This window comes from Clarias gariepinus, chromosome 25 (genome assembly GCF_024256425.1).
Source record: "Clarias gariepinus isolate MV-2021 ecotype Netherlands chromosome 25, CGAR_prim_01v2, whole genome shotgun sequence".
In the NCBI taxonomy this organism is placed as follows: domain Eukaryota; kingdom Metazoa; phylum Chordata; class Actinopteri; order Siluriformes; family Clariidae; genus Clarias; species Clarias gariepinus.
The window spans coordinates 9,793,501-9,865,589 of record NC_071124.1 but is presented as its reverse complement, the minus strand read 5'-3'; the positions used below and the strand labels follow the sequence as shown (position 1 = coordinate 9,865,589).

Sequence of the window (72,089 nt, the reverse complement as noted above, 5' to 3'; positions counted from 1 at the left end):
ATAGTGTAATTCAGAATGAGGTGTAATAAATATGACTTAAGCTAATTGTCATGAAAATACCATAGAGGCACTGAACTATTAGCCTCCACTATTCTTATGTCACTGAATAAGTTTGTACCTGGTTAGTTTTTAGATCCTGATCATTTGTGTATGTATATTTCGAGTTATCTGTTTACCTTTGCCTTGCTTTTGTTGTGTTTTGTATATTAGCTCTAGCCTACAGTACATAGTTCCTGTTCCAGTGTCTTGTTTGGTTTGGAGTGTGTGTTAATATGCTCATTAACTAACTGTCTGCACCTGTTTACTCATCTCTTCTCAACCCTGACACTTATCCTGTAAGTGGTATGTTAACCCGTGCTAGTCAGCTGGCTAACATAGAGATGATTATGAACAGTAATTGATTTTTTTTATATTAATTTATGTTCAACAATAAATCATTTAAAAATTCTGTGTCTCCAGAAACCTTTTTACACAATGATTATTTTCTTTAATGCAATATCAAATTCATCATCATTATCAGAATGGGATTATTTTTTACATTTTAAATGTAAATTATTTGGATGTTCCCACAAGTATTCTTTTTATATTAAAAGGTATTATTATTATTATTATTATTATTATTATTATTATTATTATTATTTAAATAATTCTTTTAAAAAAACTAAAATGGCTTAGTTTGTAAGTATTTACCCCTGCAGTGTGAACTGTACATTTTAAGTAATTTTTATGTTCATGGTGTTCTTTGAATTTTTTTTAGTTTAACATTATCCTCATTTTTCATTATACACTCAAATTAGCTGGAGAACATTGATGGACAGTGATTTTTAGGTCAGTTCGCATATTCTTTTTTTTTTTTTTTTAACTCACTAAGTCTTGTCTTTACCTTGACAATTCTAAAAACACAAACCTTGTTTTTTCCCCAAAGACATTCCTTTGAAGGCGGCATTGTGGCTTAGTGGTTAGCACTGTGACCTCGGACCCTCAGGGTTGAAGGTTCAATTCCCGCGCTGGGTTTGCATGCGTGAAGTTTTGGTGTGTTTTCTCCGGGTACTTATAGGCTTCCTCCCACAGTTAAAAGACTAAGATTAAGCAAACTGGTGTTCCCAAATTGTCCGTAGCGTGTAAATAAGTGTGTGACTGTGTGCATGTATGCTCTGAGATGGATTGGCACCCTGTCCAGAGTGTACCACGCCTTGTGCCTGAGGTTTCCTGCATAGGCTCCAGACTTTGTGCAACCCTGTATAGGATAAGCAGTATAGAAGATGAATGAATTAGTGTTTTGGTTCACTGGCCTGTTATCCTGTCCTATCCTGTATAAATTTTCACCCTAGGTGCACATGTGGCTGACTGGAACAGCTATGTTTCATTAATTTGTTTTTTATTTGGCTCAACCTGCATGACCTGTAAGGGGCAACAAGTGTTCTAGATCATCCTTCTTAAAAGCAGGCTTAGAGTATAACAATCATGCTATCACCAGCATGCTTGCTCATTAGAATGGTATTACCTGGGAGTTGGGCTATATTAAGTGGGCAGGAAACATTAGCTTTAGCTTTAAATCAACAGGCTCCCCATTATTCTCATTAGTTCACACACACACACACACACACACACACACACACACACACACACACACATATATATATATATATATATATATATATATATATATATATATATATATATATAGAGAGAGAGAGAGAGAGAGAGAGAGAGAGAGAGAGAAAGAGTATATCAATTCTGATGTGGCTGAAGTCTGACCTTTTGCCCCCAGTAAGGACAGGGAAACCTAGCTCTTTGGGCTGCCTTTCTTGCCCAAGCAGTTTAGCTTGATCCTGGTAGTGTCGAGGTTGTACCATATTTTTTCACTTTGTTATAATGGATTTCACAGTGCTTCTTAAAACGTCATGGTCTTCACAACAGCAGGACTGATCTGATATGCCATTTTAACTGTGATATCTCCCAAGGTCAGAGTTTTTTTTTTTGTTTTTTTTTGCGCAAGCTTACAATTGGACACAGATGGATTTAAAATTAACACAGGTGTACCTTGTTTAACATATGTAGTATGATATTTAGTGTGAGTGTGAAAATTTTAACCAGTTCTAATTTAGATTGCCAAAGGGAAGGCAGGGGGTGAATGCTTATCACGTGTGCATTTTTTAAACATTTCTCAGGACATCTAAATATTTTTTCCTATACAGAGTCACTTGCCCATGAAATGGACATGAACAAAAATCACATTTCAATAAACTTCATTTTAATGCTGGAAAACAAAAAAAGAAAAATAGTGGGTGCAAATTCTAACTATAAATTAACTGTGTCATAATGTCAGGGGGAAAATAGACTTCTTTTGCAATCTTGCTAAAAAAAAAAGACTGTATTTACGTGATCTAATTATTGAATTCAGTTAAATTAAAATGTATTAGTATTACTCACTCACACAGTAGTCACTGAATTGACTTACTCACTCATCTTCTATTTAGAGCACCAGGCAGGACAATCCTTCGCAGGGCACACACACATACTGTACACTCACACACTCATTCATACACTACAGGCAATTTGGAAACACCAATTAGCCTAATGTACATGTCTTTGGACTGTGGGAGGAAACTGGGGGTACCTGGAGGAAACCCACCAAGCACGGGGAGAACATGCACACAGAGACAGGAATCAAGTCTGGCAAGAAATTAGTATTAACGCTTCATAATTAATCACATAAAAAACGTCGACAATTTCCCTGAGATAACATGAGGATGAAATTTTAAGGGGAACCAGATGCTAAAAGGAAACTCATCTTTATTTGGGTTATCCTAGATAGCAAAATGAATCCGTTTTATAACTGTATGTTGCAACTGTATAACAGGAAATGTGTTTAACATTAAGAACCAGGCAATGATTTATTCAGGTACTGCTAATTATTGAATTATGTTTGGTTGTTGGTAAAGTAATTACTTAAAAAAAAAATTAAGTACTTATTGTAAGTGATAAAAGTGAGTATAAAATAAAATTTCATTTCATTTTAGATTGTTATTAAATTAGGTATATTTGCCATTTTGCATTTTAGTCTTGGTTCGTCTAAAACCTGTGTTATTAACAGAATGGCTTTTGGTCTTTACGTAATTGTTGTTAGAACCAAGATTTTGATTTAATTTTTCTGCCGAAACATGAAAGCAATGCAGATTTAGCATGTACGATAAGTATATTCTCAAATAAACCCATCCATCTATCTATCGATCTATCGATCTATCTATCTATCTATCTATCTATCTATCTATCTATCTATCTATCTATCTATCCATCCAGAAATGTTCAATAAGGTCAATCAATGAGGCTTACTTACTTAAATTAAACTCACATTATATATATAAAAAATTTGATCTAAATAACCCCATGCATCAGAGAACACATGAGACACTTAAATATATAAAGGATATTTAATAGTGTCAAAATCGAAAGCGTATCTCATTGCAGCTGTGACATTATTCGACTATTCATCAAATGTTTAACATGTATTGGAATACAAAGGAGTGTCAAACAGTTGGACAGGTTACAAAACAAAGCAGGCTATGTTACTGATTTGCAGCTGTAATGAATTCTGAAAGGCAGAAATTCTGATCCTCCTGCACTTCCTGCCCAAGAACTGAGGCACAAGGATGTTTATGATTGCTCATGCAGGAGGAATGCGAGGACAAGTTCACTGGGTCAGAAAAAGACCTGTGCAACACACATACTCTCTCTCTCTCTCTCTCTCTCTCTCACACACACACACACACATACACACACACACACACACACACACACACACACACACACACACACGCACGCACATTTAATCTTATTATCCTTGTGAAGACCTACCATTGATCTAATGTTATGCTACACTGAAGCCTTAACTCTTACCTTAACAACCCAAATCAATGTTTTTTTAAATACTTTTTTTTTTTTTCATTTTTTCTTTCTATTTCTTTCTTTTTTCTTTGAAATCATTGTTCCTTTTTTGACTAACCAACTCTCCTAGCTATTTCAACACTATTAGAAATTGTTAAACCAGCCTGCCCCAACACAAACCCAATCTGTTTTAGAATAAACCTATTTAAATATTTAATATAACAAATAATTAATATTTATATAACACCTACATTTGAACCTCACTCCTTTTTATACAGCTTTATCCTGTATACAGGGTTGCAGGGGGCCCGAATTCCACCCCAGAAGACTAAGGACATAAGGCGGGGTACACCATGGACAGGGTGCCATTCATCACAGGGCACACATATACATACACTCACACACTATGGCCAAACTTGGAAAGCCAATTAGCCTAATCTGCATGTCTTTGGACGGTGGGAGGAAACCGGAGTACCCAGAGGAAACCCACGAAGTACAGGGAGAACATGCACACAGAGACAGGAATTGAACATGACCGGAAAATTAGTTGTATTCATTGCATTTGAGACTGGATGTTCATTTTATTACAGTGACCTAACTATCAGTTGGTAGAAAAACTCAAAATAATAAGTAACTGTTTTATTCCTCTTTAACACCCTTCGTTCACATCATGATGTGAATCTCGTGTCAGGATAATGAACAATCACTGACACCATTTAATTACTGATGATTGATCGGCAGGTGGTCATGCAGGACAAGAAAGAAACTGAGGTCACAGAAATTGCAGTGGACAAGCTCCACATCTGAGAGGTGGTTAAGGGCCTTGTCTTAGAGGATGGCCTGGGCCTTACTGGAGATGTCTGAAGGTTTTTCCAAAATTTGTGGCAAATGAGAACATTAATTCTAATGATCATAAGAACCTGTGGCCAAATCCACATGCCAGGGTTAATGGGAATGAATACGTACTGTAATCCTTTGTTTTGTTTTTTTGTAAGAGAGATAAAGAAGACTGCAGTTAGAATTTTTCTTTTGTTGAAATCTTCTGTATTTATTGCATCTAATTGTTGCTTTCATTTAAAGGGAATCTATGTTATTTACAGTGTTGTATTTCATCAATAAATTTCAGATTTGTCCAATGATTCCACTGCATCTGGAGTATTCTACAGTATCTACTGGTCCTTTTCCAGTAACATTTCGTGTATCGACATGATGAAATATGTATCATATAGTCTGCACAATAATATATAACTGGTGAATAAACAAGTAAACAGTGAAATGATTGGTTTCTTTTGTGTAGGTATTCTAAAAATGTCTGTAAATCTGTAAATGCAAAGTTTTACCAAAAATATGAATGCAAAATGTTTTGAACATTGGATAGCTCATGGTACCACTGTGACCACTGTGATGCTGAGCCTATATAGTCAGCACCTTCTTTACACCTCAGAGAACATGAAAGCATATGTTCAGTACCAAGGCCAGCTCTGCCATAATTCAGCATGGCTCGCATTAAATCATCACTCACAGGGCTGAAGTCATCATCCAGCTAAGGGCAATCAGGTCTCAGTCCAATAAGGAGTATGACCAGGGTTTCTCTCCCCCTGTGTGTTATGCCAGTCTTTGACCAGTCCAGAGGACCTCCGACATGAAGTAGCTCAGCAAGACGGGGCCACTGCCAGACCACCTTCTTAGCCTCCTTAGCTTCTATGCCTTTAGTTTTGGTCGATCTCCACTAAATCCCATCAAGCTGCCTGCATGCTTGACTCACTTTTACTGAATCCTCCCTCCTGTAACCACTGATTTATTAAATAAAAGAGCACTTTCTGCTTTATCTGCATCTCCCACATCTGTGTTTGTGCTTGTGTTTTGGCTTAGCATCCTTTGCAATGATTGAGAATGCGGGAACCAACTTAGAATCAGGGGCTCACCCCAGCCAGCCTCCCAGGGTTTACATGATACAACAGCTGAGCTGACCTGGCTGCTGACGGCAGAGCTGCCAATATTCCATTACCTGACCCCTCAGGAAAGCCTAGCACCAACTGTCATTGCTCAAACTGCACTACAATGTGGAGGTCTTCCCTCCAATTTTTTTTAAAGTCAGCAGAGCAAAAGAAATGTCCAAGGAGAAATTAGCAGCTCCTTATCTCCTTGCTCATAGGGGAAGCACTGCAGGCCTTTGAATAGTTGGAGGAGTATGAGCAGCTGAAAAGGAAGCTCCTCAGCAGTTGTGAACTCTCGAGCTTTCAGATGGCAGCTCCAACAATGGACTTATGAACTTCCCCACTGGACTGCCTGCATCTGGTTGCCAGTGACTGGCTGCATTTTGAACTTCTGACAGCTTAAAAGATCACAGAGAAAGTAGTTCTTGACTTGCGCTCTTACCTCCCTGCAAGAAAATGGTGGAGGTGCTGGAGTGCTCTCTTGAGCAAGAGAGAAAAGTATGGAGCAAAACCCCTTTACACTACTGTATATTCCTCCACAATGTTGGGAGATCACATGCCAACCAAACTAAAGCCACATGAAGCATCTCCTCAAGGGTTTTGGGCTTCTGGTCACACTGGCAAGGACAACTTAGCAACACCCTCTATGTCAGTCAACATGGGAAGAGATGCAATACACAGTGGAAGATTGATGGGGAAAACATACTGTCACTGCAGGGTTGATTCTGACTTACACACTGTGCTTCTCTTTTTAGGTCGTGGCAGGCCTAGACTGCTGCAGGAATAAGGAAAGCAAAGAACACATCCCTTCTTTTGTTGACAGCCCCACTATTTCAATAAAAGACCTGTTAAACCCTGACCAGTCTGTTTGGCCCATGGCCAGTAGGATAGCATGGTCATTGAGACTGAATGTGAAATTAATTGTCATGTCATAAACATGATTGTTTTCCCATCTCAGCAGGAGATGCATAAATACAATTTAATCATCAGTAGAAAAAGGATCCCCACCAAAAAAACTGCTGGAAAGAGGAGAAAGGTGATCACACCTGACCCACATCCTACTTCATCGTTCAGGATGGGGCGCCGGTATATTATGCACATAGAAAAAAGGAGAGCAGCATAATCTCCTGGAGTAAAGAACAAAATGGAGAAAATTAAAGGTCACTGATGTTCAGGCCTTGAGGCATAAGTAAAAATTCTGTCAGTGCTGCCCTGAGTGCTGGAGGACAGCACCCAGGAAGCTGAAGGCTACATTGCAAAATAATTGCTTCTATTCAGCTGGGTGGGTCTATCCAAGGAGCTCCTGACTGACCAAAGTACTCTGAAAATATGCCGGTTCTTGCAGGCCTCCTTGTACCACCCTCAAACAGATAGTAGAGCATTTTTAACCAGACATCACAACAGCCATGAGAATTCCAGCTTGTGCTGCTGCTTCTTTCCAATGTTAATTGCAAATTCTTTTTCCCTTACTGTCACAGAACAGTTTGGCCTGTAAACTACAGTGTTTTTTACAGACGCACATTACCTGGGGAACTGTTTATTATCAGTGTTATGTATAGTTAAAACATATTGAGGTTTTTAATCCAAAGAATTACCATTCTAACTGTGAACCACGGAGGTGGTAGCAGATTCAATTTCTTATCAATGTTTAGCTCGAAAAGAAATTGAGTGGTTCACTTAAAAAAAATATGGGAGGATTATCTAGAAATATTGAAGCAGCACCTCAAGATATCAAACAGAGCGTTAAAGCTCAGTTGCAAGTGAGTCTTCTAAGAGAAATATCATCCCAAACATACTCGATTCAATTCAGTTTAATTTATTTGTATAGCACTTTAAACAACTGACATTATTGGAAAGCAGCTTCACACAATCAAAAGAATGATTTAAGTTTGTATGAAATGTGGATGTGTATGAATCGAAATGATAAGGTTGTCCCTGATGAACAAGCCACAGGGGATGGCGACAGTGGCAAGAAAAAACTCCCTGCAATGGCAGTAGGAAGAAACCTTAAGAGGAACCAGACTCAACAGGGAACCCATCCTCATTTGGGTAATAACAGATAACAGGGATTGAACAGGAGCAACATGTATAGCTCGACAGAGAGACAGAAGAGGAGAGACCAGAAGAGAAGGAGAGATAACATACCTGCATTTATGGTGTATACCAAAGTGTTAATGTGGCATCACAAAGCCTTGACCTGGCTCAGATGTTGTATTCATCCCCCAATGTATAAAAAAACATAGCGTAGAGATTTTATCTTTAAGAAAAGTTTTTAGGTATAACCTTTTTTGAAATGTGGAACTTTTAATGGATCCCAAAAAACATTGTGAAATCTGTTTTCTAAAAATGTATACAGCTTAAGGTATAAAACTAATACCAAGATGTATTTGAAACACAAGGCCAAATTCCATTCAGATCATTTTTCAAAGCAAATAGCAGTTTCAAATAGTCATTTGCAACATTGCAGTGGATCCAAGCATCTGATTTAAGGGGAAGGAGAAAAAGAGAGAGAGATGTGTACAAAACCGAAATAGGGATTAAGATCAAGGGATATCCTGTAATCCTTATTGTGAAAAGTGGGGACTAGTTTCACACACACACACACACACACACACACACACACACACACACTTGTACTTTTATTTATTTATTTATTTATTTATTTATTTATTTATTTTTGGGGAGGGGGGTATTTTCATATGCCTATGTAATGTTAATAATTATAGCCTTTGAATTTTGTTGTGATTTTTTTATATGTATGTAAAGTTCACCCAAAGCAGCTATCATTAGCCAGTATTTTTCATGTAAAAAAAAAAAAACATCAAATAGTTATATTTCTTACTGCATTTTGCCCTATTGTACAACTTGTATATTAGTATGTACTACTTACCAGGTATATCTGAATGCATGTATAAGGCAAGGCATGTACAATATGTTAATTGTGTGTGTGTGTGTTTGTGTGTGTGTGTGTGTGTGTGTGTGTGTGTAGCAAACAGAGGAGAGTGTTCACCTAACCCCCTCATGCCCTGTTGTTGCTAAGTGACAGATGATTCTTAGCACACGATGATTTGTTCCATGTTACAAAGGCCTAAACCACATGTGGGTGGCAGTGAATTGTGGGAGATCATATCACAGCATGTTGCCATGACAAGTAGAAAGTCAATAATGGTGCGTTGTGCCACACAGCTGTTCCTCTTTCCATTTTTCCTCTTTCTCGTCCTCGTAATCTCTCTCATCATCTTCCAGTGAACCCTTACATGTTTTTCCTTTGCTTTATAATTCATGGTTCTTTTCTATGTAATTGCACTTCCAATCTAAAAACATATTACTGTTATAAGTATACATACTGTAATAAGTGTACAGCAAATGTGTAGAGTGAAACTAGTGTTTATGTCACATGCATCCATCCATACTGTATATATTTTTAAACTACTGTATTTACAGTCTAACAGCCAACACTCAGCATGACATAGTTTGCTTTGGGCAGTGATTGTGCACTCTTGTTCTCTACACATTTCATACTTCAATGTATAATTTTCTAGGTAACAGTAGATTCCTATCTGCAGAACTCCCTTTGTATTAGAATTTCTCTGTTTTTTTATTTATTGTTGAATAACATTTTCTTCATAGTTGATACTTTTCTTGATATTATTTTTTATTTAAAGCACATCTACATACAGTATATATATATATATAGTAGGGAGAAGTAATGGGGGGAGAGAAATGCTATTATGATATACAGTACATTTGGACATGTTATTGTGCACTTGCTGCTCTATACCTAGTTTAAAATTATATAAAGGGATTATATAAAGGGACAATATGGCTGTAACAATGATAATAATCAGGAATACATTCCCAAATGTGCGGAAAATGCATCTAAAAAAAAAAATCTATAAATTAGAATATAGGTGAGTTTTTTTTTTTTTTGTAATTTAATTTAAAAAGTAAAACTCTCATATATTCTAAACTAATTGCATGTAACATTTATTATTTCAAGCACAGTTTTTGTTTGACTTTAATTGATTATTGCTTACAGCTCATGAAAATCAAATTCCAGTATAAAAAAATATTTAATTTTAAGTTTGAGTTTTTATCACTCTTCAGACAGTATTAATACCATGTATCTCTCAGGCCTGTTCACGACACACAACCACAATCTTGGGGAAGACTGCTGACTTGAGAGTTATCCAAAAGATGATCATTGACACCCTTTACAAGGTGGATAAACACAGAAGGTCACTGATGAAAATACTGGCTGTTTGCAGAGTGCTGTAACGAAGCATTGAAGTCCAGTGTCAACTTTCCGCATTCAATAATACTTTTGTAGTGTCATCTGCTGGTGTTGATTCACTTTGTTCTATCAACTCCCAAGTTAATGTAGCTCAGCATTTCATGCTTCTTGCTGACAAGCTGTATGGACACACTTTTTTCCTTTTCTAGTAGGACATAACACCTGCCCAGAGCGCCAAAACATCCACTAACTGGTTTGCTGATCTTGATGTTACTGTGATTGATTGGTTGCCTGACAAGAGGAAGATGAGAAACATCCAACCCAACAATACAAATAAGCTGAAGGCTGGTTTCAAAGCAACCTGGTCTTCAATAACACAGGCTGATCACCATGCCACACTGACGCAGGAATTCATGTGAAAGGAATTTAGCATGAGAGCATGAATTAACATAGTTTTCAGAAGTTGGACATTTCTGCATTGTAAATCCTTTGTTGACTGATCTTAGGAAATATTCCTATATTTTGAGATACTGGATTTTTTTTTACTTTCATGAGCCATAATCATTGAAATTAAAACATTTATTAAATATGTTAAAATATTAATTTAATAAATATAATTAAATATTTCTGTGGACATGATACAAATCTAAAATATATGAGAGACTCCATTTTTAAATGAAATTATTTAAAAAATCACAATATTTTAATTTATTGAGATGCACTGTATATTGTATAATTAATTTGTTGGTACCCTTACAGCTCATCAAAACAACGGGCTGATGCACCACATTGAGCATGGACTAGAGAAAGCATCACATATAATAGTATATTAAATTTTTGTAAGAAGTTTAAGGTCCATGAGACCGTAGCTAAACTCCCTTAGCGGCATCTGGCACAGAGCGCCTTGAATCAATCTGCTTAGGAAGAATGGGCCAAACTACCTGTTGGCAAGAGCAAAAGCCTTACTCAAAGCTACAGATATCACTTCTTTGCAGCGATTTCCTCTGAAGGTTGTATGACAAAATATTCGATTAAGCTTCCTTCCATTTTGTCCATGTGATGTTCATTTGCTTGAATATTTTAAAATATTCTGTTGAATGGCTGTTAAAAAGCAAAGTCAGATTTTTATTAAATATGGAATAAACAATAATTGAAGCCAGTTACTTTTGACAAAGTAAAAAAAAAACACACACATTTTCAACATGTATAATTTAATAAAGAAATAAAAATTTTCAAGATCTTCAAAACAGAAGTAAAAAAATAAATAAAAAGCCAGCCTTTCAATAAGCAAATACCCTTTAATCGGATAACTACTGCAGGGATTTATACTGTATGGTTCAACTGGAAACTATTCTTTTAACCCTAACTGATGCAAGAAGTGAGAAGCTTCTTATTTTTTTAAACAACTATGGCCATGGAAAAAATATCAGGAGGGTCAAAATGTTGATCTGCATTAAACAGATAAAAGAAAGTATCTGAGGACATTATTAAAATGACTGGAATTGGGTTAAGAACTCTCCAACACATTATTAAAGCCTGAAGGATAGTGATGAACCTTTAACTTCAATGCCTTTCTGCTTCAATGCAAATGAAGACTGAGGGAGAGGCTGATCCTGTGATATCTTCTAATTATTTACCTCCTACATGCACATCCTCCGTCCAGGAAAAAACGGACAGCTGCTCAGGGCAGCATATTGCAGAGTGGCACAGAACACAGAAAAGACAAGAAAAGTTAAGTTGTTGTGTGCACGTCGCATTTCACAACCTATTCTGATTTGTGAGTAAGGCAGGGTTCTGGGTGGTAGGGACTCCAACGTACTAGATGGGAGGGAGGGGTCTTAGTGGACATCACTACAGGTCTCCCCACTGGAGATGAGCAGGGGAAAAAACTCACATCTAACTTTTTCCAGCAATGCAATTAGTAGCATCAACCACACTATGAAATGCCACCAAAACACAATTCATTCATAACACTGTGAATATATGCTGTACTGTACTGTAATTTTATAGTCGTATTTCATTTAATCTCCCGTATGAAATCATTACAAAATAATAAATAAAACCGAAACCTTTATATGGTAAGGTTTAGTCTTCATTGTAAATTGGGATGGCAAAAAATGAAAAGTCAAAGATATTAGGTGACCAGTTTAGAAGATTGTAATAACATAGTATAACATCTATGTTTGTTAACCTACCTTGCTGTGTTGCTAGCTCACATACCATAAATACGATCATAAATTATTTGTGTTGTTTGAAATGGCTGGAGACAATATAAGAGCAAAGTTAAAACAAAAGATTTTATTTTCCTGGGGGCACCACTGCTTAAGCGCCTCATGGAAGAAATCATTTATAGCATTAGAAGTAGAAGTCTGTCGTACTGGGAACAGTCTCTTTGGTCTTATTTTCCTTGACTAGAAGGACTGGACAGGACTGTGACTGGGTGTGGCTGGACAGCTGCTTTTTGTCAGCAATGGGACTGGCAACATGTAGTCCAGGCCAGGTCTAAGAAACAACATCTGGGGGGGTTTGGGGGGGGGGGGGGGTTAAAATGTTAAACATGGTCCTGTTCTTGAGAGCGAGAGTTTGTAAAAATAATGGCATAAAATTTTTTATAAAAGTAATTCATTTGTCTAGAGGGCATAGCCTAGTGATTATTGTAAATAATGACAGCTAGGTGAAGTACTGTAAAGGTTTGGTCTCATATCATTGGAATCCATACTAACATCAATTAACATTAACTGTTATAGCTGAACTGCCTGCCACCTAACACACAGTATGTATGCAGATCAATTCCTGCTTTCTCTTTTACACAAATGAGGATGGGTTCCCTGTTGAGTCTGGTTCCACTTAAGGTTTCTTCCTATTGCCATCTCAGGGAGTTTTTCCTTGCCACTGTCGCCCTCGGCTTGCTCACCAGGAACAATCTGATAATTCTGATTCATACACATTCACATATCATACATTGTGTAAAGCTGCTTTGCGACAATGACAATTGTTAAAAGCGCTATATAAATAAAATTGAATTGAATTGAATTGAATTGGTGATGTTTTCATTGTGTTATTTGGAAACATGAAAGTTCTTGATGGTCGTACACCTGTTGTGAGTTGCTTTGGGACAACTATAGTTATTAATCATGCATTTGGTAGACAGATTAGATCTTTTTTTTTTTTTTTTCATTTTTCAGTTTGAAAAGATCATTTAACTTTTTTCATTACTGTTTGGCAATAAAGCACTTTGACATTGAGGAGCCTTATTAATAGTTTAATCCTTAAAGCAACTACAAAAACTATTTCAAAACTTAATTGCATAACATTACTATCCATTAGTAAACAATCAATATTAGAGTGTATAGAGGTTTTGACAGATTAATAGTGTTTTTCCAGCAACTGCCATGACTCGCAACAGATAAGAATTCGGCAATATCCCTGTCCTGGCTGAGTACATCACAATTACCTAAGCCTATCAGATAACATCATGAGTGTCTCTAGAGGTTAACTAGTGGTGCATTGATAGCTGTGAGTCGAAAAATCCCACTTAAATTTAATATAAACAGTTTTGAAATTAAACTAGCCATATCTTATTAGATCTAAAAATGCATGTATAAGTTTGTTTTAATAGCTTGCATTGAATGTCTGGCTAAACTCCCAAACACTGCCAAGTTTTTCAATGCTTTAATCTTTACATGTGTTTAATTGCAATTCTTTTTCAGACAGGGTTAAATAAACAGAGTTTCCGCAATATTCACGAGAACAGAAAACATAAAAACGTGGAAGAACTGCAGGATCGCCTTTATGTTAACCACAAATTCCTGCGCAGGCGATGGCAAACAATTTACTGCAAAATGATCTAAATGCTTTACTTCCTCACAAACACATGAACAACCACGTCCCAGTGGATCTTAGATGTATGTGTTCACAGTACTGGCTGATTATTTTTATCTGACACAGGAAGCACCCTTCTAACAATAAACTCACAAGACCAGAGTGATGACAGATCCCAATTAGGCTGAAAAAATGGTGGAGAAGGATGGCTGGGGCCGAGCCCTGGAGATTATCTGCTTTGTGTAATGGGGATAATACAGGATTTCAAAGGGATGAACAAAATTGAAACCTCTCTTTCTTTCACAAAACATGCGCACACGCACACACAAACACACACACACGATTCACACCAAAGCTCCACCACCATCGACATAACTGACATATGTCCACCTAAAACACGAACACCTGGACCTCAAAAAGTCCCCTCCCCACCCTTACTCACATACACACATGCAGTGTGTATCTCAGGGGTCAGCACAGACATAAGAGAAACTGGAGAGCAGACTCCAGCTGGAAGAAACAATTCAACACACTAGAAAGAAAAAAAAACAGGGGGAGAGAGAGACTTTCATTGTTTAACTTTCATTGTTTTACTATTGCATGTCACTTGTTTCTATCATAACGGATGCAACTGCGCTACTAAGTCATAGTTAGGTACAATCTAGTTATGAGACAGAAAAAAATAGAGCTGTGTTGCATGTCCAGAATTATTATTTTCCATTCCTCTCCCTCTACTTTGCTTGTTCAGATGTGGACATAGCTGCAGATTTGCCTTAGGCTGTGTGTGTATATCTCTGTGTAGGGGGGTGAAGGTTGACTGGGACAAAGAAAATACAAGTTATGTGTGATGTTAAAGCTGAGATATTTGACAGCCTGAAGAACATAAAAACTGTATTTATTCTAAACAAATGCTTGAATGAGTCACAGCGAACAAATAGTGATCAAATGTTGCACACATGGAGACTGTGGACAGAAATGAGGAAGGATAAATAAAATGCATCACATTTGAATTCCTATGCTACATTAGTGTTCAGTGTACTTCTGCGAGCTACATGATAAGATGGGAGTGAAGGAGTGGCAGAGAGAGGCACTAAGTTGCCGGTTCAGTAAGAGGTTAGAAGCTGCCATGCTGGTATTTGTGAGAGAATCAGGTTCCACAAAGAGAGGTGTGTGAGATACAGAGCTACGGTTGTAAGTTGTTCTTGATCACCTGTGGAAACAGCACGTTAGGCACAGCATTTTATATTTCTATATGTAATGGCATTTATTATTATTATTATTATTATTATTAATTTCTAGGCCATCCGGTAGCTTAGTAATAGCACTGTCGCCTTGCAGCTCCAGGGTCCAGGTTCGATTCCCACCTTTGTGTGCATGGAGAATTGGCATTGCCAAATTTGCCCATAAAGTGTGAATGAGTGTGTGTATGTGTGTGTGCCCTGGGATGGATTGGCACTCTGTCCAGGGTGTACCCCTGCCTCGTGCCCTAAATATCCTGAGATAGGCTCCAGGCCGTCCCATGACCTGTATACAGGATTAAGCGCTATAGACGATAAGTGAATGAGTAAATTTCTTTCTTTCTTTCTTTCATTTTGCAAATGTGTGAATGTGTCTGTATTTAATAGCTGCAGACCGTATCAGCAGATGTGAGTAATGAAGGCGAGTTGACCGAATAAGTGAAGCAATAATACTCAGATGTTGTGGTATTGAAGCTTTGTCTTTAAAAGACAAAAAGCTTTTTTTTTTTTTTTTCATTTCTTAAAAGAATCTGGAAATGCGAGATAATGCTGGAAGAATTACACTGGTTTTATTTTGAACAATACCTTTAGGAACAGACACAAAGTTATCCTGGACCAAAACAGTGTGATAGCAAGAGATGTGAACAAAGCATTCAGAGAAGCCAAAATCACTCTCAGTTCCTTTCCTTCAATGGTACATGCCAAGAGTCATCAACTGGGAGACTGAAGTCTAGCTGATCCCAGCTTAGGATTATTGTAAATGTCCAAACTGGAGCTTTTTAAACAGGTTTAGCAAATCCCATGCTTAATAGCTAAAGACATTAGGTCAGTAAAGGGAGAATTTCCGCAGACTTTTGATAGATTTAGAAACCTATTTTATTAACTGATGGTATGAGTTGTCAATGACATTGTCTCTGTAGACTCCATGGCACTAGTGAAACATGATAAGAGTGAAGCACCAGTATGTAATCAAACAAAATTGCTATGAATTGTTTTATTTTTGGCTGTAAATCATTACATAGAAAATATGCTGACAGATAAGCTTGGATGTTACATATTACAGGAGAACATTATTAACCTTAAGCACATACATTTTTACATTTTATATTGTTAGTAATGTTGATGATTGCATATTACTGTACATTAAAGTAATATGTAGCTGCGACCTCCAAAAACACAACATCTGGTCTGCAAAATAATGTGGTGCGACAATCAACAACCCAGAAGACAGCAGCCTAGTGCAGTATGCAGAATTGGCATCTTAAAGCTCCAGGTTCCCTGGTGCAATCCTGAGCTTGGGTTACTCTCTGTATGAGGTTTTACATGTTCTCTCTGTATCAGCATGGGTTTCCTCCAGGTACACTGCATCTGTGTGTGTGTGATCAAATGGCAGGACAGTACGCTGATTCAGCTGTAGGTTATTGTCGCACAGAGATTCTTCCTTACTGAGAAAATATTGTGCTACATCTGTTCACACTTAGACACACACAGATAAGAGAATAAGAGCAGATTTGGAGCACTGACTTTGGAGCACACATTTTTGTTGGATTAAGCTAAAAATGATAATGTTCTTATATATCACACAAAAACTATTTATTTAATTTACCGTGACCTTTCCTAACCTTAATGAACGAAATCTGTCCATCCATATCCAAAACAAAAATGATCCATTATCCTTTTCGGGAATTGCAGTTTCACTTGAAGCTTTTAGTTGTATTAGAGTATGAAATCTAAATTAAATCTAAGATTAAATTCAAAAATTAATATTAATTTAATGAAAATATATTTATAATGCTTTCCCATATATGCCTCAGTGGTTATGTCATAGGTAATGCATGTAATTTTTTTTGTAATCTACTAAATGTGCAGGTAAAATGCTTTTGAATGAATTAATGAATTGTTGCACAGTGGTTTAAGATTAGCGTTGTTGTCTCTCACCCCCAGGGTTAGGGTTTGTGACCTGCATTTCATCCAGGGTGTACCCCATGTCTTGCCCAAAGCTCCCTGGGATGGGCTTCCGGCTGCCTTTGACCTTATACAGGATAAGAGAATATGCAGGATAGATAATGGATTGACAGAGAAATAAATAAATAATGTAGCACTGCCTTACAGGTCCTATTATAAGCAGATATAAATAAGTTTAAGATGGAATTGGAATTTTTCTCCTACTTCCCCGAAAAATGGTAGTAAATGGATATACAGTACAGTACTCTCAATTGCTCATATGTGTGAATGCATATGCAGATGTACAGTATGAGTGGACAGACTTTTGTTTCTGCATGTGTTCTTCCCGGGATAAGGTCTGTATCCACTGGGAGCCTAACTTTATTAATATGAAATCTTACTCTTTATTCCAGTTGTTTCACACACTGTTGGTAGGACACCACATACACAGTCCTGTTCCTACTGTGTGTTACTACTGTACTTAGCATGGACTATATTATATTACACGAATATTGTGTTAGTCACAGGATTCTATAACGAAATCCTTCCTAACCTTAATCCCACACTCACTCTTTACCAGGGTTGGAGAAATCATATTGAAGTATAATTAATGTCTCAGCATCTTACTCAGGTGAAAGAAGCTGTATCCTAAAGTGTACAAAAGTGAAAGTTAAAAACACTTCTACTTTTAAATGTGCTTAAGAATAAAAGTAAAAAAAAAAAAAACTAAAAATCCAAAGTCATCTTAGACGTTAAAAGTGTTTTTATTCGTTGTCTTTAGAATCTGATGTTTGTTTTAAAGCAGCCATGATGTTTTGTCTGAAAATACATTCAGTCTATTAACCCTAGGTAGAATTTGACTTTCTGCATATGTGATGACAGAGCTGCTGGATCAATGCTTGTCTAACCTGGCATTAGCAGACAAAACAGTTCAATACTACAGCGTGGAGAATTGTCTATCTTCAAATGCACACAGCTAATGGTAATTTTAAATAGACTGGGTAGCATGAGAAGATTGTATAGGTCTCTTACATGTATAAGGGGTATTTGATTCAAATCAGGACTTTTTGGATAAAATTTTTGGGGACGAATGAAGGCATAAACCCGATTTACATTCACAGAAGACTTCAAGCACAGATTCTTAACAGCAGGAAAACATTTCAATGATGCAAACGTTTTAAAGTAGACCATACATCTGTGAATGAAGATCTCAACTGAGGTAACTTGGAGCCAACTGCAGTTGTTCATGTGAATATTAAGTGATTGGAACACCTGATCCTTAAAAATCGACAGATAACTTGTCATCAGCTTGTGAAAGAGCTGCATCTGTCTGTGGGAACTGTACATGCAATCACTCACAAACACCACTTGCACATTACAGGAACCCGACTGGGTGTTATTGCCACATTGTCCGTACATTCCTGACCTCACTCCGTTTTCACATGTCCTTGGCCATTGAAGAAGTTCCTAGGAGGACAGCATTTCAGAAGTGAAGCAGACAGTCCGGCTGATGATGGCACCAGGAAATTCTGAAAACTTTATACCAATATAGTATCCAAGCACTAGTAAGACACAGAGATACAAGCATTAGTGGGAATATAGAGGGAAATTGACTGCTGAACACTGCTCTGTCTTTGAAGGACTAAATAAAAAAGGTAAGAGTGAAAAGAATGTAATTAAGTAAGAGTTTTCAATTTTAGTAATGCTCAAATAACGTATAAATAATATTTCTTACCACACCTTTTATTTTAAATTTCAAAAACAAAATATCTACAAAAAAAAGATTATATTGAAATGATATTTTTCTTCTCTCTCTCTCTCTCTCTCTCTCTCTCTTTCTGAGCCCTAAGTGAGACATTATCACAGCAGAATGACCTTCCTTATTGCAGATGTGGTAACTGTATCTGCTGTGACCCTGTCAACCTTCTCAGACTTCACCCCCCTGCTATCTTTCTTTTTTCTCTCTCTAGCTCGACCTCACACACACACACACACACGCACGTGCGCGCACACGCGCACACACACATAGGGCACAGCCAGGCTCTGTATAAGACCAGACTTATCCCATTATTTGTTCAGTATGTTGAACTAATTTTCTGCATGTCATGAATGGGCCTTCTGGACTGAGTTACTGTTCCTCGGAGTTCAACGCTGACACTCCCAATCACTGAGAGAGAGAACGAGAGAGAGAAAGAGATCACTGGCTGAGTGTCTGAGTGTGTTTCTATCCAGCGTCTCACCCTGTGTTTAAAGCACTGATCCTTATCGTGAATTAATCTAATAAAGCCAAAATGTGCCGCCAGCTCTGATCCTCTCAGCAAGCTCTGGATTCATAGGTTTTCACCATGCTGGTGAACGAGGTTATGTGTGAGTGATTATTTGTGTTACCTACGTGTATTGTGTGCTTTTGCGTCTTATTTTGTTGATGTGTAAAGACATGTACGGGTAAGTACATATCTGTGTATGTATGTCTGTATGGAGCATGTAATAGTGTGTGTGTGTGTGTGTGTGTGTATGGGGTGCGAAAGTGTGTGTAATTGCTAGCTAATCTGAAACAGACTCTATTGTGGCTGAGCATGAAGTTTTAATCACATTTATTTTAGACTTTAAAATGATACTTTTTTTTAACCCAATAACAATCCGAGGTGAGCTAAACCAAGGTCACCAGGGCATTAGCAGCCATGTGTGCATATCAGAACTTTATCAAAATGTTCAGTAGTGTTTTCGACTGGTTCCATAGCAAAGTTCAAATATTGTTGTGGCGTCACTGGGTTAAAAAGAAGATCACACGTGAGCGGTTCACTCTTGTGGTATTCCCAGCTTTAGGAGGTGAAATTCCCTGACAGGTTTAAGTTCATGGCTTGTCATGAAATGTTAATATGAAACTCAGGGATGTTCAGATAGTAATTGACTAAGTAAAGCTATAGTCCAATGTGTGTAAAAAAAAAAAAGTCTTTTACTGGAATTTTATCAATATGTTGATATTTTATTGTTATCTTGTCTTAACACTGTCCTTATAAAAGACTTAAAGACTTATGCCTGTAGTCTTACCACGGCTATAACAGTAAGTGTATCATCTTTTAACCTTGTCATATTAAAATTAACAAAGAAGTCACAAATTATATTTGAATGTAATGCAAAAAGGTTAGTTTTGGTTCACTAAAAACAATTTCTTTCTAGTGCTAAAATTTAAAACTTTTGCAGAAATGTTATGGGATTAAATTAATGTTTACATATTGATATAAAAGTTTGCACAAAAATGCAAAGTATGTAATAGTGTAACATTAACATTAACATTATCATCATTAGCCGACAATATTAACCTGAAATCTCTGAAAAATGTGTTTATTCATTTATCTTTTGCTTATCTTGTTACTTGGTTACAGACGGTGTGAAACAGGCTTTTTTTTTTGAGAACTCCAATTAGCCTAATCTGTATTGTGGAAGAAAACTGATCCTGGAGGAGCAAGGCCACACTGCTAGCCAATATGCCACAACGCTGCCTTGAAAAATGGGTATAAATTTTTATGAGTAGTGATAAATAGGATTTTTTAAAATAATTATAATAATTTAATTAATATTAAACACTTACTCCTGAGCATAATCTTAACCTTAACCTTTGGAACTTAGGAACTTATAATGGAGTGAATAATAATAATCTTTTGGAATATTTTTTCCATAACTATAAAATAGAACATCTTCAACTTTAACAAAATAGGCAACATATTGAGTACTGTTAACTTAAATAATTACAATTAGTTTAAAGTAATTGACCTTGATGAGTATTTAGATCTTTTTGGTATTTATGAGTTTGTAGAAATGACACTTTTCAAGTTAGCTGAACAAATTTGATATTTTAAGTATTTGCAAGTAATTAAGTAACAGTAACTGTCACCTTAAAGTTCCACCAACTTAAAATCTTTCAGACTAGCGATTTTGTGTCTGGCATCAACAATTTATTTGATTTGCAAAAAAAAAAAAAAGATAATTGCTATTAAATAGTATGAGTTAGGCTACTCAATAATGCAAGTAAAGATCGATTAATATGAATGAGTAACAAACTCAAAAATTCATAGTTCCATTTCGAACCATTCACTATTTCCAAGAAAAAATATAATAAATAAATACTATAAAAGAATATTTGGACTTCTTGTTCTGAAGATAGTTCTTAATGACATTGGCTGTGTGTTTGGAATTTGTCCTGCTTTGGAAAAAATTTGGGGCCAACCAGGTGCCTCACTGATGTCGCATCTGTCAGTATTTCTTAGCACTGAGGACATCATTAATCCTGATCAAATCCCCAACTCCATTTGCAGCCCTAAACTCCATCTGCAGCCCCAAACTTTCCAGTGATCTCCACCATACTTATTGTACCACTCTCCAGCCTGCGACTGCCATATATTAAATATTTGCTATTATTTTGCAGCCATTTTTTTCTGCACTACATTCTATGTTTTCATGCATAGTTGAGTCATTTAGCCTTGATTTCTATGTTGCAGGTATGGCTTTTGTGCCTCAGTTCTTCCACTTCTGGCTTCATTCTTCACTGCACAGTAGATGGGTGCCTGGGTCCGAGTTCCGATATTTAAGGGAAGTAATGATGTGTCTGCTGTATTAAGTTTTCTTGGCCGACAACGGCGTCTATGGTTCTCAACATTGCTTTGGTTCTTTATGCTTCTTTAAAATAGTTTGAACAGCACATCTTGAAACCCCAGTCTGCTGATGCAGTATAGCTACCGTGATCTTGTTGCTGTGTTCAGGCTTGACATGGTGCGTGACCTGTGACATGAAACTGTCTTCCACAACCTCACATTAGTAGGACAGTTTAGCTGTTTCTCACCCAGTTTAAAGCCTCCTACTGTACACAGCTGTTTCTGTATTAGTAAATGACTGCATTTCAACCTCCATATGAAATTTATCATTAGCACCTGCCTGCTATAATTGCTCAATCATAAACCTGTTTCTGACACTAGAAAATCCCTCACTTTGTACAAGTGCAAATATTAATTTGATTTTTAGACTAGATTTTTTCTTCTGTTAACTCACTTTCACTCACAATTAGGATAAATATCTTTCAAAGCATTCTTACTTCACAGCATTTTACCACACTTACGGTTCTGCTGGAAATTAGCATCTCCATAAAGACATGTCTGACATGTGGTTCAGAATAGTAGGAATGTAAGAGTTGTTGCCCATTTCCTGAAGATGTCTGTGTTGGTGGCTCTTGATGCACTGACCGCAGCCTCACTCTACTGCTCATAAATTTCTTGAATCAGCTTTGTTTGACAAATCTTCTGCGGTCATTCCTGTTGCTTGTGTATATTTTTTTTTTTACCACACTTTTCCATTCCAGTCAAGATTCCATAAATATGCTTCGATAAATCACCTTCTGTGGCTTTGGATGGTGTCAATGTTAATTTCCCAATATCTGTCAAGCAAACAGTCTCCTCATGTGTGAGCTGAACTAGACCAAGAGATACACACTATTTACACTGTATAATTAGTCATTTACTTAAACTTGAAATGAATTAACATAATTGTTCAGAATGTCTGCTTTATAAATCCTTTTTGATTGCTCTTAGGAAACATACGAATATTTTGAGATAATGTTTTTTTGATTGATTTAATTGTCTTGAGATAAGAAAAAAACAACAATCTCATAGGCTTATCTCTGCCTACTAGGATCAACAGCTAGCTTGTCTGGTTCGATCCCACAGAAAGACAGAAAAGCCAATGTTTGAATTTCTTAAAATTTTCAGTGCTGGCTATGATGAGTATGAGCTACAACCCACAGCACCCAAAGGATCCACCACTGACATCCTGGTACCAGACACCCCCAGAGGTATTGTGGAGTTACGCCCGAAGGGGCCAAAACTGTCCCTGGGAATAGTAAAGCAATGATCAAGGGAACATCTGAAAATAAATCCTTATTTTTTTCATATATCTTATGAACAGCAATGACATATGAACAGCAAGATTTTGTCTTAAATCTCCTGTCTGTCAGGTTAAACCTTAAATATATAGAGATCTCAACAAAGTCACACATTGTGCTCAGATCTACCTAATATTAATGAGGTGTCCATTAAAGTACAATACAGATTTAACCAAGCTACTGTAACTATAGTTTACGTTTGGGATACTGTTATCCCTAAGCATACTGGTATGCTTTTGAAATTACAGAAATTGTAGGTAGGCATGAATAAAAGTACACTGGGTGTTGTATTTGCTGTATTTAACAGCAAACAGGTATGAATATTATATATGTTAAATACTAGGGTAATAATATAGAAAAATGCTTGTCTTAACATCCGTTATCATGTTCCTGAGCAGTAAACTGGTAAGGGACAATGATCAGACAACTCAATCCTAAGAATGACAAACATGACCTTTCTCTCTTAGACCCGTTTAGTCAGAAAAATCTCAAGTCTTGTTACGCTATTCAATACTAAATTGACATGAACTTGACCCCAGTCAAAAAATGTAAAAGTATGGTGACAAACTTCATGTAAGTAGCATTCAAGCAGCGTAAAATTGTTCCTGCTACACATCAACGACAACTCAATCCTGACCCATCAGATTTTTCTTAGTGACCTTGTAATCGACACTCTTCACCTCAGCAGGGGATAAGAGGACGGCGATGTTGGGGAGGGGTCGTTGAGCAGGGTCTTCATTTGAGGGGGCTGCCTCTCTTTATTCAGAGGGCTGTTCACTCAGGATATTTGACCAGTATTTGCCCTTTATCCTCCAATCCTCCTCTTCTAAACCCCCCACCAGATCAGTCAAATTGGATCAAGATGATAGCAATAATTGGCTCAAGCTGTAGCCAGAACTTGGACGGATTCAGTGATCCATATCACTGTTTGTCACTGGTCTCTGTATGCCTCCATGCTTTCAGCCAGATCCACTTATGATTGTCGGCACATGACATCACAAGAGTATCAGAGAGGTTATATCTTCAAAGGTGTCTTGGAATATATTCTATTTCAGTACTTTTATCCCATCGCGGTTGTTTCCAAAGACTATGATCAACAGTCTCTGAATGTTTTGTGACACATTCGTGTTAATATGAAACAGGATTAAAGATCTTTGAAAATGAAACACCTAAAATGGTGCATGAAGGAAATCCGGTACGGCTGTGCATCAAGAGCTTTTTAAGTTCATATTTGACTCCCATTATGTAATCAGTATCCACAGAATGTCTTGGAAGTCTGATATTGCAACTAAATCTCCTGAGAGTGTGGAAGGGATAAATGCCGAGTTCACATGGTCTTCCTAAATGGAACTGGCAGGATGTGTTCATGAGTTTAAGGAGGCCAAGATAAATGTTTAAAAATATAACACATTTTCAAGTTGAAATCCAATCAAAATTAAAAGTTGGAGATAACGTTGATACACATAACACCTTTAAAATAGACATACACAATAATATGAGTCTTTGAAAACAGTCTCACTCTCTATAGAGGATCGTTGATCCAATTTCTTCATGATGTTTCTTTTTTATTGTGTTTTATAGCAATATATTTTATTTGCACATTGTGCAAAAAAGTATTGAATATTTACATTTTACAAAAATGCATGTATGCAAATTGCATTGATTTAATGCGAGCTATAATTAAATTCCCATTCATTTCAGGTGCAGGATCGGCTCATTGAATCTTTACCTCCATCCAATTCTTTTTATACAGGCTATGGAATAAAGATTACAAACCCAGAAATCTATTGTAAGTATTAATAAAATTGTATTTTATATTAATGACAAGACAACATAATTTCTTGTTAAAATAGAATTGAATTACATTAGCAGCTTCCTTCCACATGTAGATTTACACAAAACATACATTACATTTGTGAGAGTTCAGTAATCCCATAGGAATCCATAAGCTCTGCATGGAACCAGCACTATATATCCAGCCCAAAGCCTCACAACACTTTTGGGACTTTGCACCAACAAAACACACATGCTATGACGAATAAATTACTACATACGACCACATGAGTGACCCACAATCGATGCACCATTTAACACTTTAACCAACCACCAACTGTGGAGGGTGAAGGCTAACATGTGCTTCCACTGAGAGACATGTATTCAGCCAGCCATATCTTTTTATATCTTTTTATACTGCTGCTCATGAGGATATTGCTATCTGCCCTATTCCACATACACGAGCTCACAGACAGCCATAATCGTCTAATGTTTCTGTGATTGACAGGGAAGAGAGATTGCCAGATCTATCACCTAGACAACGTGATTAATTTTGCTTCCTTTACTTATGGCCAAAGACAGCTAATGCAGCAACAGGAGCCAGCTCTTTTCAGACATGGGACAGACACTTTTGGACCACTTTGGAGCATTTAAGCATTAAAAAGGATGTAAGCCATCTCAGGCAAAAATGTCTTATTGCATTTTATGCATGCTGCTCTGAAATGAGTAACAGGGTTGAGGGTTTTTTTTTAATGTGTGTGTGTGTTTTTTTTTTTAGGCAAATAGAAAATGTGGTTAAATGAGTACTTTTTTTTTGTTCTGAGAAGGTTGATGATATATTTAAGTAGACTATTTTTCATTAATATTTTACGTTCATTTATCTTTTATCTACAATTTGGGAAACAGGGTTGAGAGAGCGAGTGAGTGAGAGAGAGAAAAAGAGAGAGAGAGATTCATTTCTTAATTTTTTTTCTTTCCAAGAACATGTTTCTGTATTCTGTGAGATGTATGTATATTACATACCAAAAAAATAATTTTTTTTATATTTTAAGGTAAATTCTAATCCGTTAAAATCCGGCGCAATCTGTTCCTCCCAACAGTCTCGAAACATTATTCTTTTTCCTCACACACACGCACACACACATACACACATTAAATGAGATGACAGGAAGGATGGTGCTATCAGGAAAGCAGATCGGGGAGGGTCTATTTTATTCTGCACAGCTGATGCATTTAATTATAGTACTTATTTTCTAATACAACACACCTGTGTGTGTGTGTGTGTGTGTGCGTGTCCTGCTGCTCAAACCCACATCTCATCTGACAATTGCAGCTCACAGTTACCATGGTTAATGAGTCAGTTTTCCATACTGTATAATGAATTTGAGGTCAGTTAGCTAATGCTTTTTGTAACTGTGTGTATATACTTCACTAGTCATATGCCATTTTGCCTTTCGTCTTTTTTTCCCTCTCTTTTTTTAGTGGTAGTATGTGAAAATGTGAAAAGAACACAATGATCTTTATAACAGGTGAAAAATACAGTTTAACAAGCTTCATACAAAACTGGATGGTTTTCGTTCGTCTCGCACCAAGTACCATGCAACAGGTATATTTTTCCTTGTTTTAATGTTGGATATCAATGTTTACTGTCACACATCTGACACTGTGATCACTCATTTAGTCTTTAGTACAGTATATGCATGGCTATAATGAAATGTTACTACTAGTGACCTTAAAATAAATTTTGAGTCAGAGATGTTGGATCACACTCATATGACATATGTCACATATTGACCACAGGCAAAACAAAAGCACACCAGCACAACAGAAGAACTGATAGACATCCGAAAAATCATCTGGTCAGAGTGAGAATGCCAGTGTAATTGGTAATGGGTCCTCGTATTAAATTTTAAAAACATAAAATCTTTAAAATGGCATGGTAGGCCAAAAGATTAATTCATTCTGCCTCTGCTCTACATATAATATATATCATGCATGGATTGGAAACAACTTTAGAATAGCTAACACCCACATGTCAGCAGGTCTGTTGCTGCTGTCACTCGTCAGTCTGTGTGCCAGTGAAGCAGGTCCCTAATGCAGCAGACCATTCAAAGGCTTCAAATAACATGAGCACACACACACACACGCGCACACACGCACACACACACACACACACACATACACACACACCCCTACATTGTGTGGCCCACACATACACATACACCCCCTCATTACACCCCTCTACAAGGAGGCACATGAGCATACATCCCTAAACACACACAAGTGTGTATATATATAAACACACACACACACACACACACACACACACACACACACACACACACACAGATTATCTGTAAAATATAAGGTACGGTCTTAATAATTTATATTAGAAATTGAATGAAAAAAATTATATTGTAATAAGATTCAATGTCAGCTCAGTGCACTTCTCTTTAGTATGTTAACACTTAATACATTATCCTCTTCTCACATATTTTTAATACACTGCACTTCCCTTTATCTGATCGTCTATGGAAATTACATTTACATTTGTGTGAATGGTTGTCTATGTACAGTATGTAATGCATAACAGAAACTAAGGTGAATGGCATAATGTACTTAATGTCTCTACCTTAGTTTCTGTTATGCATTATTTAAGTGGACAACCATTCGCACAAAATAACTAAATTCAATAATAACTTGAGATAAATTCATGATGTCAGTTTCAATACCTCATAATCATAATATCCAAACTTTGGAATTTTGTTGTCACGCATATGTCTCTGTTTTCAATTATAATAATGGAAAGGATTACCGTCTTTATATCAGTCTTTATTCATAGACTGACAGGTTGCTCAGGGATCCAAACCATCCAGTAGTCATTGCATGTTAAATCTCCAGGGTCTGCACCTCCCTCAACTTACTCAGTCACAAACTGGAGACGGCTTTCCAGTTTTTATTTCAGAGTATTCTGTTTAGACCCACTTGTATACCTCTGAGAGAGACTGAGTGGCTTACATGTCCTTTTTGCTATAAGGACACTGTAATAGTGCACTGGTCACTGCTTAGTTGCTTAACCACCATATACGTACTGTGCTATTTGGCAACGAAGAAAACCTGAAACAAGCAGGCACTAATCAAAGACTTCTACTTGGGACTGGCCAAAATACTAGAAGGACAAGCTTGCAAGCCAGGATTGCGCAACTAGAGTTGAAGTCAGAACTTCAGTACATACACTTAGGTTGCAGACATTATAACTGTTTTATTTTGAACTACTCCAAATATTTAATGTTAACAAACTATAGTTTGTTATGTTGGTAAGGACACCAACTTTATGCATGAGCAATATTTCTAACAATTGTTCACAAGTATAAATGTCACGAGCCCACACAGCCATCATACTGCTTAAGAAGAAGACATATTCCGTCTCCTGGGGATGAAGGTTCTTTGGTACAAAAAGTACAAATCAATCCCAGAACAACAGCAAAGGGCTTTGTGAATGTATTGGAGGTACAAAAGCATCTACATGCACAGTAAAACGTGTTCTTGACATAACCTGAAAGGCTGCTCAGCAAGGAAGAAGCCACTTCACCAAAGCTGCCATAAGAAAGCCAGACTATGGTTTGCCCCTGCACAGGACAACAAAGATTATTTTTGACCTGAAGAAACAAAAATTTGGCTTTTTGGTCATTGTTATATCTAAAGGTAAAAGGAGGAGACTTGCAAACCAAAGAAGCCATCCCAACCATGAGACACTGGGGTGGCAGCACCATGTTGTGAAGAGCTTAGCTGCATGAGGGACTGGTGGACTTAACAAAATACTGTATATGTCAAGATGAGAAAGTAAGATTATGTGGATATACTAAAGCAACTCAATCAACTCCATATAAGTTAATATGGAGTCCAGTTTGTTATCGGAGGCTCAAGTAGACTTTAGGAAATTCCTGAACTCTTCTTCAAAGAGGACGAGGCCAGGTCTGTCTTTATGGTAAAGTGGAACTGTCCCCAGTCATCAAACAAATACACACAGGGTTACATTTATTCATAGATTATTCAGTCCTTTCCTAAAGCTCTGTTTTTTTATTAAAAAATAGTGTTCACCCACACCTCCACCACATACCTCCATTACCGACAACCCCATTTTTTCCCCCACTGCGGGTAGCATTGCATTGTCTGGAGGCTGGCAAACGCTTCCCTCGAGAAATCCAGTATCTAACAGGCCTAAAAACCTATGCTACAACTTTAAACTTAACAAGAGATTGCGCTGCCCCATTCTGTAGACTTTGTTATTCAAGGTACAAAGAAAGAGCCTGCATCTTCTGTGTGATACCATTTTCTAGGAGCCACTGCCGCATGAATAAGACATGGGTAATGTGGTTACATCTCCTTGTTCTGTCAAGGCCTGTAACAGCATGGCTTTAGCACAATCTAGACATAATTTGTCAAATTGTCAATATTACTTAGATGACAGATTAATATTTTAAGTAATATTATTAAAATTAATATTTCAGGTAAAATTTCTACATAAGCTTCAAATAAGCCAATAATCAGAACATAATCTTTTATTGCTGCATATGGTGTAACTGAAGGGCCATCCAGAGTTTCTATGTAAGTTTACCATTTTGTCCAGCACTGTCACAGCTTTGGGATAATGTTTAAATGCTGGTATGAGTATAACTACAGTATGCTGTTACAATCTAGGATCTTGGAGGTAACCAGGAAAATTATTATTATTATTATTTATTTATTTTTTTTTACAAAATCCTTTTGTACACGCATATATGTGTATAATATGATTTTAACCATTAATTGATCCTGAATATTTCACAAGGCTGGATTTATTGGTGAGATATTTTTACAAGCCTAGGTAATAAAGTACTAAGGCTCTGTACTAACTGGACTAATATCACAGTAAATTATGGATGAGAAACAAAATTAGGAAAATAGCACACATATGTTCATTTGCTTAATATTGGTATAATATACTAATTTCAGGAAAAATTCCTAAAATAGAACAGTGTGAAAAATTCAGGAGGGTTCTACCAGCATGTAATGCATTGCACTGTACAAGTCTAATCCGTATCAAATAACTAAAATATGGAGCAGTATAGATTTCAGTAGCATTTCAGTAATATAAGAACCTGTACTTGTAGAAACAACACTGAATTTAAACCATATAAAATACCTTATGATATTATAATTTACTTTAGACATTTTAGACACAGGAACCTTTTTTTGTGTGTATAATAGAACCAAGTGTCAGAGCCTTACTTTTCTACCCATCACAGCTCCCATGTTGACAAGACCATGTGTTTATGTTTATTTAAATTTGCACTTCCTGTTCTAGTCTCTGCCCTTGTCCTGTTATTGGTTCATTTCCTGTGTCCCTCTTTGTCAAGATTCTCTTAATTACAATGTCGTTTTAAACTCATTTATGTATTTCATTCATTGCTTATTCATTGTCATTATGCTTGTATTTATTCTTTGTTCTTTTGATTTTCCTTTAGATCTCTAGGGGATATTTTTACATTATGACTGTTTTTCAAAGTGCAGGTGCAGGATTGTGACTATAAAACCAATATCCAATAACCAATATCTCTATATTTGTGACAAAATATTTTAATCAACTACATACGTAGAAAGTTATTGTTAATAAAGGCATTGAATAAACTTCCAGATTTTAGTTTGATAGGTGAAGGTGTCATGATCACTTTAAAAATTTTAAATTTGGCCATCACTACTGATGGTCACTACCACTTTCACTAAGTTAGAAGATGCAACAGCATAGGAGCTTTCATTTAGACAGCCAGGTAAGAAAATGCTTGAGTTGAATCATGTTCATTGAAATACAAGCAATTTTAGCTATTACATGAAACTCCCATGCAGCCACATCTTCTAACTCAGTGAAAGTGGTAGTGACCATTAGTGATGGGCAAATTCCACATTTTAAAGTGATCATGACACCTTCACCTATCAAACTAAAATCTGCTCACTATTTCTTTTGAGGATATGTTTTTTAACATATGGAATAAAGGAATGGAGGTAGCTTTAAGAGTTAGAAAAATGTGTGGCATTGGTGTTGAACCTTATCTATTTACTAGCTGGAGCAACTGACTCTTTTAACTGACAAAATTAATTGACTAATTTTATTCAATTTATCTTTAATCATAAGTTTGATTGTTCCTGATTTTAATGTTTTACTAAATTCTTATGTGTGAGCCTTAAGTATTTTCCTCTCTGAATTATGTGCTTGGTGATATGCTTATAAGTGATAAATATGTCTTGGTGTCGGTGTCTTTCCTGATTTTAAAAACTAAAAAATTAAATAAATAATGAAACAGAGTTTGATGCTCTAACTGGACTATTCCCTAAAGTGATGGTTCTTAAAGTGGGGTTTAGGGACCCGATAAATGAAATAAAAAAATGTGAAATTGATTGATTGATTGATTGATTGATTGATTGATTGATTGATTGATTGATTGATTCATTCATTGATTCATTCATTCATTCATTCATTCATTCATTCGTTCATTTACAGTGGTGGAATTTGTAACTATACTAACGATTTCATTTTTAAAGTTCTTAACCTACATAATTGATAATTTTGGCTCTAATATGTGGCCAGTATATTTTATATTATAGCTCAATAATGTAAGCTTAATATTTGAACAATTGTATTATGTTGATAAAAAGCCTTCTTGGGGACCCATAGAATTTATTTGACAATTAAAGCCTTGGCTGTAAATCATTTAAGAATCTGTGGTCTAATGTAAACTTAATTGGAGAAACACTGATAACTTATCATCATAATTTTCTATTCCTTACTTTATGTATAAATTTTGTAATTAGCAACTCTGAACTATTTTCATAATTTAGATCAGGTCTATTCTAAGGAGCTGGTCTAGATATGTACTCAACATTTTAAGTAAAGTGCTGAGATGTTCTGCATAAGTGGATATGTTCTAACTCTTCAAAAACCAATAAAGACATAGCATCAAAACAACTCAAAGTTGTAATCAGAGACAAAAACAATCACCCCGCTGTCGTCATCATGTGTTATTCATGTCCTTTACCATCCTCCTCATCCGCAAACCAGGCTGTTGCGTGTCAGGCTACTTCCAGATTGTTTTAGAGATGACAGAGACAAACGACCATCTTTTCCTCAGTCTTTGATTGGTGTGTGGGAGTGGAACAGCATTAATGAGTTCGGAGCCATAATTAGCATCCCACTCACTCATCGCCAGAATTTATTCTCTTACTGCGTGTGTGTTCTTTCCTGTGTGGTGTGCCTCCTAATTACTGGCCCCATTCAGTGTGCCAGTGTGCCTGGATAAAGTGAGTAAGGAAAGCAGTCAGTCTGTGTGCACTCAGAGTTAGAAGATGAAAAGCATTAAATTAGGATTTGTCCTCTATTGATCTATATTTAGAACCGCATTATTGAACGAAGAGGAAAAGTCTGTTTCCCCTAAAGCATTAAGTACAAGTGAGAAAGTTCAGTAGAAATTAAAGGTTGACCATCAAAAAGAAAATACTAATGGTGCAGCGATTTCTCTATTTCTCTATATATTTGTGTAGAATTCATTGCCTATTGATTATTTTTTGAAAAAAAAGTTTAACTATCATTAAAGAATGACTTGGTCACTAGCATATTGCAAGATTGAAGAAGACCAAAAATTTCTAATAGTTTATTAAATTCAACTTTATTTAATTGGTTTAGGCCTAATTTTATTTGTATAGTGCTTTTAACATTGGAAAGCAAAGCAGCTGTACAAAAACACAAATTCTGTATAAACATCTTAAAAACCAAAGAAAACAAGAAAGAAAGAAATATAGCTTTACCAGTTTGTTTCTAATGAGCAAGCCAGAGGTACTGGTGGCAAAGCAAGACTCCCGGAGATGACATAAGTTAAAAACTTTGAGAGGAACCAGACTCTAAAGGGAGCCCATCCTCATTTGGATGATACCAGCGTGACCATAAATAAAAGCAACCATACACTTATGAAAACTTAAATGCAAAATTGTTCATGACATTTTCAGCCCTAAAAATATTTGAGTGATTGCAGTCACAGAAACTGTTTGTATCAATGCAGGCCAAAGCCATCTTCATGGCTATTAAGTGGAACAGTCATCTGTTACTACAAGTTTCTATAAGGAGACCATATGGAGACCATCCTTCCTTTTAGTGTAACTGCTGATCTTAGCTATTCGTCTTTACCCTAGACTATTTTTTGACAGAGTTGTATAATAAAAATTGTTTATCTGTAGCATTTTGTTAGCTCTTTGGTTTCACACTGCCAGGGTTGAATGTTCGATGCCTATTATTGGGTCTCTGTGCATTGAGTTGCATATTTTCCCCATGCTTGTTGGGTTTTCTTTTGGGTAATCTGGTTTCCTCCCACAGTCCAAAGAAAAATACTGTAGAATTAGCTAATTGGCATTAACAAGTTGCCTACAGTGTGTGAGCCAGTGTGTGAGTGTTGCTTGTGCCCTCTGATGTATTGGCACCCCTTTTAGACCCACCTAGGGCCCTGGTATAGGCTGGGATAGGCTTCAGTCCTCCCCGACCCTGTATAGAATAATCAGCACAGAAAATGACTGACTAAAGGTGTTCGTCTATACTATATGGCCACAGGTTTCTAGGCACCACATACTGTATGTGCATCCAGAGTCACAAACCCTCATTTGCTGTTATAATAAGCTCCATTTATCTGGCGATGCTTTCCAATAAATTTTGAAGCTTTGCCCTATAGTTTTGTCACATTCAGTCACAAGAGCATTAACAGGTAAGAAGGTCTAGCATGCAGTCCATATGTTTGTTTGATATCAGTTAATGTCCATCACATCATGTGTAAAAGGTTATAGAATGTTCTAATTAGGATTTTCTAACCAGTTGTATAATTTTTCTTGGTAACTGCCAAAATAAGTGTAGACCTTCTACATCCTGATCTGCACTTATCATCCACTTTAATAGGAAAACCTGTACACTTTCTCATTCATGCAGTTATCTGACCAGCCAACCATGTGGAAGCAGTTCAATGCAAACATAGGTCATACTACAGGTCAAGAGCTTCAGGTAATGCATAAAGATCTCCAAAAATTACATGGAATTTTGCACAAAAAAAAAGAAAAAAAGAAAAAAGTGATAGTTCTATTGGTCGGAAATTTTTTTAAGGTAATTATATAGAAAAATAAAGGGGGCTTTTACTCTCATAAGTGTCTACTGTTATTCTGCACAGTCAAAAGTCCCAATTTGACTTGAACTTCCCTTATATATTTCATATAATACAGTACAGTATAATAAAAGTATAGCATATATTATATACTTTATTTATCTTGAGGTTATATAAAGTTTACTTTTTTTTTTTTATTATTATTTAACTGTAAATGTAGATTTTTTTTACATAAATACATAAATTGTGGCTAGCACAGCTAAACTCCAAATCAGGCCAAAGAAGAGAGAACAGCATCCATTTCTAAAGCTCTAAAAGGACTATAAGTAGACCTTTTCAGTGCATTTGGTAGAAATAATTACAGCACGCCAACCATGCCACATTATCCCTACAATCAACATGCACCCATCACCCAGAACCTGAGGAGGTAAAAGTCTGTCTTTCAATGCACTAACTCATCATCATCTTAGAGAGCGAGAAGTGAGTGAGTAGAGTGAACATGAGAAAGAAAGAGTAAGATAGATGATGAGAAGAAGGCGGTTACTCTGAACGTGAGAACTGACGAAGTTCTGGTGTCATGGTGACCTGCAGCTCCTTGCTCCCATCTGCTGCTCCTTTACTCCCGAAGAACACAGGGGTGACGAAAACATTTTTTTTGAGGTGGTAGACCTTGAAGTATTTTCTTTTTCATTGCCTAAAGAGCCTTGAATTATTTTTTGTCGAAACGGATTGCGTAAACACACGTTTTCCGTTTCACCTTTTTCTGAACCCTTCATTCTCTGACAAAATGAACACAAACACACATACAACAGGTGCACACACACACACACACACACACAGAGTACTTTTCTGATTATCCATTTGCACTAGGACGTGTGTGTGTGTGTGTGTGTGTGTGTGTGTGTGTGTGTGTGTGTGTGTGTGTGTGTGTGTGTCTGCATACATTTTCAAGGTAAGTGAGCCAGGCATAAAGAGCATGTGGGTCCTTATGGAGGCAGCTGTTGCTTGCTGAATAGCAGCTTGATAGTTTCTGCTGTCTTACTCCATCATAATCCCCCCTCATCCACCCCCCCCCACCAAAGGAAAAAAATGCATGAAGAAGTCAAAATGTGCACGTGTTTGTGATAAACACTTGCCAACGTGCCAAGGTTATAATGTTTTAATCGGTTTGAGGCATAACACTGCCTCCAGACGCCTGGTAGTCTCATGCCTTACAACAACAATGGTAAGGAAAAAGACCTTTTGAGTCCAAAAAGCTTACATAAGTATCTGGTTCGTGTAGTGCCAGAAAAGATGTCAGCTTTGTGCAATGCCTTGTCACTGTAAACTTTATACTTTTTCAGATGTAGCTAATAAGACATTACCCTGAACAAAAAATTCTATTCTCCAGCTACTGTTTTTCATGTTCATTAGTTTAGAAAGTAAAGATATCATCTATTAGTTAACTACACAATTTAAAAGTTTACACATCTACATAATAGTGAGGATGAATCTATACACAAACCAAAGCCAAGTTAAGATGTACGTAGACTCATGGGAGCCCAAATAGTTTGGTGTTAAAGTGTTAAACCTCAGCAGGGGTATAAAAGAGGATAAATTGTAAGGATGCTGCAGCACTGCACGGCCAGGAGTCAAAGAGAGCAGAACTGATAACGCTTTGCGTATAGGTGGGGACACATTACTTTTTGAACTGTCATTAAGTGCAACACAAGCAAATAGTACACTTCTGTAAGCTGATGTAAGCTTCCCCTAGAGCATTCAGCTGTCATCATGTTTGAAAAGTCACGTAATTAACACATTTGGTTTAAAAAAGAAAAAAAGAAAAAGGGACATAGCTGGAAGTTAAGGAACCTTATAAATAAAGTACTAACATAGCTTTAACCCATTATCATATATATAATTTTGATAGTTAAAACAAATGTGTCTTTACCTTTATCTGTATTTTTAAATACTTTTTTATATATAAATGTTTTGGAAAAACTATTACCCTAGGCAAGGTAATAATTATTCCTCCATAGAGCATTTGAAAAAAAGATTTGGAAAATAAAAATTTTAAGATTTTTGTCCACATTTTATATATAACACATATATATATGTATATATAAGTTAAATGCACATTTATTTAAACATACAAAAGTATGCACAAATTACAAATAAAGAAAACTTTTTTTTTATTTAACAAAATATAAAAACTTTTTTTTTTTTTTATAAAAAGTTACAAACTCTGGCTCTTTGCCCAAGTCAGGCAAGTATTGTAACGTCATTATTTGCACCATAAAAAGGACAAATAACATTTTGTGTGTGTGTGTTGGGGGGTTGTGGGGGAGATTAAGAAAATAACAAAAAGTCATGAAACAACTCTTGAAATTCTATACTTTACATATGATCATATATTATTTATATTATTTCACATGTAAGGTGTAAAAGTTTTATTATAGTTACCAGTGGCACATGTTTTCTGTTTTCTGCAGAACTGCAGCTGTGGATCAGATATCATTACCATATCCATGTGGAAATAGTCTAAAAAGTGGTGCAAACTAAGTGAGGGGTGGAACATCCGTAACGCTGATGTCTGGTGTGAGTTGGAAAGCTGGCGCCATCTTTGGATGGACTTTAATAACTGTGGAAGATCATTTTTTATTTGTTTTGCAATAATACATTTTTCATCACCATTAGTGATAAAATATCATCAGGGGGTGAAGTGCATACAGAAATCTGGCTGTGGTAGACTACACAGCACAATTAATAAGAAGATGATGTTGTGCCTTGTGCCAACAGTGCAGGCAGCTGCACACTTTCCTGGTTTCTAAATCTCATCCACTTTCCTAAATCCCATGTAATTCCTCTATACTAGACTCAGATTTAGATATATTTTCACTTTGTTGTTACTTACGCTGTATTGTATTTCTATTGTACTGGTTCTATTTTAATCATATTTATATAAATGTGCTTGAATTAGTTGGTAATGTACTGTAATGTACTGTACTGTCCAAATGTATGCATTTTTTGTATATTAAATACTTTAATATCTTATATAATCCTTTTTGTAAATATTTCCAAGATGACGAATCCCGAGATGGTCAAGTCATTTAAGCGTGAGTTACCTGCAGGGAGGACAAATTCCGCCTATGACAGGCGATCTTTATACTCCATTACTGTACAGAATTTTATCCACTTTTTTTTCCCATGGAAAGCACATTTCTTGGATGCCAGCCAGGGACTACATGCAGACATACTGTAGTTATAGTCACAGAGTCAGACTTTCCTTGCAGAAAGCTTCAGGTACAAGCATTTAAACACTAACTTTAACTTTTGTTTCAAAACAATGCTGAAGACATCCAAAATATGCAATAATCCCATAACAGCTCTAATCTGAGATGCTGTTAAATGGCGATTTCTTGCTTTCCTGGGATGTTCTTCAGGAGAGCCAGGTTTATCTTGTTGCTTGATAGGTTTTGCAAATGCATTTGGAAATACTTGCAATAAGTATTCCAGAACAGCTGACCTTTGTGTCTTAGAAAAACAACTAACTGTTGTTGTTGTTGTTGTTGTTGTTGTTTTCATTACTTAATTCATTCATTCATTGTAATGTCATATGTGTTATTTCATAGTTTGGAAATCTACAGTATTAATCTGTAATGTAGAAAAAAAAATCCAAGCTTGAGTCCAAATTTTTGACTGGTGCTGTATATGTTTATATATATACTGTATACTGTATTTGCAATAATATCTGTCAAGTTTACATACATGGCCTCAGTATTTGCTAATCCTGAAGTCTGGAGCTAAAAGCTTGTTTTCCTTTTTGACTGAAAACCACCAGGCAGTTTGCCATCAAAGCTGGCCAAAAGAAACGTCCTTTATGCAAATCAAAAGGAAAAATTTATGCTGGCAGCTAATATAAAAAATATGTAAATATCTATGACTGCAGGATATTTAAATATCTTCCACTGCAAACATCTCACCAAAAGATTTTATAATCATTTCTGACACGTGTCCTGTTTAGTATGTGGTGCCAGGACTCAGATAAAACTAAATGCATTGATAAAAATGTAGAAAATATGATAGAAACCCATCGCAAGATTTCTCTGTTTTATTTATCCTGAAACTCTCTCTCTCTGTCTTTCTCTTTCTGTTTTTTTTTAAATGCAAATTACATTTTTTGTGTTATCAGTGAAATGTTACCGTGCTCAAGTCTCTTTCACTGAGCTCATCTAACCATACCACTATTCACATGATACAGCAAGGTCAATTAAAAAATGATCAGAGTGGGACTTAATGTTTGTGTGTGTATATATATATATATATATATATATATATATATATATATATATATATATTATTATTATTATTATTATTATTATTATTATTCAAAATGTTCTAGTCACTGTTTTATAGAGCTCAGTTTTGGAGAGTCTCTGGATTGTCCTGTTAATAGCTGCCCATATGGAAACATGCCATACAATATATGGGTATTTATACAGGGAGCCCAAAAAATGTATACACACTTCAACATAAAAAATATATCCCTCTCTTCTGACTTCTGATAGTCACATGATAGCATCAACAAGTGCAAGTACTGACATCTTTAAAGGAAACATGCCTCAATCTTTTGTCGCTCCACGCTCACTCTGTAGGCTGACTATGTAGGTGGCCTACCCATCTCCATGTGTGCGAAGGGGCGGGCCTACATAAAACGGGCATGGTTGGATAATATTCATTGTTTATGGATCTCAGGTTTCTCCCGTTACCATACAAACAAGGCAGGGTGTGTAGCTCGAGGTCCTGGAGGTCTACAGTGCGGAGTCACGCAGCAGACTCTTAAAACGCAGAAGAGTGGCATGTGAGCGAGTGATGTAACGCACCCCAGGGACTTCAAAGGCCATAGAACTGAGTGCAGTCTTGATTTCCGTGTTGAAGACAGCTGCGAAAAGACTACGTGAGCTCATTCATCTCTTGTATACACGGCTGCACCTAAGCAGTGCTGGGTGGAGCCGGTTGGCCAATAAGTTGGAGGAAAACATTTAAAGGAGCTGCTGCCCACATGGGCCCACTATGCCTATCGCCATTGCTCACCAGCTTTGTGCCCGCATGCCAACTAAGCACTGTCTCCAGACCTGCACGTGAACCCCTACAATACTTTCCTCTGTTCTTTGCCGTCCTTTCTCCTTAAACCCCTTTTCTTTCCCATTTTTTTATTTAAATTTACCCATTTTCTGTAAGACCTCACCTCACCTCTCCGTCAAACCCGTTACACTTTTTATTCTGTACGTTGGTCAGAACTTGCTCATTCAAGGATATCTTTACATTTCATACATTTGTGGACCCCAAACCAGTCTCCGAAAATTTTCTAAACAATATATATGAACAGTATTGTTTAGGATTCTCTTGTGCCACCTGGACAGCTCTGGACCATGGAGGTTTGACTTCACAGGGCCTATGGGGGTGTGCTGTAGTGTCTGACACCATTCTGTCGGTATTGTGATATTGGGTGTATTTTTACATTTATTTATTTTTTTTAATTCAGAACAGGTTGTAACTCTAAAATGTTTAAAAGCACAGGGGTGGGGTTAAACTACAGCAATTCCAGTAAGCTAATTAGAAAATTAGTGATCTGTATTAGAAAAATTAGTGATCTAAAGTGATCTGCAGCAGACAGCTATGACATTTTAACAACTGCAGGACTGGTTGCATGGCCAATATGAGCTGTCACTCAAATTGGCAATGCAACCAGTTATGTAACTTTATTGTTTAATACAATTATGACTAATGAATTACATAAAAATTTCATGTCATTGATACAGTAGGAAACCTAGACTAGCTATTGGGACCAATCCTGTTATTTGTACCAGGCTGTAAACATTGATTTCTGTTGTACAGTTAGGCCTTTTAACATGGGGTTCTATGGGGACGATCTACAGACGGTGCCATCGCTCACCCCCTACAGACATCTCACTTACCTGGACGTTAGAAAGGGGAATTATGTTAAAATGCTTTTTGTCGAATACAGTCGGCATTTAATACTATAATTCTTTCCACACTTGCCACCTGGGACTCAGTCCATCTCTGTGTCAGTGGATCTCCAAGTCCCTGACTGGCAGACCACAGACAGTAAGAATGGGCTTTCATGTCTCAGCCTCCCTCACTCTCAGCACTGGAGGCCTCACGGCTGTGTTCTGAGCTCCCTGCTGCACTCATTGTACACTTACGATTGCGTGGCCACTACCAAGTCAATTGTCCTGATGACACTGTCGTAGTGGGCCTGATCTCTGACAAGGACTACCTGGAGAACTGGTGCCAGAGGAACAATCTCCTTCTAAACATCAGCAAGACAAAGGAGTTGAAAGTGGACTTCAGTACAAAGCAGGAAATGAACTACCAGACCCCCGTCATTAACAGCTTCAGATACCTCGTGTTCACATTACGCAGGGTCATGGTTCGTCATATCAACACTGTAGTGAAAAAAGCCCAGCAGCGTCTCTACTACCTCAGATGCTTAAAAGACTTCAGACTGCCCTCCAGAGTGCTTAGGAACTTTTACTCCTGCAGAATAGAGAGCATCCTGATGGGAAACATCATGACCTGGTTTGGAACAGCACCATGCAGGACAGATGAGCTCTTCAGAGGGTTGTGAGATCAGCCGAGCGCACCATCCGCACCGAGCTCCCTGGACTAAGGCAGGAAGATTGTGAGGGACCTCAGTCACCCCAACAATGGACTGTTTTCTATGTTGCAGTCAGGAAAGCGATTCCGCTCCCTGAAGGCCAACACAGAGAGACTGGGGAGGCGATACGGTCTCTCAACCAAAACACCACACAGGACTAAAAACATTCATTTTGCACACTGCACTTTATGGACATTGGACGTTGCACACCCAAGACATTTATGGTCCATTTGTGGACATTATACTTTTGAACATTTATGCACATTTGCACTCACTCTATTTTTATTTCCTACACACTGCACATTTTTCCATATTTTTCATATTTGTTCTATTATTGTCTATATTTGGCACAGCTAAATTTTTAAAATTTATTTTTGCATACTATATTTTATCTATTTTTTTCTTCTTTTTTTCTTATTTTAGTTTATTTTTTTAAATTCTTACTCGATTCCATAATTTATTTCTTATTAATAATCTTGATTTTAAGATCATGCGTATAAGCATTTCCCTGCATATCATACTGTGTATGACTAAGTATGTGACAAATAAAATTAGAATTTGATTCAATATAAATTTGAGTGGACATGGAGTGGATTCGAGAGTCCCCCAGTGGACATTGGAGGAACTGCACGTTTTGGCACTTCCGTGGTGTCTTCATTTTTCAGAACCACAGGTTGCCCTTGGTTTTGACCGCTGAATGCAAGCTATGAACGCTAGATGGCGGTAAGCGCTGTAGTTCATTATCACATCCGTCGAAGAAGCAGCAGGCAGAAACATGGCTGCGCTCAGTGCTGCATTGCGCCTGTTTCGTTCTTGTCACCGAATGAGAAATGTGGATTTTGATGCTAGAACCGTTTTACGTGGTGTTAAGCGGCTGTCTTGTAGTTTATCATCAGTGGATAGTAAGTAAACTATTTTCGACCTGTTTATAAATGAAAGCAGCAAACAGTTGTGTGTTTTTATGTTGACCTGTATTTAGCTAACCTCTGCTCATGTGATAAATCAACCTGAACACATCAGTGTGCATCATATAAGTGTTAAATAGCATGTTTTATTTAGTGCGGGGAAAATGCACATTGTATACAGACACAGATTTTACATTTCTAATCAGACTAATCATTTCTGTCAGACTTCTGCTGGGTTGTTTAATTAGTCCTGTCGTGGAGTCTGTCTCTAAATATTCATGCCTTGAGAATTTTAAAACTCCCAAAACAGTGGATACCTGGGAACTGAGTTTCAGAACCTGAGTCAGTCCCGGGCACCATAACCCGAGTCAGTCCTAGGTACCAGGGGTATCAGAACCCGAGTCAGTCCCAGGCACCATAACCCGAGTCAGTCCCAGGCACCATAACCCGAGTCAGTCCCAGGCACCAAAACCCGAGTCAGTCCCAGGCACCAGAACCCGAGTCAGTCCCAGGCACCAGAACCCGAGTCAGTCCCAGGCACCAGAACCCGAGTCAGTCCCAGGCACCAGAACCCGAGTCAGTCCCAGGCACCAGGTCTCAGAACCTGAGTCAGTCCCAGGCACCAGGCTTATCAGAACCTGAGTCAGTCCCAGGCACCAGGCTTATCAGAACCCGAGTCAGTCCCAGGCGCCATAACCCGAGTCAGTCCCAGGCGCCAGGGTTATCAGAACCCAAGTCAGTCCCAGGCGCCATAACCCGAGTCAGTCCCAGGCGCCAGGGTTATCAGAACTCGAGTCGGTCCCAGGCACCAGTGTTATCAGAACCCGAGTCAGGTCCAGGCACCAGGGTTATCAGAACCCGAGTCAGTCCCAGGCGCCATAACCTGAGTCAGTCCCAGGCACCAAGGTTATCAGAATCCGAGTCAGTCCCAGGCACCAGGGTTATCAGAACCCGAATCAGTCCCAGGCGCCAGGGTTATCAGAACCCGAGTCAGTCCCAGGCGCCAGGCTTATTAGAACCCGAGTCAGTCCCAGGCGCCAGGCTTATTAAAACCCGAGTCAGTCCCAGGCGCCAGGCTTATTAGAACCCGAGTCGGTCCCAGGCGCCAGGGTTATCAGAACTCGAGTCGGTCCCAGGCGCCAGGGTTATCAGAACCCGAGTCGGTCCCAGGCACCAGGCTTATCAGAACCCGAGTCAGTCCCTCGCAGTCACACGAACCAGAGATATGAGAATCCGAGTCACAACAAACAGCATAACTGTATTACTCTCTATTATCTTTCCCAAAATTTTCTGTCGCCTTTTTCAAACTCGGTCCCCATTCACGACCACTTCCAAATGAGCAGAAATAATTCTCAGCTATAAATACTTTTTTCTCTGTTGAGAGACCCATTTGAAACAACTGCACAACACAACATCCTTTTTACTACTGGGAACACGTGCGGCTGAAGCTATGCTCCGTCCACAACACACGTGCATGTTTGAGATGCGCAAGTTTTTCTACTGTATATTTTGGTGTATACCGAATTAGACCCCAAGTCAGTCACAGAAACCAGACATATTATTCTGTATGTGTGCAGAGTTATTACTAGGTTATGTTACTGTTTTATACATCATGTACGGTTTAAGGAATTTAGTAAATAAGCATAGATGCACATTTCTAATTCATTGTTTCCTTTATTGTTTTGTTTTGTTTCTTCTAAGACACTGATGGGGTGAAGAAAGCTCAGTTCACGGATTCCGAAGTTCAGGACATTTTAACGAGAATCACAGGTTTAGATTTGAATAAAGTATTTCGTCCGGTTAAACAGGAGCTGAAACCACCAAAGTATAAACTTCTGACTGATGCTCAGTTAGAGGAGGTAAGATGGAGGATATTTTTTTCAGCTTCTTTTTTTACGATCACCATGTTCGTTTTAGGGTTTAATTTTTAAATGTCATTTATATTTTCAGCACTGTATTGTGTAGGCCTACTTGTGCCAAATATTCAAACTTTACATATTGAGAGAAATTGGTGTTAATGATCAAAAAAGAAATTTCAATGTCCAGGTTTTTTTTTTTGTGTGTGTGTGTGTAGGCAGTGCAGAAGGCAGAGGAGCAAGCCAAAAGGTTGCTAAAGATGCCCCCAGTTTTACCAGAAAGGCAGCCCATCGAGGATGTCCTGTGTGAGGATAAGATCCTGGAGGGCATGGACACAGCCAAATACGTCTTTACTGACATCACCTACAACATCCCACACAGAGTAAATCTGTCCATTATGTTTATGAATCATATAAGGCCACAAATCACATAAGTAATAAAAAAATGTGTGGGATCAGAAGGGAAGGAGGTGGGAGGGAAGTGCATAACACATAGAACACCATAACGTAGAATTAGTGTGAACCAGGAGCTCGTTTCCATGTAAAATAAAACACTTTGCGAAATCTGATCGTGAATAAAATAAAATATGCATTTTTTATTCTTTCTGTGCGGCTATGGTCTAGGGTGCGGTGGTTAGGGACCACTGGTTTATATAACAAGCTCGCAGCAACCTCATTTCCGCTCTTGTCTGTCTAACCACTTATCATTACCAGTATACTGTATAACACCAGCCTGATCATCTGTCATCATCTGCACCTGTTTTTTCTGCTTGAATGATTCATAGATAACTGCTTAACAAACAAAAACATTTCTCTGAAACTGATCAGGGACTGGACTGAAAATAATGAAAGTAAAAAAAACCTCCTGGAGGACTCTTTTTAAATACTGCATTAAAAATACCTCTAAGTCTGGTTCTTTGAAGCAAAATATAAAGTAATGAGGGATGACTCCAGACTTCTGCACGCCATTCATTCATGAGTCAGTCACACAAATCAGAGCTATTAGAACCTGAGTCAGTCACCGGAACTCGCATTTGAATTTGGTGTGCATTTGATCTGCATTTACTTTATAAGCAAACAGCACCAAGGTGTACATGATTTGAATCTGCACCAAGGTGTACATGATTTGAAACTTGAAGATTAAATTTTTATTTTTTTTCTTTTTTGCAGCCTTAAACATTCTTTCAGCTTACCAGCTTTACTATCATTGCTTTGTGTTGTTCATTGTTTTCACCTTTGTTTTTTGTTTTTTTCCTTCCTTGTATTTTTGAACAGGAGCGGTTCATTGTGGTGAGAGAGCCGAACGGAGTGCTGCGCAAAGCATCGTGGGAAGAAAGAGACAGACTCATACAGGTTTACTTTCCCAAGGACGGCCGCAAGCTAACATTGCCACCTATTTTTAAAGAAGAAAACCTCAAGGTACTGAAATAGAACACTAGTAATGTTTAAAAAAAAAATATCCAAGATTCTTTTTAAGAGTAACCTTTCTCCCGTATTCTGTCCATGTGTAGATCATGTTTGGGCAAAACAGACACGAGGAGGTGCTAAATTACTGCCTGGTCCAGTGTGAACCGGACTCTGCAGATTGCAAGCGGGTATGCACGTGTGAAACTTTAAGTATTTCACTTTATTGTTAAAGCATCTGACCTCACTGGTGCAGTTCCTCCTGTTTGATCTGGAGGTTATTCTGAGAGGCAGCAGACATAGCTGTTGTACTGTACAGGTTACTAAAGGATTCCTGACTGTGTTTGTTTTAATTGTTCTCAGGTACACACTCTGACCTACGAGGACATCGAGAAACATGGGAAATACGAGCTACTCAGATCCACATGTTTATTTGGAGGTCTCGTCTGGCACCTTGTCAGCAGCCGCAGGATAGACGGATTGTTATTGGACATGCTGCAGAGAACCCGGTGAGTGTCAGATGCACAGAAAGTATAAAAGTATGAGGCTCAAACCAAAGATTAGGGTTAATCCTTCTATTATATGAGGTGTTCATGTCAAACCGGGATTTCAAGATTTTTCTTGAATGAAGGAATAAAACTGATTGACATTTCCAGAAGACCTCAAACACATTACGGTAATGAGATTCTTAGCCGCTGTAAAACATTTAAATAGTGCAAATGTTGTAAAGATCATCAGATGTCAGTAACGTAGAGGAAGTGTATGCTTCAGTTTCAAAGCCTTTTTAAAGATTTGCTTGATTACACTTTTTTTTATTATTTGTTATATTTTGGTTGAATTTGATTTACAATTCAGTAATATGACTATTCTGGGGGATGCTCTTCCTGTTTCAGGCTACAAGATGCAGTAGATTTGGTGCATCTCTTCAATCTGGTGCATCCCCAGAGCGATGTGGCATTACAGAGCCAACAAGCTACAGGCATCGACCTGCTCCAGGTAATCTCACATACATACATTACACATACGTACATTCTAAGCACCAAAAAAAAAACAGTTGTGTCCAGTAGGAGAAGCAGAGTGAAATTTGCAATAAAGGTACAAGTTTCCAGTGTCAATAAATTAACAAAATTTCAGTGTGTGCATTGCAAATTATTTACTATCTGGACTATTCACCAATAATTAGTGCATCTCAATATTTAGTGTTACCTTCCATGTTGGTCACACAGCTCACCAGGCTCCTCCGCATGAACTCGGACAGATTTCTGATAGTTAAAATCTCGTTTGTTTGTTTGATTGATTGTTTTTGGTCCAGTTTTTGACTTTGTTTGGTTTTTGGCATTGTATTCGCACCCTCATAAATTGTTAAAGATTATGTCAAAATAACTTTTCCTGACATGAGATAATTGCATTTTTTTTAAACTCCTTCTATTCAAAAACAAACTCTTGTTTTGAGGCTTTAAAAGAGGGATTAGTGCTATTTTCTTTTCCAAAAAACAGTTTACAGCACAACACTTTTGCTAATTAGGGCAAATTCTTGTTTTATAGTTTATTTTACAAAATTTCCTGTGCATTGTGCCCTGAATGTATAACCTCACACATCTTGCACCTTTCTCTTCTCAGGTCTATGCTGATTGTGAGTCTCAGAAGCCTGCAATAATGTTGGCTTTGCAGTCATACAAACAGGCCTTGGAAGTGACCTCTGCTTAAATGGAAATCGTACCAAAGTGCGTCATCATGTGGGACATCACTATGTATTGTACAATAAGTCATTTTGTAATACTTCAACAGCACAGAATATTGCAGATTGGTTACTGTTCTTGTGTAAAACTGTTAATAAACTTTCAGCTATGTGAAGTGTCATTCCTACAGTCTCTGCACACCTCCCAGCCTAATGAACAACTATACAGTTATGTATCTCAAATTGAGTTACTACTCAATATATAAATAGTACTATTCGATAATAATGAACCAAATTTTAAATAATATCATAGAACGTGAAAGTTTTAACACAATAAATGTATTAAAAAAATTCATGTTGTGAAATTAATATAAATCAAGTATATGATTATTCAGCCTGTTTATATGTTGTTGTTTTTTTACAGATTTCAGTGATTACAAGGTTCTTGTTTTCTTGATTTTAATTAAATAATCAAAGTCATACGATTATTTCAAGCTTGAAATTAATAACAGGTAGTGATGGCCAAAAGAGACTTATGCTGATTTATTCAAGGAAAGTTTCATTATTAGCAGCTTCATGTAGCATGTGGTTCACTAGCGACTTCTACTGCTGAAACATGCGTCACATATTACTAAATGTAATTTAAAAAAAATTGTATTCATCCATTCAATCATACAGTACATTCATCACCTATAATGCATACCTATACCATACATATAGGTCACAGGGGGCTTGGACCCTATTCCAGGACACTTTGGGCACAAGGCTATTTATTATTATTTTTTTGGATTGTGGGTATTTTCACATCCTTTGTCCCATTCTGAAGCCATTTTCGCGTTTTCCAGAAGAGTTCTTGGGAGGCCAGCATGTCAGGCAGTTTGATCATGGCTCCAGAGTACTGTACTGTAAACACTATCTATCTAGATGATGTACAAGCATTAGTGAAATACTAAAATGATACATTAGTGTATCAGGGGATTATATAGAGGTAGTTTTTACTCTGATGATCGTGTTCTTTTATTGACAATTAAAAGCCCTGGTTTGGTTTGAACGTCTATTATGGTAAAAGTGTATAGAAGTGGACTTAGTAATGTTACATTTGATATAATGACATATTACATAAACAAATAGAAATATTGGGTAAATTTGGCTATATGTGAAAATATCTTTTACCTGATAGGAAATATACACTGATTAAGCCCCCTGGGGGTGCTGTGGTGGCTGGCATCAGGATGTTGGCAGCAGATCCTTTGGGTGCTGTGGGTTGCGAGATAAGTCCTCCATGGATCAAACTTGTTTGTATGGCGCATTTCATGAGTGCTTGATCAAATTGGGATCTCGGAAGTTTGGAGGCCGTATTGTCCTTGGGCTCTTTGCCTGCTGGATCTTATGCACAGTTGTGTTCAAAGTAATAGCAGTCCATCCTCAGTAACCAGATCAATAATTGTTTTTGGGAGAAATTATATTTATTCATGGTAAATATTTTACTTGTAGGTGTAGTGGAGTAATAGAAAACCAACAGACCCAACAGTCATGATTGAATGCACCTGATTCTGTGTAATTTAATCATTAATCGAAAAGGGGCGTGTTCAAAATAATAGCAGTGTGGAGTTCAATTGGAGAGGTAGAACACCTAAAGTTACCTGTGAGTACTGTTACTATTAGAACTCGGCTATGTGAAGCCAAGCTATCAGCAAGAAGTCCCATTGTTGGAAAAAAGACATGTGCTGAAAAGGTTACAGTTCGCCAAAGAACACATTGACTGGCCTAAAGAGAAAGGTGCAATATTTTGTGGACTGATGAAAGCAAGATTGTTCTTTTTGGGCCTAGAGGCCGTAGACAGTTTGTCAGGCCCTCAAACACTGATTTCAAGCCACAGTACACTGTGAAGACAGTGAAGCACGGAGGCACAAGCATCATGATATGGGGATGCTTCTCGTACTATGGTGTTGGGGATATATTTATCACATTTAGGGGTCATGGATCAATTTGAGTAAGACTTGAGCCTTATGCCGAAGAGGAAATGCACTTAAAATGGGTGTTTTAACAAAACAATGACCCCAAACACACCAGTAAGTGAACAGCATCTTGGTTCCAGACCAACAAGATTGACGTTATGGAGTGGCCGGCCCAATCCCCAGACCCTAATCCAATAGAAAACTTGTGGGCTGACATTAAAAATGCTGTTTCTGAGGAAAAACCAAGAAATGCAGAGCAATTGTGGAGTGTAGTACAATTGTCACACATGTGAAGAAGTTCTCAGAAAGCATGGTTATACAACTAAATATTAGTTCAGAGATGCACAAAGATTAAACTTCAAGCATTTTTTGTTTAAACAGTGAATTCATATTAGACACTGCTAATATTTGTTTTTCGTCACTTTCTGTAAAATAATAATCAATTTTTCTTCATGTTGTGATTCAGAATAGAATGTGCAGGGTGTCCAATGCATTTGTGTGATTTAAATTAAAAGTTATTATATGGATATGGAGCTTTAGTTTTTTTTTTCAACACACTGCTATTATTTGGAACACAACTGTACAGCGGGCTGTGGTGCACTGGGTGTCCTGGTGTCTTTCTATTGTGGCCAGCTTTTTATTGGTATCCGACCAGACAGACTGGCCTTTGATCCCTGTGGTCATGGCTGAGCCGTGGGTGCCCATGAACCTGTCACTGGTTTTCTGGTATACAATTAATAATCAGTGTTATTCAGTTTAACTTGCTGTGGTGTTAATTTTATTACGGCTAATCAGTGTACAGTATGTCTATACCAAGTAAAATGTATCATGATTAGTTTCTAATACAATAGGAAAAAAATAGATAGTCCTAACGTTTTGCTAATTAGTCTTAAACCACAACATGAACAACTTTCATTTCTCACTTTAAGCCATATTAAGTACATTAGGTCACATTAAGTGGTTGCAATAATTGGGTGCTTTCTTTCTTAACTCATGGCATGTCTTGTGTCCATTACAAGTAAAAAAACATTCAATGTACAACTGATTAAAACATTGTGTAAAACGCTTTATTAGAATTGCATTGCATAGGAACATATGTACAACAACAACAGTAAATGCACACATGAGCGTTAAAAGGTGACGCACAGGAGAGCTGCTACATCTTCAGACTGCTATTCCTTCTTCTTAAAGACCTGATGGCAGACTTTGTCCTGGCAGGTGATCTCCTGATGAAGTGGAAGAAAAAAACACACCATTACTCACAGACTCGTCTTTTCCATCTGTTAGAAATCTAATTGGGAATGACCTCTGTTTCAGATTATTTCAGTGTAGGTGTGTGTGGATGGTGTTTATTCTGATAGAGTTCTAGTTATCAGGTTATTAAGCAATAAGTGTGTTGATAGATGATTTACCAGATGCAGCAGGTCTCCCTCTATCCAGTGCGTCCAGCCTCGATTCTCCTTCTCGCCTTTTTGCACACACACAAGCTTATCTCCATCCCAGGTGACGAGTGTCTGCAAGACAAAGGTGACACACACACACACACACACACACACACACATGCAAACGAGCTTGTTGAATGTGGACAAATGTAGAAATATTAAGACACTGAACAACCTCTTCCCCATTTTAACAACAAACTAGCAAAATTCAGGAGCTAGGATGTTAAGTTATACTTTATCATAAGTCATTATTATTTAAGTCACTGTATGTGTGTACGCACTCTTTGTCTTGGGTACAGACTAAGGCTGCTTGTTTCTGGTACAGTAAGGACATGCTAGTCCTCCAGCTAGTGGGCTTGAAAATGACAAACGCTTTAGAAAAATGTACCCTATTGGCTTCTATGTATAAAGTTTTATTAATCTAGTTATAAGATTTATCCTGAATTTGGACCACCATCTAAGATCAGCTCTCAGAACATAGCCCCACTCTGGTGCAGTTTCCAGATGCTTATAAAAGCTAACTATTAGAAAACGTAAGCACAGCACTCGAGCGATCATTACAGTTTTCTAAAACGATGACTGCTTAAAGGTGTCTAGTCAAATGCAATTATGTACTTATGTACTGAATGTACTTATGTACTGTAATGACTCAGAAGAACGAGTAGTATCAAAGAGTTAATCGTTTATTTTCTACTGGCCGTCAATGTGCAAAGCATCACAAACCCTCTGTATGTTATGTACAGGAATCCGAATCGTTCGTTCTTTTGTCATGTGACTCCCATAAACGCTATGCAGTGCAATAGATTCAAAAGAACAAATGATTCGGACCAGAAGATATGAGAGGTGAGCTGCTCTTTCTGTTTATCGTAGTATGTTGTTAGGTGCATTGTAATATTTTCATTACTGGAACTATAGCCAAAATTTGTTTATATAGTCTTGTTGGGGGTCTGTTTATTGAAAATGTAACATTTTATTTTATTTCCGAGCAAAAGATTGAAATGAACTAAATAATTTAAAAAAAGATTTGTTCATTTTGATAAACAAGATTCAAAGAACCGAGTGACTCAAATGATCCAAACTTCCCATGACTAATGGGTATCTACTACATTGTTCACCACAGTGTTCAGCAGGTATCTAATACATGTTTGTACATTCCTTTGGTATGGTATGGAACAGGGTATGGTATGATATAGTACAAAAATAAATACTGGACCTGCTGACCTTTGATAAAAAGTGGTATAAAAAGACGTAGAACATCTTTCGGATGGTATCCTGGTTCATGTATCGTAGTACCATCTTACAGTACATGATAGAACCATGTACAGCACTACATTTACTATAATATATATAATATAGTAGTAAAATAAAAATGTCTTATGGTATATGATGAATGGATTTAATAATCCACTTGCACAAATCACATTCAGGTCAATTTATATTTTACATTGTCCCTATTTGGTTTTGCCATATTTAATAGTTAAGGTATATGCTGTTTCATGTATTGCATCATTAACTGTATTGTCTATTGTATGTATTTATTATATTTCATCATACATTCCATCATCATCATCATCATACTGTACATTCCATTAAGACTTCATTGTGTTTTCTCTCTTTGATATGAAATACACCAGTCAAAAGTTTGGACACGCCTTCTAATTGCATGGTCTTTTCTGATTTTTATTTCTTACTAAACTGTTAAACAATGCTAAAGACATCCAAAATATGCAATAGTCTCCTCTGAATGGTTGATATTGAGCTGTTTCAGCTACTTATGCTCTGTAAAGTCTTTATAACCGCTCTAATCTGAGGTGCTCTTAATTGGTGAGCTCTGAGGCAGGTAATTCTAAATGAACTTCTCCTCTGCAGTAGAGGTTGGTTTTGATTTTGCTTTCCTGGGAAGGTCTTCATGAGAGCCAGCTTCATCATGGTGCTTAATGGGGTTTGCAAATGTACTTGACAATATTGTTCTTGCAAGAACTGTTTCAGACCTTTGTGTTTTATCACCTGCTCTGCCTTCAGAACATCACGTGTTTAATCATCAACATCATATTAGACTGAAAACGTCCTTCTAGAGGTCATACACACCTTGACCACTCTGTTGTCCAGGCCCTTAGTGTGCTCCTCAAATTCCTCTCCAACAGTGAAGTTGACGTCATAATTTCTGAACGTGCTGAGAGTTTTGGTCTCGAATTTATCCCCGGTTTGCTTGATGACTTTTGTCTGCGTGAGATGTGAGGCGATCTTGCGTGTGGCAAAGTCTATGTCTGATAAACAAAATAAAATAAAAAATTAACTACATGAAAATTAGTGACTTATAATAATTTCTTTCTGCTCACTGTACTTAATATGCATCTCTCTTTTTTTTTCATTGTGGTTTCAAAGGGTAAGCAAGATATCTAATTATCTTATCAGTCTTATCACGAACACACTATGACCTGAGTACAGTTTTTGACATAGACAAAGCATTGAAAAAGAACTTGGGAGTTGTAGTAAAGAAGACGTTGTTTTAAGTTCACTTCAAAATTAAATCTTATCTAAATCTAACTATTAATGTTTTTTTTTATTATTATTATCATTATTTAGTTTATTTCTCTACTGAAGCTCTTACAGATTCTAATTCCACCACAGAGGGGTCCCATACAAAATTTGCCGTTTAAAAATATAAGTGTACTAAATATTATATGAACATGAAACAAATATTATATCAATTTAAATCATCCCAAGAGTCATTAAGAAAACATTAAGGATTATATTTCATATCAAGTAAGGTAACTTTTTTCCTGCATAAAAAGAATAAAGAAAAAATAAAAAAAGTATTTACCCATTGCCTTCATGACATCATCAAACTTCTCGTTGCTCACCATCTCCCATTTTCCATTGTAGTCGGCAGGCATCGTGGCAGTGTAGTGAGGCTGTGTGATGGGTGAACAGGGTCAGAAAGGATTCAAGGCTGAATAGCTACAAGGCTGGCTCTTTTTTATATCTGGAGCAGTGTGTGTGTGTGTGTGTGTGTGTGTGTGTGTGTGTGTCACAACGTGGACTTCTGTGTCAAAGTTCAACTGATAAGCTGTGTATGAAGACGTGTGGCATTGTCTATGATGTTAATTTACTTTTTAATTATTGATGAATTTATTTTTAATGTTACAATGAAAGAAAAAGGTAAGAGGCTTTGAAAGGTGAAAAAGCCTTAGAAATACCCCATAGCACTGCACTGGCTTTCACCCAAATGAAGACTCTTAAGTCTTGAAGATGGGATGATGTAATGCACATCTATTTTAATGATCTGCCTTTTTTTTTTTTTTAGCTCTCATCGTTCCTGAGGTGTCACTTTATCCACCTTTTGATCATGACTATTATCTGCTGAGTGAACAGTTATAAATCAAGATTACGTACAATTAAATCTCAACACAGATAGAATAAAATGACACAGAAAGCCGTTAATACCTTGTTATGGAATGAATATGCTATTACAAAGGTATGATAATGTCCTAGCTAATAAACTTTTTTGTGTTTTGAATTGTAAATGTTAACATGCACTTATGATCCATTTAAAGACTCTTGCTTAGAAAGAATTTTATGCAGGAAAGTATAGCAACACATTTCCCCGAATGGTCAAGATGACAAAATTGAGGGAGAGGTCAAGCTGGAGAGATTTTGCTGTATGTGCAAAATTACTTTCGTGATCCTAAAAGTTGCAAAATGCCGTTTTTTTCATTCTGTTGCAAGTTCTTTCTAAAGCCAAGTCATATCCTCCAGTGTCGAGGGAGTTGGGAGGGAAAGGAACGAATAAGAAAATGAAGACAATGAGGGAATGTAAGGAAAGAAAAAATGGGAGGGAAAAATAGGAAAGAAAAATGGATGGATAGATTGATGAATGAATTAATGGAAGAAAGGAAAGAAGGACATGCTTGAATTATGTGAGAAGTTTAAAGTTAGAAAAGTAAAAAAAGCTACTACAAACTGTAACCGTCTCAAACTCTTTAGAGCTATTTTTTAAACATGAATTTAAGTGTTACATTGGGCATTGAACATGTCTGCATGTCCTCCCTGTTACAGCGTGCGTTTCCTCTGGCATCTCCGGTTTCTTCACACAAATATGCTGGTAGATGAGTTGGCAAAGATGTTTTGAATGTGTATGTGCATGCAAAGTGCCCTGTGATGGATCTATACATCTTGTGATGCCACCATGACCCAGACCAGATCAAAGACGTTATGAAAGTGAGTGGAGGAGCTTCTCCTTTAACGCTAGTACCTAATGCAGTTGGACTTATAAAAGTAAGGAAATTAAAACAAATAAATACAAATTTAAAGAAATAAACACTTGAAATATATCAGTCTGTGTGTAATTACACACGGATAACGCTATCTCTCATCTCCTTCATACATCTCTCACTCACCTGGACACTCGGAGGGGGAATTATGTGAAAATGCTCTTCATCGACTACAGCTCTGCATTTAAAACCATAATTCCCTCCACACTCACCACCAAGCTGGAGCACCTGGGACTCAGCTCATCAATGTGTCAGTGGATCTCCAATTTTCTGACTGGCAGACCACGTGTCTCAGCCTCCCTCACTCTCAGCACTGGAGCCCCCCAGGGTTGTGTTCTGAGCCCCCTGCTGTACTCTCTGTACACCTATGACTGCGTGGCCACTACCAACTCCACCACCATCATCAAGTTTGCTGACGATACTGTCATGGTGGGCCTGCTCACGAACAATGATGAGACGGCCTACCTGGAGGAGGTTGGAAATCTGGAGAACTGGTGCCAGAGAAACAATCTCCTCCTGAACGTCAGCAAGACAAAGGAGCTGATAGTGGACTTCAGTACAAAGCAGGTGAGGAACTACCAGACCCCCGTCATTAACAGGAGACCAGTGGAGAGAGTGGACAGCTTCAGATACCTCGGTGTTCACATCACGCAGGACCTGGCATGGTCCTGTCACATCAACACCGTGATAAAAAAGGCCAGGCAACTTCTGTACCACCTCAGACGCTTGAGAGACTTTAGACTGCCCTTCAAGGTGCTTAGGAATTTCTACTCCTGCACCATAGAGAGCATCCTGACGGGAAACATCACGACCTGGTTCGGGAACAGCACCATGCAGGACAGACGAGCTCTACAGAGGGTGGTGCGATCAGCTGAGCGCATCATCCGCATCGAGCTCCCTGACCTGCACTCAATCTACACCAAGCGGTGCTGGACCAAGGCCAGAAAGATCGTGAAGGACCTCAGCCACCCCAACAATGGACTGTTCACTCTGTTGCGGTCTGGGAAGCGATTCGGCTCCCTGAAGGCCAACACAGAGAGACTGAGGAGGAGCTTCTTCCCGCAGGCGATAAGGTCTCTCAACCACACCACTATGCAAAACTAACACAATCTTTTCACAATCAATCAATCAATCTTTTTACATACATGGACACTATGGACAATTCCACGCACATCTACCTTCACATCTACACTACATGTTAAAAGACACTTTAATAACCATTGCACAAAGACACTTTTTTTCTATGCATATTTGCATTATATTAAGGTCAATGGCGGTCGTATAAGCATTTCACTACATTTCGTACTGTGTATAACTGTGTATGTGACAAATAAAATTTGAATTTAAATTGGAATTAATCTAATTAATATATGAATTTTATACTGTATATTTAAATTAAAAAATAAAACAACTTTTTGATGATATTCTAGATGCACCTGTATTATCTTTATTTTGCAGGGGCTAGCCTCAAAAAAAGCATGCTAGTTAAAAGCTGTAATTCAAATTCAAAGTAAATAAATTTTTATCATAGCATAGTGATTATAAAAAAATTGACAAAAACTATGCACATGTCTTCCCCGTCATAGAAGGTGATTCACTGTTGAAGGTGACATACATATTTTGAAATTCTATATTATAGTCTTTAAATTAATATTTCACGATGATGGACAACATAGCAGGCTTGACAACGTCAAACTACAAACACAATATGATAAAAAAAATTAGGAAATATAAGTGCAAATACTTAATGTAATTACAGCAGATATTTTGACCTTATTGAAGAAAGACAAAATCATGTCACTGGTTACTTTAGTCAGTTTTTTAAAGGGGCAGTTACCACAAACTGATGGACACCGAATCTCACACTCTGATACATATTGTTCATTTATGCAATGTCACAACATTTATTTCCATCACAGTAATTTCTTACCAAAATATTGTATTAATGATGGGAGAGTTTGACTGCCTTGTAAAATCTGCTCTAACACATCCAACTGGGGATGAGATGATACTCATTGATGTTAAGGTCTGGACTCTGTGGTGGCCAGTCCATGTAGGACAATGGTGTCTCATGCCCCATGAACCACTCTTTGACAATGTGAGCTTAAAGAATCCTATCATCATCATTTTGAAAAATGATTCAGATCATAATACTGCCCCCACAGGCTTGTATGGTAGGCATGATGGGTACATCACTTCATCCACCCTTCCTTTTGCCCTGATGCACCCATCACTCTGAAACAGGGTAAACCTGGACTCATCAGACCACTTGACCTTTTTCCAATGTTTCACAGTTAATTCTTTATGCTTCTTAGCAAATTGTAGTTTTTTTCTGACCAGGCTCTCTAAGAAATGTTCTTAAGGCTACACCGCTGTTTAGTCCCAATCCCTTGAGTTCTCTTCACATTGTGCATATGGAAATGCTCTTACTTTTACTATTTTAGTAGTTTCAGAAATCTTTGCTTAATGCAGGACAATAATTTGAGCCTTCTGAAACAAAGTAACATCCATGACATGACACAGGATTTGTCTTCTGATACAGTTTTTTAAGAAATAAGAAGCTACTCACTGCATCAGTTAGGGTTTAATAACTTGTGACCTGCTGGGCCAGCCATATTAATAATGGCAGTAATTATCAGATAGAAGGCTCTTAACTATTTGCTTAATTAAATCCAGGCAGTGTATTTAAATTTTGCATCATTTAACCACGTACTGCACTCACATGGCAACATGGGATATGGAAAAAACGGCACACACCCAGTTTAACAAAATAGTGTAAAACTTAAGACTTATCATTGTACTAGTGTGTCTAAATATTGGTCATTTATAATAAGACCTCAGAATTTTATTATTATTTTGCAATATGTTAATGATAACTGGGTGATTCTGATAAAGACACAAAAGGCACTTTGTAGTGATATTAACCCAGCTCCACGGGTTCCCTGTTTCACAATTAAGTACAAAGTCCTACTTCTCACCTCCAGATCACCGCATGGTCTTGCCCCACCACCTTGTGTCACAGAGTTAACAAATCCTCTTAATTAATTCTCACAAATACTGGTGTAACAGAATATTTCAGCGCTATTATTAGTTTTCATCAGCCATGCAAACACTCCATATTTTTAAGTGGAAAGAAAATCCAACAAATAATTACATCTACTTTAGCAATATGTAGTTAAAATACAGATATATCGATAAATGCACATGATCAGCTTCTAGTATTATTTATCTCTGAATTTCTAATGTTGGTGTTGACCTATTTCTTTAAAAATATTTAAATATTCTTCATTTAATATCTATCACACCATGCTGGTGCTCTCAGAGTGATGAGCTGAGTGATGCTGAGGTTTTGTGAAATGAGGCACTTTGTGCTCCCTTAGATCGACATATTTTCTGTCTCTCCAATATCAATTAAGATTTCATATGGATTGCCACTCTTCCATAAGATCAAGTACACTGGAATGTCTGGGCTTTGGTTGTCCCATGAGTGGATTTTCCATTTAATCTGTGAATCCTTTAGAGGTGCCCCTCGCCTCCTGGTTAAATTGATGTTGTCCTTACCCAACCAGTGACATTTGTTGGACCATCTCTTGTAGGGAAAAAAAAGTGTATACCAAAATGGAACAGATAAATGGATGACATGAAAACAGGCTCCACAAAAGAAATATGAAATCAGTGTTGCCATTAAGCAGTAGGCTATTTTATTTATCGAATGCTTTTATCTCTTGCTCCATTTATGTTCCATTAGACTTAACATCTGCAAAAGTTGAATTCAAGAGTTGGCTTTTTGCCAAAGAAATAATGTCAGGTCGGGTGTACTTTATCTCCAACATGAATAGATTCAAATGCAGTGAGTACAAAAGTTATTTACTCTTAATGATGTAAATAAATAATATGAATAGTACATATTATGGGACTGAAACACCTTCCCAATATGAAAAATAATGGGATTTCGCAGCACATACTGATTTCCTGTACTTTGCAAACATGTGCCAAATTTATATTAAATGGCAAGACAATGCACAACTTCAATACGAAATAATGCTGGACAATTTAAAATATGCAATATTTGCTATATACCAATTCTCAGACAACTTTGGAAAAACAATAATAATCTGCTCAATTAATCAGGACTTATATTAAGATAGCACCCGGACATACAATGCACCTCTAATTATTCTTGGTGGCCAAATCACAAACAGAATGTGACAGCCAAACCAGTAGCTCCAATCTCATATCTATTTACAGTGTAGTGTTCAGAGTGTCTGTAGTGTTCCCCCTTCACCAACAAGAAAAGTTGATTGGGACAATGAAATGACTTCCAGTTCTTTAGTTAGTGTCGCTTACACAACCAACTCCTTTACTTACTGTCTCTGTAGTTTACAGCCAAAATTCCTGGTCAGTTTTTCACATGAATTGTCACTTTCCGGCTATGAAGTAGATGGCTTGTAATGCGCCGTTCCTCTTTTCGAGCCCTCAGTCTTTCCTGGGCATGTCCTTTTAAACTGCTTTGTGATCCTGGGCTGGACTTTTTGCTGGACGACTTCTGGCTCATGAACCACTTCCCTTTCCTCCCTGAAGGTTTACCACGCTTGCTTTCATCACTGTTTTTTCCGTTTTTTAAGTGCTGATGTTTCCTTTTATTCTAATGAATTGGTGCAATAGTTCACTGGTCCTGGAGAACCTCTGTTTTGTTTCACTGTGTACTGAATTATATGGTTAAAATGACCTTAAAAGTCTACTTGACTTGACTTGAAACAGAGCTTCTTTTTCCATTCCATGACTGATGGTCTTACTCTAAGTCTGTGATGTTTTTCTTCTTGCAGAGGGCTCTTAGATTATATCTTCTGAAAATGTTTGGTTACCCTTTTCTGGTGATCACTTTGTCGCCACTCTTCAGAGGAATCATCGTCTTTTTCTTATCTCTCTAGTTTTCGGTTGGTTGGACTATCCAAACTTTTTGTTTGGGATTTTTTCTTCTTCAATACTACTCTCATTCTCCTCGTTTTTTACAATCTTTTTCATCTTTAGACCTGATTTTTCTCCTTGACAAAAACCTTGTAGAACATATTGTCTAAAAAATTCTACAAACAATACCACCTCCTTGCAAATTTAAGAAGTTAAAAGAAGTTAGGAACCACCAGGACTCTTCCTAGAGCAAAGTGAGCGATCGGGGGAGAAGGGCCTTAATCAGGGACGTGACCAAGAACCCGATGGTTACTCTAAAAGAGCTATTAAAAATAAGAAAAATTTAAGCAAAAAAGTATCAATTATAATTATTAATTTTGTCCCTAATGAGCAAGCTAGGGTCATGTGACAAGAAAGAACTCCCTGAGATGACAAAAGGAAGAAACCTAGAAAAGAACTTAACACAAAAGCCAACCTCATTTCGGAGATACCAGTGGGTGCTGACCCAAAAGTCAAGACCCCGTCATGGAGGGCTGTTCCTAGATGCTCTTCGGGGATGCTAATTGATTCAGGGACCACAGGAAATTTTATTTACAGGATGCTAGCTGCGGCACTGGGCATTCCAGTTAGTCCGCTTCCGTCCACCACTACGGCTCAGACGTCACACAAAGCGTGACCAAGAACCCGATAACCTGGTAACCCGGTTACCGAATCTCATTTCTGATAACCTGGGTGCCAGAACAGAGAGTAGTGTTGGGGTTCCTGTAGTTACATCATCATAACCCCCGCATCGACTGGCGACCCGTTCTGTCTTGAATTGGGGCTGTCAGTGCGCCCTAAGCTGCCTTAAGAGTGCCCAACCCCCAGTCCCAGCACCTTCTGACCCAGTACCCCTTACTACTGCCCCTCAGGTCTACTGGGATGTAAAACCCCGTCCCCCATACCAAACCGGGTTACGCCTCGCACCTTATTCCCCCCCATACCGACCGAGTGGCGGACTACCAGACTCGGTGTCAAGAGCCTGAGCGATTGCCAGCACTTTTTGCTGGACGAATTCTGGCTCATGAACCACTTCCCTTTCCTCCCTGAAGGTTTACCACGCTTGCTTTCATCACTGTTTTTTCCGTTTTTTAAGTGCTGATGTTTCCTTTTATTCTAATGATTTGGTGCAATAGTTCACTGGTCCTGGAGGAACTCTGTTTTGATTCACTGTGTACTGAATTATATATGGTTGAAATGACCTTAAAAGTCTACTTGACTTGACTTAACTTGAAACAGAGCTTCTTTTTCCATTCCATGACTGATGGTCTTACTCTAAGTCTGTGATGTTTTTCTTCTTGCAGAGGGCTCTTAGATTATATCTTCTGGAAAACGTTTGGTTATCCTTTTCTGGTGATCACTTTGTCGCCACTCTTCAGAGGAATCATTGTCTTTTTCTTATCTCTCTAGTTTCAGGTTGGTTGGACTATCCAAACTTTTTGTTTGAGATTTTTTCTTCTTCAATACTACTCTCATTCTCCTCGTTTTTAACAATCTTCTTCATCTTCAGACCTGATTTTTCTCCTTGACAAAAACCTTGCTATGGCTCTAAGAGTTATACAAGTTTTTGTGGCGGATACTAGTTCTTGGCTTTTTTAAGTCGTATGAATTATTTTCTCAGAGGTATTAAAGTCCTGTGTGTCCTACTTTTTTTTGTTTCGATAAGGGTGTTTCTCAGCTTTTGGATTTTCAGTTTCCTCATCAGACATTTTTGAGGTATTCGGATTGCCTGGATGATTCCTGCGTCGTCTGCTTCTGCAGTGATTCTCTTTCTCAAGTCTCTTATTATTTTTTCCTCTTAAACACTGCAGCTCTTGCAGTTTTCCTGATGAGCTTTCGCCTGCTGATGGACTCCTCCTCCTCATTGCAACTTTCATTCTCCCCTCATTGCTGTTCTAACTCTTTTCATGGTTGTGCTTTCTGTGCCCATTGACATGGAGAATCATCTGAAACGGAAATATAAAAGAGATAAATAATTCAGAGTGTCTGTAAAGGAAACACAGAACCTACATGAACATAGAGAACATAAGTGTCTCATATTTCCTAAGATAGTTAGTGAAGTTTCTTTGCATTACCACCTCCACAGAAATTTTAAGATACACTCTGATTAAACAGTAAAACATTAAACCAAAATAAACAAATATGAGATGCATTATAATGTATAAAAAATGGGACAAACTCTTTAGTTGTAACCCTTATATTTTATTCAGCATTATTATTCTATAAATATTTATTAATAATCAGATTAACCACATCGCACAATGCTGCTTCTGCTGATTCTAAAAATTCAGTTTAAGTCTGTTCATTAAAAACAAATAAAAAATTAGGTGCATGTACATTATTTACACAAAAGGACCCAAAAAAGTTATCCACAATTTAACAGTTATCCATGCCCTTTTTAAAACTCCATGATTTTTTCCAAGAAAGTAATGTAACTAATGACAATCTTATAGAACATATTGTCATAAAAAAGGCAAAGCTGTCTTAATGTATATAATTGCTCGTACCCTGATGGTCATGCTCCTCGGACTCTGAGCTGCTCTCGTTAACTGCAGGCTTATGCTCTGAAGAATCCTCTTCCTCTGCAGCATACATCAGATTTATCCTACTGACTGCAGCTACTACAGCTTTCCTGGGCTGAAGTTTTTGGTCAGTATCATCTGCATTTGACGGGCTCTCCTCATCTTCAGAGCATTCCAGGTCAGAAGAACTGCTGTCACAGACTCTTCTGCGCTTTGCATGGGAGGATCTGCTGCTTAACCCGTTCACTTGACCACACAACAAGATTCTCATTAGGGAATTTTACCAATATTTTATCCTTCTACCATTTAATAGCCTTAATAGATCAGCAAACATTTTGCTATGTTACAGCCTTATTTTAAAATTGATCAAATTCATTATTTTCCTTAAAATTCTACAAACAATACCACCTCCTTGCAAATTTAAGAAGTTAAAAGAAGTTGGGAACCACTAGGACTCTTCCTAGAGCAAAGTGAGCGATCGGGGGAGAAGGGCCTTAATCAGGGACGTGACCAAGAACCCGATGGTTACTCTGAAAGAGCTATTAGAAATTAGAAAAATTTAAGCAAAAAAGTATCATATATATAATTATTGTCCCTAATGAGCAAGCTAGGGTCATGTGACAGGGAAGAACTCCTGAGATGACAAAAGGAAGAAACCTAGAAAAGAACTTAACACAAAAGCCAACCTCATTTCGGAGATACCAGTGTAACGACGCGGGTGCATGCTGACCCAAAAGTCAAGACCCAGTCATGGAGGGCTATTCCTAGATGCTCTTTGGGGATGCTAATTGATTTAGGGACCACAGGAAATTTTTTATTGACAGAAGGATAGCTGCGGCACTGGGCATTCCAGTTAGTCCGCTTCAGTCCACCACTACGGCTCACAAAGCGTGACCAAGAACCCGATAACCTGGTATCCCGGTTACCGAATCTTATTTCTGATAACCTGGGTGCCAGAACAGAGAGTAGTGTTGGGGTTCCCGTAGTTACATCATCATAACCCCCGCATCGACTGGCGACCCGTTCTGTCTTAAATTGGGGCTGTCAGTGCGCCTTAAGCTGCCTTAAGAGTGCCCAACCCCCACACTGTAAACCCTAATGCTCAAAGTAATTAAACATATTGAGTACTGTTAACTTAAATAATTACAACTAGTTCAAATTAACTAACCTTTATGAGTATTTAGAACTTTTTGGTATTTATGAGTTTGTGGAAATTACACATTTTAAGTTAGCTGAACAAATTTTATTTTATGTATCTTTTAAGTACTTAAGTAACAGTAACTGTCACCTTAAAGTTCCACCAACTTAAAATCTTTCAGACTAGTGATTTTGTGTCTGACGTCATCAGGGCAATGCGGCACTGGTGGCTCAGTGGTAGGTGTTTCACCCGCCATGTGAAAGGCCCGGGTTCGATTCCCAACAACTGGATAAAGTGCCTGTCCCAAGACCAAATAAAATGGAAGGTAACGTCAGGAAGGGCATCTGGCATAAAATCTGTGCCAAGCTTGTGTGCGGGACGGATTGTCTGCTGTAGCGACCCATTGCCAGGAGCAGCCGAAAGACCAACAACAATTTATTTGATTTGCAACAACTAAAAAAAATTAGTACAACAAACTCAAAAACTCATAGTTCCATTTACTTAAAACTGGAAACATCATTATGGGTTATTATTCGGGTTTACAGTGCAGTCCCAGCACCTTCTGACCCAGTACCCCTTACTACTGCCCCTCAGGGCTACTGGGATGTAAATCCCCGTCCCCTATACCAAACCGGGTTACGCCTCGCAACTTATTCCCCCCATACACCCACCATACCGCACCGCGTAACAACCAGATCGTACGATCATAAATCATCCAGTGCTCTATCTGTGTGCTATAAGGTTGAAAGTGCCATAAAATATCTGGAAAGGGGGCATATCCACAAAGGGACAGAATGGGACAGATCTTCTGATCTACTTAATTAGTTAATTTTGCCTTTCAAAAAACTGTCAGGTGTGGCCTTTAATTGGATGAAATTAAATTCTACACACACACTGGCCACTTGTTTGAGGTATGTGGAGTCAGTTTTCAAAATGGAGAGAGAAAATATCAGCATAAACCTCTCAAAGTCAATGCTAATGACATTCACCACAGCCACCATGACCCTAGATAAATCTGTCCATTTCTTGTCATCTTTATTTTGCTTCAAATCAAACTGTATTCACCTTCTTTCAGCATTTGTTTCCTAAAATCTTATTCAGCCATGTTCTTAAATAGAAATGCTTTAATTACACAAAAGACAAAAAACAAAAAACAAAAAACTTTTGTAAATTTACAAAAGTTTTTTGCCCCTCTGTTAGGTCACCCAACTGTAGAAATAAACAAAATCATATTCTCATATTTAAACAGCAATGTAATGATTTCAGACATACCTGACAGTGGTGATGCACTCTCACTGGAGTCCTGGTGATCTGCTGGAGAGGCCTTAGCCGAGGTAGATTTGGTTGCAGATGACTTCACTTGTTCCTGAGTTTTAACAGCAATTTTTAAATACTGTAAAAAGTCCTAAAATACTGCAATCAGCCCCTCTAGTGCCAATAACAATGAGACAGTTACAGTCACAGACAACACATTTCTTCCCGACTTTGAAGTTTCATGTTTTATGTTTAAATTTACAGGCAATACTGTTTACCTAAAGGTCTGGATCTATACACAAGTACACATATGAAAATAACAACAAAAAGGGAACAAAAAGGGACTGGATCAAGAAAACACACACACACACACACACACACACACACACACACACACATACACACTATCACTTAAATTAACTCAACTACCTCAAAACATTAAGACTGGACTGATATTGTACACACCAACCTGTAAATGCTCATTTGCACAATATTCATTACTTAATAACTTTGCAGTATTTTAATTCTTTCTGCTACTTACAGAACGTTTACTGTTTACTGTTTCATCTCCCACTACCTCAACTCATCACCTCATTACCACAAACTATTGTAATGTCATGTTTGTCGCACAATCACTTTGTCGCTATTGTTTGCACATTTGCACGTGCACTTTATGTTCTCTCTTCTGTATAAAAACGTACACAATTCCCAGCTAGCCAGCTAATTAGGTCTCTAAGTTAGCTAGTTAGGTTTTTTTTGTTGTAATGTTATGTTGTCATGTCAATCTGTCTTGTCTCAGTCAGCCAGCTAATTAGGATTCTTAGTTAGCTAGTTAGTTTTCTGTTAATTTATGTCTAAATATATAAGTAATCTCGTGGAACCAGAATTATAACACATTCTAATCCTGGACATGTTTTGCTTACTGTTTTTGGGACGTAGTTCTCATTCATTGTGGAATACCCTTATTGGAATACCCTTAGGTAACATGCCTTTTTGCCACTGACGGTTCTGCTAAAGAACACTGCTGTCACTTTGATTCTATTTACCTTTGGGGTTTCACTTTTTTCTTTTCTTTTCGGTTTCTGAGGTGAGGACTGTGTGTCCTCATCTTGTGTTTGTTCAGTTTGATCTTCGATGTTGTCATCCTTCTTGTCGTCTTCATCAGAACTGCTTATCTGCCGGCGAACATGGAAGGACATGGTCGTGTGTTCAGTGATGCCAGCATCAGCTGTCCAATCAGAACACTCGCTTGACGAGTGACTTTAAATGTAGACATACAGAATCAATTAAAAAACCTGAAAATATCTGCATTAGCATGATTATAATAAATTACTTAGTAATTACAATATACATATATATATATAAGACATTAAGTAGCCCTGACATAATAGAAAATGTTAAATAAGCAAGATGACAGCCACTTGTTGAGAGTTATGGGTTTGTACCTTGAGCTGTCACTTCTCCACTCCTCTTCTTCTTCAATTGACAAGACTTCCCCACTTGCTTCAATTTCACTATCCTAAATGTCCACATACAGCAGGATGACACAAGTCAACACAAATATCACAAACAGAAGAAAAAATCAAGAAATAAACAAGCAACTTACCTCAGATGACGCAGTGTCCTCTCCCTCCTCACAAAAAAACTCAATCAGACTGTTTGCGTTCTCCAAATTGCGATGCCGTTTACGTGGCTTTGCCCGCTTAGTGCACGGTGTCTCATCATCAGAGTCGTCCTGCGTTTACACCAATTCCATAAATAGTGAGGAGGTACAATGTCAAGTCATACAGTAGATGACAATTTCGAACATTCTTTTATTAAATTAATCATGGGTACTGTAAGTTACTGAAATCTTAGTCTACTACCAAATGAAAAGGTGTAAAAATTACTTTTCATAAAATAAAACATTATTGAAAATAGCTGTTACCAAAGTATTACTGCAAGTATATTTATAGCATAGCAATAATGATATATATGAATATATATTAAGTATAGCTGCAATTTATTACCTCAGACATAAAAAAAATTATATTTTTACCCTAAAGGTGGTGTGTTCAATTGGTTGTTTATTGGCATTGTAGAGGGTGATCTCTTCCTCTCCTTTAACACTTCTGTATGACTCCTGATCCCTGCAACAGAAAGTTTTATATTAGCCATTATTATTGTTCCTGGATAAAATTGTTGATTTTTTTTTTGTATTTTTTTATTTCCATGACAGGGGTTAGATCAGAGGTATTTTTTTTTCTCTAAAGGATCAGTTACAAGGATTTCTTTATACACTAACATGACCAAACATTTACAGAATAATGCTTATAATGCATTCAAGTAATTATATTGTATAGTTATACTGTAGTTATAAAGAAGACAATGTGAAGTGTTTTTTCCCTCATTCATGGTGACACATCACACTGCCCATCATACTGCCATTGCCACTTGTGACAAGTCTCAGAGACTCTCAGAGATAAAATGCATGTTAGGATTCTGATGTTTGGAGAATGAATGAATAAGTTTTGTATGACTACGCACTTGTCTTTCTCTCTATCTCTCTCTTTCTCTCACACACACACATACACAAATTCAATCAAATTACTATTATGGCATTTTAAAAAGTTTTTCAGACCAATTTGTACTCGAGCATGTACTGTAGGTGAAGCCACAAAGTCTAATGAAAAAACAAAGTCTCTTATTTTAAATTGAGAATAAAATTACACAAGAAAAAAACATATCTTTTACAGTATAACAATTAAAGCTGTCAATCATTTTGAAAACTATTTATACTATATTTATTAAACTGAATTCTTCTTTTTCATCGAGAGGATTTGTGCGTATGTATCATACCTTTAGTTCTCTTCTTTTTGAAATATTTTTGACAGTTTGTCAATCGACCCCTGCTTACACATAGTATGCGCAATATTTGCTCAAATGTCTTCTCAAGACATACTACCTCACTGAAAAGGTGTATATATATAATTAATAATTTTGTGTGCTTGGTTTATTTTATTGTATTCCTATTTTTTTGTTTCCCTCATTTGTGTATGTTTTATAAAGTGTTTCGTCTATGGGGCTGGAGAACTGCAATTTCCCTCGGGATGAATAAAGATTGATATCTCACGTTCTATAAGTTCTAACCTGTATGCATTGGTGGTGAGTTCAGACACTCCCACCCTGCAACGTGCCTGCAGGTCCATTTCTGTTGCCATATCGCTGCGTGGGGTGTTTTGATGCATCTGACGCACTCCTTCCACTTGTCTGCTGCCCTGAAGGTCCACGGTAGGTGGAGACCGCACCTCTATTTGCTCACTTAGAGAAACTATAAAGCAAAATCAGAGCAAACTTGGATCAGATTGATTGACATTTCATACTCATAGTCCACACACACACAAACAACTATCTATTTAGTGTTATGATTTAAACACCATGTAGATGTTTTTAGTTGATACTATTTATCATAACGAGTAAGAAAACATCTACATTTTTTAATTAAAGAATGATCAGAAAATAAGCGATATGCACCTCTTCTGGGTGTACCCTGCTGCCTGGCAGCCTGCTGGTCCTGTTGTTCCTGAAGCTGACGGATGGCAACATCTAAGACACTGTGTCGTGCCTCAGGATCCTCACTTTCAGCTGGCTCCTGGCTGATCACCTGTTCCATGACCTTGCCATCACTTCAGAAACATAAAGAATGTGCTGAGTAATGTTTTTAAAAGCAGCTTAACTAGACATTTCCACTGATGCTTTGTTAACTATTTGTGAATTCAATACTAATATGCAATACTGCTTACTGGGTTTTAAAAAAAAAACATCGCCTAGAAATACATTTATAAATATAATCAGAACACAGAAGTAACAAGGCTGCTACTATGTCTGTCGTACTTGTACCAACGTTTCCAAACTGAACCAAGTGTTCATCTGTGAAGTTCTCCATCCCTGGTATAAGTCTTTGATATCTGGGAGGATGAGGATTCCCGTCAAGGCGCCTGTTGAGTCTGGTCATCTAACACGAACCCGTTGGAGACACGGATTAATGGATGATAGTCAGTGTGAAAAAAGATCGGGAAGCTGCAAGTAATTTCGAAAGGAAAAGATTTTCGAAATTTTCGAAAAATCTTTCCAGATTGGATGCAGCAGTAGCTTGATTACATACTGTAACTGAATAAGAGCACAAAAGTGGTCTACTACATATAACAAACAACAAATACATATACTGTAGCCTTTAACACAATATTTTTTTATGTATTTGATATTTCTAATAATTTCACATTTCAGATATTCAACCTACCTCTCCTTCACCTATCCATATGTAAGGAGTAAGACAAAGTAAAAAATTAAGAACCAAACACTCTTTGGTGCATAAACATGGTCGTTTTTCAGAGCACGAAGCCTTAAAAACCAGGTCATTCTTTAGTCATTTTTTGCATTATTATGTTTTAGTAAATATATACAACAGTATGGGGTCAGGATGAGTGACATTCTTTTTCTCAGCACAACCTAAGCAATATGATCAACTAAATTGTATTCTATTTAAACCAACTATACAAATATGAATAACCAAAAAAAAAAAAAAGGTCACACAGGAAAAGAAATATGGCCAGATTTATAAGATCACAATGTTTTATGGATATTTTCGGTTGTTTCTGTGACCAGTAGTAATAATAATAATAATAATAATAATAATAATAATAATAATTTATAATAATAACTTTGGCTGTACATGACAGAAAGAAAACTCAAATGCAAAGTCTAATGTGTGAAACTTTCCCAATCATTAATTATTTCTTTTTAAAAAGATGAAGAAACTTTTTCTCTGCACAACATGTGCGACCATCAGTGACCATCAGTGTTCTTATGCATTTAACGGTTCTCAGTACACTGGTGGTAGCAGAATAAACAGGTAAATGAGTGGTAGCAAAAGAGGGAATCGTTCTCCCTGACAAATATTTTAAGGTGATAAGATTGGGAAAATTTGCCTATATAGATAGATAGATAGATAGATAGATATGGTATTAATATATATATAGATATAAACACAAATTTAGTTTTGCCTGCCACCAGTGTTTGTTTGGCTGTTGTTTGTGACCAGTGTGTGTGTGTGCGCGTGTGTGTGTTCGAATGTAACGAATGTAACAGTAGGCAGCATCATCAACTTTTATGTGAAATATGTGAGCTACTACTATATCTTCATTTGATTATTAGATGATTATTAGAGGTGGATGTACAGTGTACAGTATACGGCAGGTGACCTGTAGTACTGTATGAATGGGAAACACTGCCGTGACTTTGATACTGATTCCTGAAAGATAACTTTAGTAACTTTAGGTTCATTTTCCAGCTTCTTGTTTATATATACTTGTGTTGACCATCTGCACTATAACGGAGCTCAATATTCACTTTTGTTGTAAACTCAATCGTTTACCGAACGATTAGTAAAGGTGACGGGCTGCACAACCCCGTCTGTTAATAAATAACACAGTATAAAGCTAAACTCAAACACACTTACAGTAATACAGTAATCACCTGCTAACATCCCAGTCATAGCGCTTATTAATATGGATTGAGGAAGAACCTTATTTTGTTCTGTAACGTTATGCGAACCTGAACGATGTGATAAAGATGGCTGTTGTTTGTTTCTCCTTCAGTCGCACCGGGAGCAACTTTCTCCTTTTAAACCTATTCCACACACTTTTATAAACTTCCTCGTATTGTCCTTTTTGTATAAACTGTATCGCAGACGATACAGTTTTTTTACAGGGACAAAAAAATCGAGAAAGCTAATAAAATGCCGCCACACTGTTGAGAATGTTTTAATAACTCATTCAAATCCAAGGCGCCTTTCGTTGTGAAAGCGAAACCAAAGTAAAGTTCCAAATAGTGCAGTTCCTCAAATGTCCACTGGGGGCTCATTTTCCTCTCAAACCTAGTCGTTTCTGTAGACAAAGTGTTAATTGCTGGAGATTTTAATATTCATTTTGAGAATCCAGAAGACCTTTAGAGAACAGCATTTATGTCCATACTGGACTCAGTAATAGTAAATCAGTGTGTAGTAGGACCCACTCATAAAGCAGGTCACACTTTAGATTACCACTACTAAAATTCCACTGTCTGAAGTTATCTCAGATCACTATCTTGTCTCAATTCAAGTGTGTCATGGTAATTATGTACGCACAGCGCCCGCTACCGTATTAAACGTACATTCACACCAAATACCACCCAGAATTTTATCAGTAATCTCCCAGAGTTATCAACCTTGATTAGATAACCTTCTGACCCCACAGAACTCGATCAGGCGACTGAATATTTAGAGTAGACATTTCGTTATACCTTAGATAATGTAGCTCCAGTTAAAAGAAAAATTATTAGAGATAAGAAACTATAACGATCACACGCGCACTTTAAAACAGATCGGAAATTAGAACGTAAATGGCAAACTAAATTCTTAGTATTTCAAATAGCATGGAAGGAGAGCATCCTGAACTATAGAAAAGCTCTTAGTGTAGCTAGATCAACATATCTCTCCGTTCTTATAGAAAATAAACAAAATAATCCTATGGATTTTTACTTAATACCATAGCCAAATTAACCAGAAGTAAGACCACTGCAGAAATCTCTACAACAACATCATGCAATAGTGAGGACTTCATGAACTTTTTAAATAAAATTGTAAATATTAGGCATGAAATTGAGGCTTTGAAACCAAACAATGTAATTGATGCAGATGTTAAACTAGCCATGTCAGATCGGAACCTAGAATACTTTACTCCCCTTGAAGAGAATGAACTAATTTCACTCATCTCTTCTGCAAATTCATCAACCTGTATATTAGATCCTATAACGAAACATTTTCTTAAAAAGGTAGTACCAGCAATAACAGAACCCCTGTTGAGAATAATTCATTCCTCACTCAGCATTGGTTATTTTCCAAAATCTTGTAAATTAGCAGTTATCAAACCAATAATTAAGAAACCTGACCTTGACCTCTGTCAGCTGTCCAATTACAGGCCAATATCAAACCTCCCCTTTATCTCTAAGATTCTGGAAAAGATAGTAGCGGAGCAGCTATGTTCATATTTACATAGAAATAGCATAAACAAACTGTATTAGTCTGGAATTAGGCTTCATCACAGCACAGAGACAGCACTTGTTAAAGTAGTAAATGACCTCCTAGTGGCCTCTGATCAGGGTTGTGTAACTATGCTTGTATTACTTAACCTCAGTGCAGCTTTCGACACCATTGATCATAGTATTCTTCTTCACAGATTAGAAAATGGAGTAGGAATTAAGGGTACAGACCTCTCCTGGCTCAGATCATACTTGACTGATTGTTATTAGTATGTAGACTTAAATGGTGATTATTCTGCATGTTCTCTAGTGGAGTTTTGTGTTCCACAAGGTTCAGTTTTAGGCCCACTGCTTTTTTTCCGTTTACATGCTCCCTCTGGGCAACATAATCCGTAAGCATGGTATTAGTTTTCATTGTTATGCTGACAATGCACAGTTATATGTCTCAGCAAAACATGATGAGAAAAACCAGCTTACTAAAGTTGAGCACTGTGTGCAGGACATAAGAAATTGGATGCTAATTAACTTCCTTCTGCTTAATCCAGATAAGACAGAAGTTCTAGTCATAGGACCACAAGCAGCTAGAAGTAAAATTTTAGATCACACTGTAACTTTAGATGGCCTATCTGTTCCATCAAGTGCAACAGTAAAAGACCTCAGTGTAATTATAGATTCCAGCTTTTTATTTAAAGTTCATGTAGATAATATTACCAGGATAGCATTCTTTTATCTCAGAAATATTGCCAAGATGAGAAATATAGTGTTGCTAAACGATGCAGAAAAAATTGTTCATGCTTTTATCACCTTTAGGTTGGACTATTGTAATGCCTTACTGTCTGGTTGTTTAACTAGTTGCATAAACAAGCTTCAGCTAGTTCAGAATGCAGCAGCGAGAGTCCTAACTAGAACCAGAAGATACGAGCACATCACCCCTATCTTATCTTCACTGCATTGGCTCCCTCTGAATTTTCGCATTGGTTTTAAAATACTACTCGACATATAAAGCATTAAATGGTCTCGCGCCGCAGTACCTGAGTAAACTGCTAGTGTCTTACG

General features: G+C 37.4%; 3 protein-coding genes across 4 annotated transcripts; 1 reads left to right on the top strand and 2 right to left on the bottom strand.

The window, feature by feature from the left end:
• The first annotated feature begins 41,358 nt into the window (after positions 1 to 41,358).
• Positions 41,359 to 46,618, top strand: mrps22 (mitochondrial ribosomal protein S22). Its single transcript, XM_053486419.1, has 8 exons — positions 41,359 to 41,501; positions 43,206 to 43,363; positions 43,579 to 43,743; positions 44,636 to 44,779; positions 44,872 to 44,955; positions 45,128 to 45,273; positions 45,658 to 45,760; positions 46,385 to 46,618. Exons 1-8 carry the CDS (start codon positions 41,375 to 41,377, stop codon positions 46,469 to 46,471), a joined length of 1,014 nt encoding a protein of 337 aa, XP_053342394.1. The 5' UTR covers positions 41,359 to 41,374; the 3' UTR covers positions 46,472 to 46,618.
• Positions 46,619 to 49,445: 2,827 nt separating this feature from the next.
• Positions 49,446 to 58,658, bottom strand: rbp2a (retinol binding protein 2a, cellular). 2 transcript variants are annotated; one of them, XM_053486421.1, is made up of 5 exons: positions 58,485 to 58,658; positions 52,667 to 52,757; positions 51,931 to 52,109; positions 49,813 to 49,914; positions 49,446 to 49,626 (listed from the first exon to the last, which is right to left on the bottom strand). In XM_053486421.1, the coding sequence occupies exons 2-5, from the start codon at positions 52,737 to 52,739 to the stop codon at positions 49,573 to 49,575; spliced, it is 408 nt and encodes a 135-aa protein (XP_053342396.1). In that variant the 5' UTR covers positions 52,740 to 52,757; positions 58,485 to 58,658; the 3' UTR covers positions 49,446 to 49,572. The 2 variants fall into 2 exon arrangements, with proteins under 2 accessions (XP_053342396.1, XP_053342395.1); XM_053486420.1 differs by lacking the exon at positions 58,485 to 58,658 and having other exon boundaries at positions 52,667 to 52,847.
• A 2,642-nt stretch (positions 58,659 to 61,300) lies between these two features.
• On the bottom strand, positions 61,301 to 67,732 carry LOC128513281 (bromodomain and WD repeat-containing protein 1-like). The gene is made up of 8 exons (XM_053487004.1): positions 67,491 to 67,732; positions 67,107 to 67,287; positions 66,016 to 66,106; positions 65,584 to 65,712; positions 65,423 to 65,496; positions 65,024 to 65,237; positions 63,996 to 64,089; positions 61,301 to 61,831 (listed from the first exon to the last, which is right to left on the bottom strand). Exons 1-8 carry the CDS (start codon positions 67,627 to 67,629, stop codon positions 61,548 to 61,550), a joined length of 1,206 nt encoding a protein of 401 aa, XP_053342979.1. The 5' UTR covers positions 67,630 to 67,732; the 3' UTR covers positions 61,301 to 61,547.
• Between the last annotated feature and the right edge of the window lie 4,357 nt (positions 67,733 to 72,089).

Coding starts and splice junctions, on each gene's coding strand:
- mrps22 (XM_053486419.1), top strand. CDS start 41,375: ATGGCTGCGCTCAGTGCTGCATTGCGCCTGTTTCGTTCTTGTCACCGA. Junction 41,502..43,205: donor TAGTTTATCATCAGTGGATA/GTAAGTAAACTA, acceptor GTTTCTTCTAAG/ACACTGATGGGGTGAAGAAA. Junction 43,364..43,578: donor CTGATGCTCAGTTAGAGGAG/GTAAGATGGAGG, acceptor GTGTGTGTGTAG/GCAGTGCAGAAGGCAGAGGA.
- rbp2a (XM_053486421.1), bottom strand. CDS start 52,739: ATGCCTGCCGACTACAATGGAAAATGGGAGATGGTGAGCAACGAGAAG. Junction 49,915..51,930: donor TGGACAACAGAGTGGTCAAG/GTGTGTATGACC, acceptor TTTGTCTTGCAG/ACACTCGTCACCTGGGATGG. Junction 49,627..49,812: donor AGGGAGACCTGCTGCATCTG/GTAAATCATCTA, acceptor CCACTTCATCAG/GAGATCACCTGCCAGGACAA.
- LOC128513281 (XM_053487004.1), bottom strand. CDS start 67,629: ATGGAACAGGTGATCAGCCAGGAGCCAGCTGAAAGTGAGGATCCTGAG. Junction 66,107..67,106: donor CTCACCACCAATGCATACAG/GTTAGAACTTAT, acceptor TTTCTGTTGCAG/GGATCAGGAGTCATACAGAA. Junction 64,090..65,023: donor AAAAAAGTGAAACCCCAAAG/GTAAATAGAATC, acceptor GTTAAAACTCAG/GAACAAGTGAAGTCATCTGC.